This window comes from Zea mays, chromosome 2 (genome assembly GCF_902167145.1).
Source record: "Zea mays cultivar B73 chromosome 2, Zm-B73-REFERENCE-NAM-5.0, whole genome shotgun sequence".
NCBI classification, from domain to species: domain Eukaryota; kingdom Viridiplantae; phylum Streptophyta; class Magnoliopsida; order Poales; family Poaceae; genus Zea; species Zea mays.
The window spans coordinates 191735651-191807115 of NC_050097.1; the positions used below are offsets into that span (position 1 = coordinate 191735651).

The 71465-nt window shown below is 46.1% G+C and overlaps 5 protein-coding genes across 6 annotated transcripts in view; all 5 read left to right on the forward strand.

Moving 5' to 3' along the window:
- Positions 1-8982: 8982 nt before the first annotated feature.
- Positions 8983-10140, forward strand: LOC100277180 (uncharacterized). The gene is made up of 3 exons (NM_001367853.1): positions 8983-9252; positions 9339-9437; positions 9782-10140. Exons 1-3 carry the CDS (start codon positions 9179-9181, stop codon positions 9855-9857), a joined length of 249 nt encoding a protein of 82 aa, NP_001354782.1. The 5' UTR covers positions 8983-9178; the 3' UTR covers positions 9858-10140.
- A 1662-nt stretch (positions 10141-11802) lies between these two features.
- LOC100274132 (DNAJ heat shock N-terminal domain-containing protein) lies at positions 11803-18421 on the forward strand. The gene is made up of 4 exons (NM_001151012.2): positions 11803-12165; positions 13037-13182; positions 16720-16799; positions 18164-18421. Exons 2-4 carry the CDS (start codon positions 13069-13071, stop codon positions 18252-18254), a joined length of 285 nt encoding a protein of 94 aa, NP_001144484.1. The 5' UTR covers positions 11803-12165; positions 13037-13068; the 3' UTR covers positions 18255-18421.
- On the forward strand, positions 18174-19685 carry LOC112529890 (uncharacterized). The gene is made up of 2 exons (NM_001363288.1): positions 18174-18335; positions 18852-19685. Exon 2 carries the CDS (start codon positions 18860-18862, stop codon positions 19382-19384), a length of 525 nt encoding a protein of 174 aa, NP_001350217.1. The 5' UTR covers positions 18174-18335; positions 18852-18859; the 3' UTR covers positions 19385-19685.
- A 1611-nt stretch (positions 19686-21296) lies between these two features.
- On the forward strand, positions 21297-22802 carry LOC100276711 (uncharacterized). The gene is given in 2 exon segments (NM_001312888.1): positions 21297-21710; positions 21815-22802. Coding segments are annotated over 2 exon segments (777 nt in total). The 5' UTR covers positions 21297-21512; the 3' UTR covers positions 22394-22802.
- A 31830-nt stretch (positions 22803-54632) lies between these two features.
- LOC100384491 (uncharacterized) overlaps positions 54633-71465 on the forward strand; it is a 23649-nt gene continuing 6816 nt past the window's right edge. Inside the window, exons 1-13 of one of the 2 annotated variants that reach the window (XM_008670267.3) lie at positions 54633-54969; positions 55648-56234; positions 56331-56546; positions 56662-56835; positions 58022-58183; positions 60193-60335; positions 66784-66859; positions 66966-67141; positions 67236-67317; positions 67547-67624; positions 68072-68233; positions 68317-68580; positions 68799-68903. In XM_008670267.3, the coding sequence (XP_008668489.3) occupies positions 54648-54969; positions 55648-56234; positions 56331-56546; positions 56662-56835; positions 58022-58183; positions 60193-60335; positions 66784-66859; positions 66966-67141; positions 67236-67317; positions 67547-67624; positions 68072-68233; positions 68317-68580; positions 68799-68903 (2547 nt within the window). In that variant the 5' untranslated portion in view covers positions 54633-54647. The remainder of the gene's footprint in view (positions 54970-55647; positions 56235-56330; positions 56547-56661; positions 56836-58021; positions 58184-60192; positions 60336-66783; positions 66860-66965; positions 67142-67235; positions 67318-67546; positions 67625-68071; positions 68234-68316; positions 68581-68798; positions 68904-71465) is intronic. The other variant, NM_001362366.1, reaches the window with a different exon arrangement.

The window sequence follows — 71465 nt, forward strand, 5'->3', positions numbered from 1 at the left end:
ACTTGGTGGGGTGTGCCAATTATTAGACATTATTATTTTGTGCCCTAAAATTTATTTAGACTATTTTTGGTGCATAAAATATCAACATATATACATATATATATAAATAGGAAGGGAAAAAGGAAAAAAGAAAAAGAAAAGAGAATTCCTCAGCTAACTGGGCCGGGGGGGATTTCGGCCCAGCCGAGCGCGGGCGCGCGCGGCTGCGTGGGCAGGCGGCCCACTTGGCCCGCCAGCAGGGAAACGGCGCGGGGACGGCGCCGTGGGCGCGGGCCCATGTGCCAGAGGGAGGGGCAGGCTGACGGCGCTAGGAGGGGGTGACGAGGGGGCGAACCGGTCGGAGCCCGACCGCAGGTGAGGTCCGCGGCGGTTCTCCACCGGGGTCCCGGTTCTGTGACGGTGGAGTGGTGGCAAGGCACGGGCGGTGGTAGGGGATCACGGTGGTAGGGTCAATTTGGCCGGAGGGCACTTGGGATGGCTGGTCCATGGTGAGGTGGCGGGCGCCCGCGGTGGGGGGATCGCTGGTGAGGCTGCCGGGTGTAATAGGGAAAGGGGGTGGGTGCGTTGTGCTCGCGAGGACATGGTGAAGCTCAAGAGCTACAACAATTGGACTAGAATTCAACGGAGAGGGGAGTGCGGGACTCACCAGAGCGGAGGAAGGGCGCGGCAACGCTGGCTCAATTGAGCTCGGGGAAGGGAAGAGGCAGTGGTCGAGGCCGGTGTGGAGAAAGAGGGAGCTCAGGCGGTCCTTTTATAGGCGCCCGGGGCAGGGAAAGGGGCGAGAGGTGGCGAGCACCGGCGAGCTTGCCACGGCGGGGATGGTGGCGCACAGTGGCGACGACGGGACGGCTCGAGCTGGGGGGTGACAGGATGGCTCGGCTGGCGCAAGGGGACAGAGGCACAAGGCGCCAACCGGGCAGGCGAGCGAGTAATGGCGAGACGACGGGGCGATGGCGACCGGCGGCGATCACGTCGCTAGCCCGGTCACAGGCGGGAGGAAGGCGCTGACAAGCGGGACGCGCTTGCTAGAGAGAGAGATCACGAGAGAGCAAGGGGAGTGCGGGCTAACGGGTGGGGCCGAGCTGGCAGCGACAGAGGGGATAGGAGCGCGGGTGCGCGGGCGATGGGCCACTTGGGCCGTGAAGGGGGGAGTGCGGACGCGCGCGAGAGAGAGGGAGGGTTTGGGCCGAAAACGGCCCAGCCGAGGGGGAGAGTTTTCCCTTTTTCTTTTTCTATTTTCTATTTCTATTTCTTTTTTTCTATTTCTTTCATCTCTTTTTCTTTTGAACAAATAATTAGCTAAATAATCTTAGGTGCTAAGAAAAATATTCTATGTGAGGTGCTTCTAACAATCATAGTGTATGCAAATGATGAGATGTCCTATGAGGTGGAGTCTAGGGAGAGATTAAGGGGGGTTAGGAGATTAGGGTTCCAAACCTTGGGTTAAATTTTGGGATGTTACATTATACGACTTTTGTTGTGTGTAGGATGATGGTGCCAAAGATCAATAGCCCGAAGCATATCCCGAAGACCGCCGAAGCTGCTCCTTAGACTTGCCTGTGTAGAGCTTAGAAGCACTTTGCACTATGTTTGTAAAAGAAATTGTAATCAAGAATTGAACAATTTTTTGTACACTTATCCATACCTTGTAATATATTTTTACCTTTTCATCCATGTGTAAATTGCTTTGCTGTGGATGAAACTTGTATTTTTTGAGCCGAAGGCGAAAAACATCTTCCCTTCTTTTCGTTCACAACGAAGCATATCTTTTGCTTCTTCGTGCTCATCGAAGCATTTTTGTCAAAACTGAAGTATCACGTTATGATGATGATGATCCTACAAATGTCTAAATGAATGTGTATGAATGCAATGAATGATGTAATGTAATGTGCAAATGAATGTCCCGAACGCACACACGAAGCCACACCCAGACTCTGCATCCCCTTAGGAATGACGTTTGAGTCTTTAAGCTTTGCATCCCCTTAGGAACAACTTTTGAGCTTCTTCACCTTTTATTTTGGTGGCATAAGTTCTACATCCCCTTCGGAACGACTTTTGAACTTCTTCGCCTTATATTTTGGTGGTATTTGGCTCTGCATTCCCTTTGGAACGACTTTTGAGTAGAAAACTTACGCTGCGCTCCCTTAGGAACGACTTTTTGCAGCTTCATCATCCTTTTGGCTCTGCATTCCCTTAGGAACGACTTTTGAGCAGAAAACTTACATTGCGCTCCCTTAGGAACGATTTTTTGCAGCTTCGTCATGCTTTTGGCTCTGCATTCTCTTAGGAACGACTTTTGAGCTTCTCCCTGTTTTCCTTTTTTGCACTCGATGGTGCAGGCTCAGATTTTACATATTACATCTTTGGGGGATTTGGCCCTCGTAGGGCTAAATAAGAATGAAAAATTACAAGCTATGGCCCTATTAAAAACCTTTCTCCCCTCTTGAAAGGAAAAGGGTGTCATACAAAAAACGAAAAAATATTACATCAAATTACACATAGTATCGCCGAAGCTCACCCGCATTCCAAGATCTGGGTAAGTCGTTGTCGTCCATATCCTTCAATCTATAAGAACTGGGTCTTGACGAAGATACTACCAGAAAAGGACCTTCCCACTTCAGTTGTAATTTTCCCACTGTATCTGGATTGGCCACTCTCCGAAGTACTAGATGCCCTGGCTTAATGTTCTTCAATTGAACTTTTCTATCCCTCCACCTTATTGTTTTAGCCTAATATTTATTGATGTGTTCTATGGCTTGAAGTCTGGTCCCTTCTGTAGTATCTTTCGTTACTTGATAATAAGCTTCGTCTTCTGCCGAAGCTGTTGTTCTTATTGACCCTGCCTTTGCTTCCTCTGGTGTTATTGCTTCGTCACCGAATAGGAGCTTGAAGGGTGTAAATCCTGTTGACCTTGACATAGTTGTGTTGTGGCTGCACACCACTTTAGTCAACTCATCTAGCCACTTTCCTCTGGGCTGGTTGAAGATTAGCTTCATTATTCTTGTCATTATAATGCCATTTGCTCTTTCTACCAGCCCATTTGATTCTAGGTGTCTTACTGATGCAAAATGAATCTTTGTTCCAATTCGATCACAGAAATCTTTGAATGTTTCAGCATCAAATTGTTTTATTGTCCGCAGTTATTGCCTTCGGCACGCCGAAGCGACAAACAATATTCTGCCAAAGGAATTTTTGGACTGTGGCCGAAGTTATTGTAGCCAAGGGCTTTGCTTCAATCTATTTAGAGAAATATTCTACTGCCACCACAACATATTTCAAGTTACCTTGTGCTGGTAGGAGTGGAACTAACAAATCCAGGCCCCATCTTTGCAATGGCCAAGTAGGCTGTATTAGCTGGGTGAGAGATGAAGGTTGCTTCTGGTCTCTTGCACATTTTTGACAATTTTCGCACTTCTGAACCAACTCTGCTGCATCCGAAGCTGACTTCGGCCAATAAAATCCTTGTCTAAAAACCTTCCCCAATAAAGGCCTAGACCCAATATGAGAGCCACATAAACCTACATGTATCTCCTTCATTAACTCTATACCTTCGGTTCTGGATAAACACTTGAGGAGCGGAGAACAGACTCCATGCTTATATAATTCCCCTTCTATTATCATATATGGGCTTGTTCTTGCTTCCATTCTCTTATTATAAGCTTCATCATCCGAAAGACAATTACCTTGAAGGAAAGATATAATTTCAGTCCTCCAATCTTCACTATGTACATGAGATATTGTGAGCACTGCTCTCTCCATAAATTCAACCGAAGGTGCTTTTATTGTCTCAAAAAATACGTCCGAAGGTAGAGGGAGCCCCTGTGCCGCTGACTTAGCTAACAGGTCTGCATGCTCATTTTCCCCTCTTGGAATATTCTTGACAGAAAATCCTTCGAAAGAAGCCTCCAACCTTCGAACTGTATCCAGATATTTTTCAAGCTTTGGATCTCTTGCTTTGCTGCTTTTGTCTACATAACCATAAATGACTTGGGAGTCAGTTTTAAGGATTGCTCTTCTTATTCCCATTGCCTTTAACTTCCGAAGCCCTTACAGAAGAGCTTCATATTCAGCAATATTATTCGTACAACTGAAGTCGAGCCTTGCTGCGTAGCATGTTCTGGCTTTAGAGGGCGCTACTAGAACAACAGTCGCTCCTGCGCCGAAGGTTCCCCAAGAACCGTCACAGAATACTATGCAGGCTTCGGTGTCTTTATTTGTTTCTTCTTCCTGAGCCCCTGGCGTCCAATCAACAATGAAGTCTGCTAATGCCTGGGACTGAATTGAGGATCTATGTACATAGTCAATAGTGAATTCATTAAGCTCCGCATCCCATTTTCCAATCCTTCCAGTAGCTTCTCTGTTCCTCATTATATCCTTCAAAGGCCGTGATGAAGGAACAATTATATGATATGCTTGAAAATAATGTCAAAGCTTCTTGTAGGCCATTAACACAGCATACAACACCTTCTCCAATTCTGTATAGTTTTTCTTTGATAAACTTAGAACTTCGGAGATGAAGTATACCGGGGCTTGCCTTTTGACTTGGCCATCTTGCTTCTCCTATACAAGTGCCGCACTGACTGCAGAGTGAGAAGCTGCTACATACAGGAGTAACGGAGCCCCTGGCGAAGGTGGAGTTAGAGTTGTTAGGTCTATCAAGTACTACTTTAACTCTTCAAAAGCCTTTTGCTGGGCCAGACCCCACTGAAAAAACTCGGCTGACTTTAGAATTTCAAAGAATGGCAGGTTCCTCTCTTCTGATCTTCATATGAATCTATTCAGTGATGTCAGCCTTCCTGCCAATCGTTGAGCCCCCTTCTTTGAATTTGGCGGCTCCATCTGAAGGATGGCTTCGATCTTGTTTGGGTTAGCTTCGATTCCCTTCATTGATAACAGACAGCCAAGGAACTTGCCCTTCTTCACTCCAAAAACACACTTTTCTAGATTTAACTTAAGGCCAGCTTGCCTGAAATTGGTAAATGTCTCTTGCAAGTCAGCAACATGATTTTCTTGCATCGTGCTTTTTACTATGATGTCATCAACATAAGTTAGCACGTTACTGCCTATTTGAGAGTGAAGGACTTTGGCTGTCATTCCGCTGAAGCTTCCTCCTGCATTTTTAAGTCCCTCAGGCATCCGAAGGTAGCAATAGGTACCACTGGAAGTTATGAAGCTATTCTTTGGCTCATCTTCTTTCTTCATCCATATCTGATGATAGCCTGAGTAGCAGTCCAATAGACTCATGAGCTCTGAAGAAGCTGTTGCATCTACAAGAGAGTCTATTCTTGGTAATGGGAACTCGTCCTTTGGACATGCCTTGTTGAGATCTCTGAAATCAATACACATTCTCCCTTTTCCATTAGCTTTCTTTACCATAACAGTGTTGGCTAGCCATTTTGGATATGTTACTTCTCTGATAACACCAGCACTGAGAAGTCTTTTTACTTCGTTCCGAGCACCTTCAGCTTTATCCTCAGACATCTTCCGAAGCCTCTGTTTCCTTGGTCTGAAAGACGGATCTACATTAAGTGAATGTTCAATTACATCTCTGTTGACACCACAAAGATCATTAGCTGTCCAAGCGAAGATATCTTTGTTGTTGAATAAAAATCTTAGCAGAGTCTTTTCTTGCTCATCAGATAGCTGAGATCCTAGCAGCACCCTTTGATCTGCTATATCTTCACATAATAGCATAGGCTTCGGCTGATCTGCTGAAGCAACCTTTTCTCTTTTGTGCTTATATTGTTGACAAGCTTCGGTTCCATCTATGTTATGGATCGCCTTTGAGTCTGTCCAACTTCCTTCAGCTCTTCTGGTAGCTTCTTGACTTCCATGGACAGCAATGGGCCCTTGCTCCAAAGGTATCTTCATGCATAAGTATGCTGGATGGAGTATAGCTTCGAAGGCTTTAAATGTTCCTCGACCAATGATTGCATTGTATGGGTACTCCATGTCGACAATGTCAAAAACAACTTGCTCAGTTCTTGTGTTGTGGACATAGCCGAAGGTAACTGACATTGTGATTTTGCCAAGTGCCACAATTTGTCTTCCTCCGAAGCCACAAAGAGGGTGTGTAGCATCATGAATCTTGTCCTCTGGTTCTTGCATCTGCCTGAAGGCCTTTGCAAATATGATATCTACTGCACTGCCTATGTCAACCAGAATATTGTGGACCAGAAACCCCTTGATGACACAAGATATAATCATAGCATCATTGTGAGGATAATTTTTGAGCTGAAGGTCTTCCTAGGAGAAGGTGATTGGGATGTGAGACCACTTGGATTTGATGAAAGGTCCATGTACCCCCAACATGTTGTACTCTCCTCTATGCTTCCTTCTTTTGCTTCTTGTTAGCCGGCTTTGAGCTTGAACCGCTTGTGATTGAGAGCACCAGCTTCGTGGCCGAAGGTGCTACAGCTTGGTTGTTGAATGAAGCCATCGTCTCAATAGTGGAAGTGGGTTCACCGGAGGTGGACGCCAATGTTGGGGACTTGTTCTCAAATGCTATGAATTAAGAACAAGGCAACACGAATGTTAATAATTAGAGACATTCGTCCTTCGAAGCATTATCTCCCTTGGGATATAATGATCTTCAGACGAAGGTTATGAAGGAAATACCTTCATCATCTCAATATGTAATAACGAAATCATAAGTATATGGAACATGGAAAAGAACATGAATAATCATGTTAAAATCTTATTTATATTCTCATTATATAATCATAAATAGACATCAATGATATTGAATTACATTTGTACCTTCGTCTTGACAAAAAGGTGAAAATTCGAGAGGGACGTGCGAATGATTACAAGTCAGCGTGAAACAGTACGGGGGTACTGTTCACCTATTTATAGACACGAGACACAGCCCGGACAAAATTACATTTGTGTCCTTGACAACTAATCATACTCATGATACAAAATATCAGGGACTAGACGGTCCTTTCCTCTTTGAGTCGGTGCTGCCCTTCGTCTCAAGCGCGTCACTGTGCCGAAGCTTCCTTGATAATAGCTTCGGCATATCGTCTTACCGAAGGTGTTTCTGCTCAGAGGACCTTCGGCGGAGAAGAAGGCCCTAACACTATCCCTATGTAAAAGGGATGAGTAAATAGTAAATATTTTTGTACACATTATAGCCGTTGGAATCGATTGTTGTTGGGTAACATATCTAGTGTAAAAACAATTATGGTGCTAACATATTAACGTCAAATACTCGTCAGATCCATCATCTACGGTTGAGCCTAATTCGACCTCTTCTAAGACTATTTTGTGAAGAACCTCCACATTTCTATAGAATATGATGTGTTGTTCTTTAGCACCTTAATCGCCTTTAAGCATTGATGTTGTTATTTTGTGTTTAGATATCCGCGAAGAGATACAAAAGGATGATAATGGATCACAATTCAAATATTTCTTCGTAATAAGTTAGAGATTTTAATTAATTTTAGTTAAAAATAAATATGAATAGAGTCTAATTCTAATCTGATTCGATTAAAAATCTAGAATCAATACGATCATGTCTCATCCTCTAATGAATCAAATACCCGTAGATATCGGGTGCCCCTGCCATCCATAATTCACGTCAGCGAATGTCATAACGGGAGTAGGAGAGAGTGCACGTAGGCACATGGGATCCGTTGGTACCAACCGCCGACCAGTGATACCCGTTCCGCGCGGTACATTCCCACAAGATTCCGTTCTAGTCGTCGTTCCCCCCAGGTATCTAAGGGTGAAAACGGCCGGTAACGGTCGGAAAAAACCTCTCACCGTTTTCACCCGCATAAATTTTTGTTCGGTCGGAATCGGTAAACGGGAAAGTCGGAAACGGATAACGGCCGGTAAATTTCGGTATATCGAAAACAGATAAATCCGAGCAAAATAGCTCGAAATTGATCGGGAAACGGTAACTGTAATCGGAAAAGCTCACAATAAACAAATCCTAACCACACGTATGTTCGTTCACATCCACATACAAGTCTCATTCACAAAAGTACACAAAACACAATCTTGTCCACATATAATTGGTCATACACTTATACATGTCCACTCTTAAATTTTAACACATAAGTCTTAAAACACGATTGTTCATTCACATTCACATACAAGTCTCAACCACACAAATATACAATACATAGTCATGACCACACATAAATGATCATACATGTTCACTAAAGTTTTAACCACATAGTATATAAGTCTTAAACACACGATACATAAACTAGAAATCATGTGGCATGTCATCTGGATCACTTGATATATCTTCTATGACATCTAAAACCCTAATCTCTAAACCCTAACGGGTATAGTTTTTGCCTCCTTTGTTTTTTTTGTGGACCGGAAAAATACGGTTAAAATACGGGAAAATACCGGATTTTCCCGAAAATTCCGAAAACGGACGGTAAATATGTCTCACCGTTTACCGTACCGTTTTCGTAATAACACATCCCGTTTCCGTCCCGTTTTCCGTATATCCCGAAAAATCTGAAAACGGTCGGAAAAATCTGGTAAACGGTACCGGAAATTTACCGAATTTTACCGACCATTTACATCCTTACAGGTATCGCTGCCAGTCTACCGCAGTCCGCAGGTCCGCTAGCCGCAGCCGACCAGCCGTATCCGAGGTGCGTGCGGGGGGCGGGCGAGCTGGCTCACGAGTCACGACCACCGCGCAGCAAAGCATCGCACGGCGGCCCACTCGACTCGACCGACGGCATCCGTCAGAGCACAGGTTCCCCGTTCACGTCCACGGGTTCACAGACTACACGCGACGCGAGCGCGGCGCCCCCACAACACAGCCCCACCTCGCACTCGGCAGCCTGTCGCGCCAAGTACAGCCGTGACTGACAGCGCACAGAGCCGCCGAACCGCCCGCCCCGGCCGACACGTACGCCCACCCCGGCGGCTACTCACTTTTTCCCGTCCCGTCCGTGCCGCGCGGTAGGCGAGCTGCTGTTATCACGTCCGACGACTCCATTGCCTCCTACTCCACGGGAATCCAGACCCAGGAAGGACAGGACAGCAGCCAGGAGGCCCGACCGAGAGGCTGCATAAGTAACCGCGGCTTTCCGCGCCGATTCCCACCTAATCCCATCGTTACCAGTCATCACCTTCCAACTCGCAACGCACCCACAGTCCCTCACCGCCCGCACCGCACACAGGCGCGACGAAGCAGAAAAGTATGGCCGCTGCCACAGCGACGGCGGCGGTGCTGGGATGCAGCAGGCTCCAGAGCGACATTGCGGGCGCCGGCATGTCAGTCTCCCTCTCTGACCTCCTCCTCCTCCTCCCTTCATGCTCGATCCCGCGTGCTTAAACAATTCCCCTGTTGTGTTCGGCAGACCGAAGAAGGGAAAGGTGGGGAGGTCGCCGCCGGCGGAGGAGGTGGAGGCGTTCCTCGCCGCAGCGGAGCGCGGCATGGCGCGGCGCTTCGCGGTCAAGTGAGTAGAGTATAGTATGTCAGCTCCACCTGCCTGCCGCTCCCTGTTCCTGCTGAATTGAGCCCAGGCCTCCTTTTGGGACGGCTCCAACTCGTCACTGGGCCTTTTCGCGCTGGCACAGGCTGTGGAGCTTTCCACAGGCCAATAGGCAATAGCTAGCCCCTTTTTTTACTTTAGTTTCCATTTATTCATATTCATTTTTTTAAAAAAAAAAGATACAAATTCACTTCGGCTCTGACTCTCTCCACACCCTTTGCCGAATCCGAACAAACTGTTCCCAACTTCACATGCCGGGAGCGCGTTAATCAGCGTGTACCATTTTGGATCTTTTGGTTGTGTTCAAGGTACAACTATGACGTCGTCAAGGACGCTCCCATGGACGGCGGCCGGTACGAGTGGGTCCGAGTGCGGCCCGGTTAACTGCCAGATCCAATCCAAGAGGTCGCCTCGTGTCCTCTCCTGTCTGTCTCTACTTCTCTTGTAACAGTCGCTTACTACCCGTGTAACGCTTCGCTTAGCTGTAACTAAATTATGCTCACGAGATGGGATTAATCATGTGAAGGCCCAACCTTGTACGTTAGTGGTGTGCGGTTAACGTGTCCTTCCTTAGTCCAGAGAGGAAAAAGCTGTAACTTGTCGCTGTTCTTCCATTTGTCGGGTCTCTGTTCATACTACATCAATGAAACAGATATTCAGGCAGGCCCACAGACACCTCTCTCCTCGAGAGCTAAAACAGGAGATCGACAATGAAAACAGCTCGCAACTCAGCTAGCAGAGGACTTCATTTGAGCAGTCACCTGGCTTTATTCGATTTCCTTCCAGTTTTCGCCACGTGCCTTGCAAACCAATTCCGAACATGCGGCGTAACTAAAATAAACCTTACGAAAAACAAAAAACGTCTGCTGAAACTGCAGCTCATATGCTCAGAGGTACACATTATAGCTTAACAAAGGGTTCGATCATAGGATGGATGGATCCATGCAAACAACGACTTGCAAAAACATAACATTCAAAACTGCAAGTTGCCTTACAACAACAATATTCTCTCCTATCTCAAAATAGTTGTTGCTTTAGCTCTTGGTTTTTATATCTATATTTAAATAGATGATAATAAATCTACACACATATATAAAATCCATGCACCAAGTATTATATGAACCTACTAATTTTCTAAAACGAAATTTATTTTTAGACAGGGAGTAATCTGTTGTTATTTTATTCGGAGGCTTGTGTAGAAACCGTCATACCTTTCCAACTCATGCTAGAACGGAGATATTCTAATGCATCAGCCAAGTAAGCAACACCCATGATTTTTTTGGATCAACGGAAATTTAAAAGACGATATATATATATATATATATATATATATATATATATATATATATATATATATATATATATATATATATATATATATATATATATATAAACTCTCGTCAACAACTATAGTATTTTTTACCAAGATATCGATAAATGTGCAAGCTTTCTCTAAGCTATTGTTGGAGCCTCTTGCAAGGATGGTCACTTAAAGAGTCAAGCTCCTAGTTGAGTAAATCTGTGGAAAGCATCAGTCCTTTCTCACACACAAGTGGATCTCTAGAATAGCCTTTCTTGGATGCTTTCCATTGTATTTACTATTGAGTTTCTGGTCCAAGTGCCACAAATCTCGATCCCTCCAGTACATGGTGTCAGCCAAACCACAAACATAGTTCGTGCGATCTCACAAGACTACAAGCCCCTTCGGTACAAACTATAACAGTGCACATGAGCACCAAGGCACAAGAGGTATTATAATCTCACTCAAACACTAGGAATAAACCTAGAACAAGCGTTATGTGTGGTGGTCTAACTAACCTAAGCACTTTACAGAAACACACTTATACTAACCATAGAGTGATTTATAGGAACTTGGATGTCTACGTATTTGCATCAATCCACCACACATTAAGAGGATATAGGGTATTGCGCATTTGCATCTTAAACCTCTGTAAACATCTCATGTATTGATAGCTAGGTAGTACTCAGTATTAGTGTGCATGTACCATATGCCCCTCGCTGCATCCTTCACTTATCAGCTCTCTTGGGTACCTACGGTACCCTAATGACATCAAACACCGCATAAGCCTACTTTTATTTTGGTCTAAAGAAACATTTGTTGGAATTGAGAACACTTCTTCTAGTCTTTTGTTCTCATTCATTAGGTAATTTAGGATTGTATGTGAACGTCTGAAGATAGTGATATATTGGTGATTTGTAAATCTCTTTCAAAATATGGTATTGAGCTATCCCTGTTACTAGTTTATTTGAGAAATTGTATTAGGGAGTTGCTATGAACTAACCCTAATCACACACACTCCTAACTCCCATCCCATCCCATCCCATCCCAGCCGCCACAGCTGCTGCTCGCCCTCTCCCTGTCTCCTCTCTCTTTCCAGCCACGGTTTCCCCTTCCCCCATCCGCGCGCTAGGGCACGAGGCAAATCTGTGGCCCTCTCCTAGTCTCCTGAAGTCCGACTCAGCCGTCTCCCAGCTCCCGCTCGCTCGAACTCGGGTTGGGGAGGCACGGAGTCACTGACCCCTTCGCGTTAGGCGGTGCCCTTACCGGCTCTTCGTCTAAGGTGTAGTCAAGCTGCCGGCCACGCCCGGCACCCCCCTATCCAGTACAAGGCCTTCTCCGAGATCCAGTACAAGGTCGTCGTCTCCAAGATCTGACCCCGACGCTAGTGAGGTATGCACTGTCGTCTTCAGAGGTTATTCGTTCATCCGTGCCATTTTGCTGTTGCCTGCGTTCAAAACGGCAACTTCGTCGTCTCCAGTTCATGTTGTGTAATATATATTTTAGTCAAATTGTAGAGGCATCATTCCCCCCTTTTGGCTATTATTATTTTGGTCTTTGTGTATGGTGTGATTCTGGTAGTAAACTAGTGTTGTTAAACATGTGTATATTTGTTTCTGAATTCACATGTTTGAGCAACTGAACATTTCATTTATGCGTACCTTTCTTACCATGGTTGCGTAGAGCGACATTTCATTTATGCGTATCTTTCTTACCATGATTGCGTAGAGGGACGGGTGAACGGGTGACTGGAGGATTCGGGATGGGATTACATGAGCACGCCGCCGCTGCCTACGCCGCCGCCGAAACTTCAGAAGTGGAAGGATAAGTGGTGCACGTTTATATACGAAACTGCAGCCCATTAGGGTTTAGACCCACCATCTCTCAACGTAAATGCCTCTTTCGCTGCGTCTGGGCCCCATCTCTTACATTAGGACCGTGCCGGTAATTTGGTGGCCTGAATTCATAACGGGTCAACAGTGTTTAGGCTATATGGGCTGGATAAGAATGCGGCCCATTTCGTCTCGTCTTCTTCACATTTTATACTCGAGCGGTCAGTGCGAGAAGCAGAGAAGGGCAACCGAAGCAACCGTAGTTTCTTCTCGTGCTTGCACTCCCCTGCCCGACTGCCCGGCAGGGTTAGGAGGCAAGGTCGCTACATGAGCTCGTCTGATATCTCTCCCGTGTTGCCGTGATCTGAGGATATGTTGGTGTGTGCGTCGTGCTGGTGAATCTGACTCATTTTTCTGATCTTTGAATTCAGGAGGGAAGAGTGGGTGGACGAAGTGGGGGAGGATGAGCGAGGAGAGGCCGGTGCCGCGGCGGGAGAGCCCGTGGGGTCTGCCTGAGGGCGACACGCGGCAGCCCAAGGCTCACCGCTGCAACGACCGCGCCGAGGACGTCGTCCAGGTTCGCTCGCCCTCTTGTAGTATTGTCACATGTTTGCTTCGAGCTGTGTGCCGGCACATTGTGTTCTCCAATAGATGAATGGGGGTAGTCACGGCTCAACCATCTGAGGTTCTGAATGAGGAAACGAGCAGTCTGCCAGTTTAGTGATGTATCCTCAGCTATGATGCGCGGATACTTCACAAAACTCACGTACCGGTGTCGGATACCGTATCGGATACGGATACTCCTCGGATACTTCCAGATACGTATCTGGGGCGTATCGGGAATTCCTGTGAATTTAAATAAATAAAAAATGACGGATACTCCTAGGACACCTCTCCGACACATGCGGGATACCTTATATGGTCTCTGGTCTGTTAGAATTAGAACTTGTGTGGTGAACTAGTGATTATTTGCGAGTCTGCTGGTGTACGTATCGTTACACATGTTTTTGGCATGCTGTATTCATTGATTTGAGTCCAGATAAGTTCTATAAGAGGAATTAGATGTTTAATTTAGTCAAAGTTGTTGAACATTAACTTCTAATGCCCTTAAATTGAACTGATCGGCTGTGGTCCATCTCAGACATTTCAGCATTTAATTTTATTTATAATATATATTGTGTATCGCCGTATCAATATTTTTTGAGAAATGGCGTATCGGGGTATCGCGTATCCGTATCCCCATATCGGGGCAACATAGATCTTCAGTACCTTATCACCATTGTCTATCGATTTTGATTGGGCCCAACTTAGGTAAGTTTTTAAGAAACCAATTTTATTCTTTAGCTAGGAGAGGCTAGCTTCTTGGTTTTTAAGAAACTGTGAATCCAATTTCTATAAACTGAGGCATAAACTGGTGTGTTTGGAATCACCTCAGTTTCCATAAATCAGTTTCTTAAAAACTGGGTGGTTCCAAACAGGCCCTTAGAGTCTCTCTAAATTGGGATCAAGATGGCAGCTGGCATTGTGTTGTTTCATCCCCAATGCTTCTCAGCCATCGAGGCTTATAACTCAGATTTTGATTGGCCCCAACTTATAACTCGATTTTGCTCACTTGAAATATCTTCCTGATATGTTTGTGGCATAATGTTGCCATCCAGGCCCCTACCTTGTGTAACTAACCCTAGGAGAAACCATGATTTGACAACCTTTAATCATGACTTTCTGCTTTGCACTGCTGTTAATGCTTTCAGACTACTATTGGAAGCTCCAATACAAATCTGGAAAACAAAGATTGGATTGAGCAAATAGACAATCTGACTGATGTGTTGGCTTCCACTTCCAGGATGGAATAAACCCCATATATATGTCGAGGAACACAAGTAGCAATGGTGAAGAAACCGTCCTGATGCTTTCCTATTTCTGTTACAGCTCTGAAAAAAGTACTGATAACATCATGAAATAGGTTTAGTGTTTTTAGTAGAGGATGGCATGAAAACCATCTGCAGCCAGTTGGAGTTGTCCACTGTCAGTCTGTCATGACATGGTAGCAGTGCTATGTGCTAACACTGAACCTGCCAGCATCCACAATCCTATCCAGGATATTAATCGTTATCTTGATCAGAACGGAACTCCAATATTTGGATTGTAAATCGTAGGATCAGCTACCAAAATTGTAAAATTGTAGATTATACTTAACAGACCTGATAAACTAAGATTATCCTTAGAATCGTGATTTTAACAACTATGATCCTACTCCATTTTGGATTCTTGGTAAGAGTGCCTATCAGACAACCACATACAACTGCTTGCCAGGAAACGGCTAAACTCTAGCAAAGCCAAAGCCGAGCTAGCCAACTACTGGAGCTTTCTCTCCCATATGAAAAAATCCTCCACCCCCTCTGCCTGCTATTGTAACTACTGGAGCTTTCGGGCACGTAGATAGCTTCTTTCCGAACACTTCTATACAAACACAACTCCATTGGGATATTCCATTCCTTCAAGTCCCTTTTGATTGCCCCCTCCCATGTCAAGTTTGGTTGAGCTCTACCTCTCTTCACATTATTGTCCCGTCTTATGACACCTCTAAGCATCGGAGCCTCTGGGGGTCTCCGGTGGACATGCCCAAACCATCTCAACCGATGTTGAATAAGCTTTTCTTTAATTGGCGCTATTCCTAGCCGATCGCGTATGTCATCGTTTCTCACTCGGTCCAATCTTGTGTGCCTACATATCCAACGCAACATACGCATCTCTGCGACACTTAGTTGTTGGATATGTCGTCTCTTAGTAGGCCAACACTCAGCCCCATATAACATAGCAGGCCTAATCGTTGTCCTGTAGAACTTGCCTTTCAACTTCTGTGGCACTCTCTTGTCGCATAGGACTCCCGATGCTTGACGCCATTTCATCCACCCGCTTTGATTCTATGGCTAACATGTTCATCAATATCACCATCTCTCTGTAGCATCGATCCCAAATAACGGAAGGTGTTATTCTTTGGTACTACTTGGCCTCCCAAGCTTTTTCATCTACTAGAACTACATTGTCAGCGAAAAGCATACACCAAGGGATATCTTCTTGAATATCCCTCGTGACCTCATCTATCACTAAGGCAAATAGATAAGGGCTCAAAGCTGAACCTTGATGTAGTCCTATGTTAATCGGGAAAACATTTGTATCACCATCAGTTGTTCGGAAGCTAGTCACAACCTTGTCATACATGTCCTTGATGAGCGTAACATATTTTGTTGGGACTTTATGCTTATTCAATGCCCATCACATGAGATTTCTAGGTATTTTATCATAGACCTTTTCCATGTCGATAAAAACCATGTGGAAGTCCTTCTGCTCCTTATATCGCTCAATGACATGCTTTATTAAGAAAATTGCTTCCATGGTTGACCTTGCAGACATGAATCCAAATTGGTTCATGGTGATATGCGTCATTCCTCTTCGGCGATGCTCAATAACTCTCTCCCATAGCTTCATAGTGTGGCTCATGAGCTTAATCCCTCGATAGTTGGTACAACTTTGAATATCTTCCTTGTTCTTGAAGATTGGTACTAATGCACTCCTCCACTCATCGGGCATTTCCACACCTCTATTGGGATACCATCTGGGCCCATCGTCTTGCCCCCTTTCATCCTCTTTAAAGTTTTTTTGACCTCTGATTCTTGGATCCTGCATACAAAGCATCTATTTAAATCATCAAAGGAGTCATCCAATTGGGTGTCCATAGTCTCATTCTCACGATTGAAAAGATTGTCAAAATACCTCTGCCACCTCTGTTTGATGTCTTGTCCTTTCACCAAGAGTTGATCCATCTCATCCTTAATGCATTTAACTTGGTTGAGATCCCTCATCTTCCTTTCCTGAATCCTAGCTATCTTATAGACATCCTTCTCCCCTTCTTTTGTACTTAGTCTTCGGTAAAGATCATCATAGGCTCGACCATTTGCCTCACTCACAGCTCGCTTTGTAGTCTTCTTATGCATTTAACTTATTTCTTATGATTCTGACAATATTAGGTCATGTGCTGCATTGTTAAGTTCGGGATTCTTATAATTATACATATGTTGAATATACTTTTAATATTTTTCATTTATTTTTACAGGCTTGCTTTGAAGGGAACCCATTCAAGACAGTTCCAGGCCCATTTAAGCTCTTCTGGCAATGCATGCGCTCAAAACCTGGGTATGTGTACCTTGTTATTATTTATGCGCTTACCTTCTGGCATATCTCATGATTCTCATCTGATCTGCAATAAGATACGAGACAAATATTTGATGGTTCTGATGCATTAAGCACTAGGTTGATGATAAATAGAAATAGACGAGCTCTTATCGGGGAAATCTAAACTAGCATGTACTGACTAGAGTGAAGTTAATTGTAAGGAGGGCCACTTTATCGTGTTTATATCTTTGCTATTTATTTACTGAGGAGGATGTCAACTAGTAACTGCAGAGATCGCTCATGAAGGTTAATCTTGCAAGAGATAAGGTTTTGCTGGTTTCGGAACTATTTACTAAGGAGCAACGTTGTGCAGGATATTGATTAGTAACTACGCATGGCTTTGCTCAATTTTTATTTTCCCTGTAACTGACATAGTTACTGCATTGTGTGCATTAGTTTATAATGTGGATTTTGGCATTCTCATAGAAGCTATATGAGTTCCCTCTCCATTGATCTGAATCACCATAGTTCATGGAGTGACTGCCTGCTAGTTTTTGGACTGTCTGTGCCATCTGGTAGTTAGTTTCTCTCAGAAAATGGCCTTTTGGGTTGCAAGCTTTCACATGTGATGCATTGACGTTGCATCTTTTGTGAAAGTTGTTCTTTTAGTTATATTGTTGGGAAGGATTCTTTTATGCATAGGGTAGATGTGAAACCTGACATATGATTAGTCAGAATATGATATGCATCTCAGCCTGGTTAGTCAATAGGCAAAGTTGGGTGTACTGAGGCAACCTGTCTGGCAGCTTCCAGTTGAAGCAAGCTAATGTGAGAACAGCTTATAAGCAAGTAATTGCTACTGAACTGAAATGAACAAGTATGGTTTTCTGCTATGACACAACTTGAAAAGGGTGTGAAAACCTCTAATGTCATGACATTTTTTATATCGAACATAAACTTATTCCTATAAGATTAAAAGTTGAATACTTCAGAAAACTGGTGTACAGAAGACACCAACTTGAGGACTTCATTCAAGCTTGCTGCATGCAGCCAGATGATCCAACTAGGATAATGGTTTGACTTGTTTAGGCAAGCATCTGGTTCACAACTTAGGCATGGCCCATGGCATTGTGACAGGTGGCCCTTAGCCTTAGGTGTGCCAACTTTCTAAGTTACGGTGACCTTTTTTCGCTGCCACAAGCTAGACAAAAAAAAGTGTGGGAACACCAGGTTTTCTAAGCCGAATGATCCAAAAAGACTGCTGGATTCTTCTTCGTGCTTATTTCAATATTGAAAATTTTGCATTGTGTATTATCACCCTGAAGATTTATTCCCCTTTTTCATTGTCATCAGAGGTATTTCACGAATGGACCTGTGGTTTTCAGGGAGGAACCAACCGAGCCCTATACCTACCTGCAGCTAGATCCTCCGAGAAGGGTGGAAGTGAATCTGGAGCAAACAGGAAGTGAACCTTGAACGAGCATGCCTAGTTTAGCATCTCGTGCCTATTTGTCTTCACCTTTCGAGCAGACTTTTTCCTCCTAGGGATCACATCATGTGAGCACAAAGCTGCATATGTTTGGATGTTTATATAATCTACCTAATAAACCGTGATCCCCAGAGCTGCCTGTCCAGGCTGCCAACTCCTTGAAATTTGCTGATGCTGGTGTAAGAATTGTGCCCCTTTCTTCTGATAAATGGTGCACGCCCAAGTCCACATGCCGCCAGACATCAGAGCTAGTGCATCTGAATGGTTGTGCTCCTGTTCTGAAACAGAGTGATCCATATGGTTTTTGTGTGTTTGTCCATACTTTCATATAGCATACTAGTGTAGCCGTACAGTTTACAAGCTGTATATAAGGCCATCCATCCATTCTCCAGTTCTCTTGGTGCATCTGAACTATTTTGTCTTAAGAGGGGCATTTGGCCCCTTGGTTGCCAAACACCCGAGTGAAAAAAAAATCTCCCAGGGAATTGAAGTGTCATTTAAAATCCCCTTGGTGCATTACTTTCCTGGCTTTTTTGTCCATTTGTTGCCAAACTAGCCCTAACTGTTCTTTTTACCCCTTCCAGCTTCCACTATGGGTCTAAGCAGCAGTATTTCGGTCCAGAAAACCTTGTATGAGGTTTTATCTGTGAGCGAAGACGCTACGTATGATGAAATTCGTGCAGCATACAGGTCTGCTGCTCTGAACACACACCCTGACAAGGCACGGACACCTCTCGAGTCATGTGTTCTTTCCGGTGAGCAACAGGAATTTTCTAGTGTGCAGAAAGCATGGGAAATCCTACGCCATCCTACATCTAGAGCAGACTACGATAAGCAGCTGCAGTCATCCAGACAGAACATCGAGATCATCGCATCTGAAGTCCAAGTCGGGGATATGATCATTGAGAGCACTGCCGATGCCGATACTGTAGAGCTGTCGTACCCATGCAGGTGCGGTGATTACTTTTCCATCACTTCGTGCGAGCTTAGCGGGATGGGAATTTCCGTCAGTGGAGATGGAGATGGAGAGGTAGAGCTGCAGGCGTCCGATTCTCCGTCGGCTTCCGTTGTTCTGGGCTGCGGCTCTTGTTCTCTCAAAATACGGTTGGTTTTATAGATGGAACTCCATGATATATATTGTGTGCGGCTCAGCAATGCTCACTTTAAACTTTAGCAGCCACCACATGTTTCTCAAACACTATGCCTCCTGGTCTGCCGAAATCAAAATAGTGCAGCTTAACCTTGCCTGTTCCTATTTCCGGGAGAGATGTCGAGTTTGTAACCTGATGGTGGTTGCGTTGTGATAAATGACGTTTTTTGACCGTTGTTATCAGCTAACCACCGCTGTCGAATCCAGCTGCTGGGAAATCCAAAGTTGTTCCGGTGGTGGTTATTCGGTAGATGAGATCTTCAGTTAATGTTGTTTTACAGGCCCGATTTAATGGTCCCATCTGCCAGCCATTCACCTAAATAATAGCTAAACTAATGTTTTGGCATCAGCTAAATGAGTGTCTTTGATAGATGCTGATGAGAAGCAGTGTTAGTTGCGGCCGTTGGTGTATTGAATCAAATAGCTTGCTGTGACCGTATCTGCACTGCTAAGCATGGACAGCATCCCGTGCGGAAGTAGGACGGCGCTGTATCTTTCTTACAATTATTATTTGTGGTAGAGGAGGATAGTCTTTCAGGCAGCATTTGATACGTGTAGAAATTATGCCTGCCGTTACCGGCAAGTCATCTGTACAGGACAATGAGGTCGCATCTCGTTTGTTCTACTTCCATACAATACTGTGTATGTTTGGCTCTTTGCAGATGTATTGCATGCATATGGTTCCTCTCAGCAACAGCTTGCCATTCACGGCAAACAAGTTGGTGCAGAATCCTCAAACGAAAAAGGCCCGTCATTTTCCCTTCTGTGCGACCATTCGAGTAGTTCAATTCGGAACCAGATCCTCATATGGCACTCGATCGGCAAAAGAAATCTTTACGCATCCCCCCGGCCGCCGGCCGGTGCCCCTGAAAGTTGCATCAAAACCACTACCGGAAAAACGTTGCGCGGCGTCTCGCTTTCCCGTTGCCTGTCTCTCCCTTGCTGGGGAAGGGTGCACGTGCTCTGCACCTCGGTGCTCGATGACCTCACCGCCGTCGAGAACCTACGCGTCCGGCCTCGCCTCACGACACTCGGCATAGGGCTGCGGGTGAGCGGGGTTTGGTTGTAGCGTTTGCTTCAAGAGAAGCGCGAAAACAACGGCCACGACCACACACGACCAGAGCGCATTTCGTTTCGCGCCCGAGGGGAGGGCATGCCTGCTGTGCTGTGTTGCGATTCTGATGCCACCACGGCAACCGCCGGAGCACCTCGCGGCGTTTCGCTCGCATGCCGGCGGCTCCCAGGTCCCAGGCGTCGCTGTCCCTCCCGTCCCGTCACTGATGATCGCTGCAGGCGCGCTCGGCAAGCCCGCAACTGTTCCGCATTCATGAGTAGGCTGCACGGGTGGTGCTCGGCCGGTAGTCCTCGGTCTGTCTTGTGCATCACATGATCGACGAGTGCTGGCCGGTCTGAGTGTAAAGTCAAGACGTTTCATCGATAAAAGTCAGGAAAGCGATACGATCGTTCGCAAAAAGTACTTCCTACGGGTCGATATATAGCACGTAGCACAAGATCCAGTTCTTTTTTTTACAAGAAAAATTTAACACTTAAATATCGGACTTCGTTTATAGATTGACAGCAAAAATTGACATTATTAGTTTTACTATGCAATATATTTTTATGACCTGCAGCCCTTTTTATTTAAGATAATATATCGAGTTTAGAATTGCTAGCGAATAAGTAGCGAAGCATGTAGCAACTGAGCAGTAAAACCCAGCAGTTGAGTAAGTACACAATTGCAATCTGCCGCCGCAATTTCTCACCTGATCGATGTCCAACTCAAACACTACGACGGGTGTTTCTTAGCCTTGAACCCAAAGGATTATGAATGAATTCCATAAAAACGCCCGCAGGCCTCTCTTTTTAAGTTACAGGGCACTTGTCATGCACGTCCACATCCCTCGTCTGAAAACCCATTCTCCGATCTCCAGTCCACACACATGGGCGACCGATCGAGCTCTACCATTTATACCCACCACTCCTCGTCGATCGGATGAACGCCGGGGAAGAAACAGCTCGATCCGTAGCTTAGCTGCAACACATCGGTGATCGTTCCATGTGTGTGTGATTATTGATCAGGGAGCAATACAATACAATGCCTTGCTTGGCGCAAGAGTTCCACCCCAAGCTGCCGGCGGCCAGTCACTACTGCAAGTCCTTGTCGTCGCTCATCCGGGAGACCTACGCGCACTGCCATGTCCCCTGCGTCAGGACCCCCGCCGGCGCCGGGTGGAGCTCCGGCGAGGACAGCGACGACGACAACGTCCTCGACGAAGCGCAAGACACCAAACAGGTAATAAGATTGGTATATATACGTTGCGCGTAGCCCCCGGTCCCAGTTCTCGGTCCGTTCACGCGGTTCGCTAAAAGCGCTGCACCCGTCACGTTCTTGCGCAGGTGATCCTCCACGAGATGAGGAGCCGGCAGATGAAGAGGCGGTCCAGGTGCGGCGTGGACGTGGACTCGCCGACGCTGCCTCTGTCGTCGAGCTCTGCTTTCGCCTGGTCGTACACCCCGCTCGATCCAAGAACCGTCCTCGACACGGTGTCAAGTCCCAAGACGTGCACGTGCGTCGTGGTGGAGGGAACGGCCGCGGAGGAGGAGCAGGAGGAGGAGGCAGCCGACGGGGGGGACTGCGACGCGGACGACGAGAGCGAGGCGTTCTTCTCCGTGAAGAGCTTCTTCACGCGCAGCACGAGCCGGGCGGCGACCGTGGCGTCGTCGGCGTGCATGCTGACAGACCCGCCCCCGCCGACGCTGCGGTCGCCCGAGGCCTGGGAGCGCTTCCGGGACTGCGAGGGGTGGCCGTTCGGGCTGTGCCGTCGGCCGCGGCCGGCCGTCCTCCCGCTGCCGCCGCTGCCCAGCACGCCAGCCGACTCGTGGAAGTGGCGCAAGAGCGTCGGTAGCCTCGCCGCGAGCCCAGCTCCTGCTTACAGACACAAAATCACTACTGCTGCTCCTGCTAGCAGTAAATAACCGCGCGCCCGTTAACTAACAAAGAAGAAGCCCGAACCGTCCGTGTCGTCAGCAGCAGCGACGCTGCTGGGACGTGGCGACGACCTTTACAAGACTGCAGCTAGTAGCCTGCGTGCTTGATGCTTGTTCGTCGTCTAGAATGCGAGAGTTTTCCCCACAAAATTCCTATGAACATAGATTTTGCATGCTTGTTCGAGGCGGCCTTCATCTTCTGGAAGGGGGTTTTCAGGTGTACGTGTTCTGAATAATGAAGTCTAGTGTACTTTTCAGTTCTTGTGAGTTGGACGCTCTAGTTCTTTTGGTGCCTCTACTCAGAGTCAGAGAGCCCTCACTCGATCTCCATCGGTAGTTTCAATGGGTGACATTTCTAGTTCCAGTTCACAATTTTACTCCACGTTTTTTCTTCCTAGAAAAGTTCAGAAAGTTCTTTGTTCCATTTGGATGGGGATCGATCAAGACATCTCTGAGCCGCTCGACATGTAAAAGCAGATGGAACAAAAGTGCAGATGAGGAGCGCACGGTTGGGTAGCTTTACTCGACGACTTGCCAACTGAAATGACAAAAAAAAAGGAAAAGGGCACTCTAAGCGGTGGCAGCTTTGCCTGAGTGCCTGAGGGGCCAAGCACTCACACTGTTGACTGCAGTCTGCTGCAATACAGCATTTGATGGGGGGGGGGGGGGGGGGGGGGGGGGGGGGCATAACTAAGTCAATTCAATGCAAATTGAGAGGTCTTTATTTTGCGCTAGTCTACTTATAATCCTACACATCTTAGACATGTTTGGTTTACTGTTCAACTTGCAACACTTTGCCTAATTTTTCTGTCTAAGATTAGTTATTCAATTCGGACGACTAAACTTAGACAAAGTGTGACACAATTAGCCACGAACCAAACAGAACCCTTATCTTTTATATCATGCTTGCAATAATACAAATACTTTCACAAACTGAAATGTGTTGACTAATGCGGCGTTGGCTAAGCTCCACCTCAATTCTTTACGAGAGCTCCCTTGTAACCCATTACACAAAGCATACTCGCCAGGACGTAGGGTGTTACGCATCTCGAAGCGGCCCAAACCTGTAAACACTGTCCATTGTTCCTCGTGCATCGGGCACGAACCATTTGGCTACAGTCGGCGACACCGTCCTACTCCTAAAACACCTTGAGGGGCAACCTCGGGTGTGCGGTCGGACCCAAAACATCGACAGCTGGCGCGCCAGGTAGGGGGTGTGTCGCCGATCCAAGCTAGCTCAATGGCCGTCACCTTCTACAGCAAGATCACCCTCCGACCCGGATCCGTATTCTGCTTTGGAACGATCTCGTCCATAGCAGATGAAGAGGGAACTCTACACCGCATCGCCGATCCGCCAAAGAAGAAGTCCACTCCAACACGCTCCGAGAATATCGGGGTGAGGAAGGAAAAAGCGCGACCTCCAGCGCTCCGAAAAAAGATCGCCCTCGGCAAGCCAGGGGCCGAGAGCCCGCTGACCCGGAGAACTCCATTGTCTACTTCCCCGATGAAAGAATGGACACAGATCGCAAGGAAGAAAGAGACCGGGAGGAAGCAAGTCGTTCTTTCCGTTCCTCTGCCCTCAAAGGAGAACGGGAAGAAGATCGCCACGACAGCCGCACCATTCTACCCCGACATCCTCTTCATCGGGAGAGTGGAGTCGCCCCCCGTCTCCGACGACGAGCCGACCGCACCCGGAGAAGAACCACCTCAGCAGGAATCCCGCCGGCGGAGAAACCGGCGCCGAAACATTCGGCGACATCATGAGGCCGGAGAACGGGATCCGGAGCAACCTGTTTCGCGGGACGAGGTCTCGGAGATAGGAGAAACTCCGGAGGAACGCGTCTTCAGAGAACGAAGGAATTCCCGCCGACGTGATCGCCGACGAGCTCAGGAACAAGCCGAGCAGGACGCAAGGCAGCGCCGGGAAAATCCACTCTTCGGGCGCAACCTGAATCCCGACTTCGCCCGAGCCATGAACACGCCGAGTGAAGTCGGAGGGGTACTAGCTCGGATAGCAGATGGACTCCCTCGGACTCCCGACGCCGAAGGCTATCGACGACTGTTCACCCAGGCAGCCAACCATCTTCTACCGCTCGCTCACCCGCCGAACGATCTACGACACGCCATCAACAGTCACCGGGACGCGCGAAGCTCCATCAATGCTTCGCGTGAACGACGGCATGAGAACGAGATCCGCCGCCTGGAGGAGTACGGCAGGGATCACGGCATCCCAGCTCGGAGTCAGGCAACCAGAACCGAGTCAGCAACGGCTTCGACTGGCGGTACTACCCGGGGTCGGTCGAGGAACCACAATGACTACTCCCCTCCCTGGGACAGACATCATCCCCGACGACAGGAGGACACGTGTGGAGTGACAGCCCTTACTCCGCGCCTTAGGGCCATTCAGTGGCCCCCTAACTTCAAGGTATCCAATGTCGACAGATATGAACCTAAGCAGGATCCAGGAGGCTGGTTGGTCGTCTACACCACTGCGGCCCGAGCCGCCGGAGCATCCGAGGACGTGATGAATGCGTACTTACCCATTGTCCTCGGGCAAGACGCACTACAATGGCTGCGACATCTACCTCGACACTGCATCGACGACTGGAACGACTTCAGTCGACGCTTCACCGCCAACTTTTAGTCCCTCTCCGACAAACCAGCGCAACCATGGGACCTCAAATCCATCAAGCGCTGGGGGGACGAAACTCTCCGGTCGTACCTCAAAAGGTTCCAGACCATGAGAAATCGTATCCCCGAGGTCACGGAGGCGGCCGTGATCGAGGACTTCTATAGAGGATCCAATGACTCGGCCTTCGTCCGAGCCATACTGCAGAAAGCGCCGACTACCTCCGAGCAGCTGTTCCGGGAAGCCGACCTCTACATCACAACCGACGAGCGAGCTTAAGACCTCATCGGGGGAGCGAAGCCCGCACCGGCAGCGCCACGACGCGACGCGAACCAGCAACCCGACAAACGCTGGGAGAAAAGACCTCGCGAAGAGGTGCACGCCGCCGGACCACCTGCCTCTCGTGCCCGGGGTGGACCTCGCGGAGGCGAGCGCACGCTGGACGACATCCTCGACGCCCAGTGCCCGTACCACAAGGACATGCGCCACACCCTGCGGAACTGCAGGGACTTCAAGCACTCCATCGGACACGGCCGACCCTTCCAACCTCTACCTCCTCCTCCGCCGCGGGGAGGGCCAGAAGAACCACGACAACCCCAGCAGCAGGAGGAGGGGGAAGGAGGAGCCTTCCCACGCGTTGACAGGGAGGTCAACGTCATCTTCGGCGGACATGGATCGCAGGAGAACAGAAGACAACAAAAGCTCAACGATCGCCAGATATTGGTGGCGACCACCGGTCCTCCCGCTCCGTACCGGTGGTCGGAGCACCCGATTACCTTCACTCGGGCAGATTAATGGCTCAACTTCGACCACCCAGGCAAGTACCCGCTCCTCGTCGATCCGGTGATCCGAGAGAGCAGGGTGAAGAAAGTGTTAGTGGACGGGGGAAGCAGCATCAACGTCACCTTCCCCCGGACACTCCAAGGCTTGGGAGTTCACCTCAAAGAACTCCGCGAGTCGGACACTCCTTTCTTCGGCATTGTGCCGACCGAAGGAGAATACCCGCTGGGCCACATCTACATGCCCGTCACCTTCGGAACTCCGGAGAATTACAAAACCGAGTTCCTGAGGTTCGAAGTAGCAAACTTCGACTGCGGGTACAACACCATCATCGGGAGGCCGGGATTGGCAAAATTCATGGCCATCCCGCATTACACGTACATGATACTGAAGATGCCAGGGCCACAAGGAATCATAACTGTGTGTGCTGACTTCCAAGGCACCGCAGAATGTTTCCGAGTGGCCATCCAAGCAGCCCTCACCACCAAACCGTCGGCGACTTCTTCAGCGCAGGCGAACTCTAAGCCTGAGGAAGACCTTACAGCACCGGCAAACGAAGCTCAAGCCGCGACCTCTATGCGGCCGACTGAAGAAACTAAAAGGATCAACCTGGGGTTTGCTGATGAACGCAAGACTGCCATCATCAGCTCCAGTCTGGACGATAAATAGGAAGGCGCGCTCGTCCGGTTTCTGCAAGACAACCGAGACGTATTCGCATGGCAACCTGCGGATATGCCGGGAGTCCCGAGAGAACTGGCCGAGCACAAACTGAAGGTCTACCCCCAAGCAAGGCCGATCCGGCAAAAACTACGTCGCTTCACGCCCAACAAAAGAGAGGCCATTCGCGCTGAGTTGGCTCGCTTGGTCGCGGCTGGGTTTATTAGAGAGGTGTTACATCCCGAGTGGTTAGCCAACCCTGTTCTTGTACTCAAAAAGAATAAAGTGGATTGGCGCATGTGCGTCGACTATACAGATCTCAACAAACATTGTCCAAAGGATCCCTTCGGGCTCCCTAGGATAGATCAGGTGGTAGACTCCACCGCTGGATGTTCTGTGTTGTCTTTTCTGGACTGCTATTCCGGGTATCATCAGATCAGTTTGGCAAAGGAAGACGAGGAAAAAACAGCGTTCATCACTCAATTCGGTGCTTTCTGCTATACCTCCGTCTCGTTTGGCCTCAAAAACGCTGGAGCGACTTATCAGAGAGCCATTCAAACATGCTTAGCCGATCACTGGAGCAAGCGTGTGGAAGCCTACGTGGATGACGTAGTAATCAAAACAGAGAACTCGGAAAACTTCATCGAAGACTTACAGCTGGTTTTCAACAGTCTACGGTGATATCGATGGAAGCTTAATCCCGAAAAATGTGTCTTTGGGGTACCGGCAGGGAAGCTACTCGGATTTATTGTCAGCCACCGGGGAATTGAAGCTAATCCGGATAAGATTGAAGCTATCATGAAAATGGAAGCTCCACGATCACAAAAGAAGGTTCATCGACTTACCGGATGTATGGCAGCCCTGAGCAGATTTATATCCAGGCTAGGAGAAAAAGGTTTACCGTTTTACAAGCTACTCAAGAAGGTGGACAAGTTTCAGTGGACTTCAGAAGCACAGGAAGCCCTAGATGCACTGAAGAAATTCTTGACAACCCCACCGGTACTGAAGCCGCCACGGCGAGCCACATCAACTCAACCAGCTGAAGATCTGCTGCTGTATATCTCTTGCACGACTCACGTGGTAAGCACCGCGTTGGTAGTCGAGCGAGCAGAAGAAGGACATGCCTACCCAGTACAACATCCTATTTATTTCATCAGTGAAGTTCTGGGTCCTTCGAAGAAAAAGTATCCCCAAGTTCAGAAACTATTATACGCAGTACTTCTAACTGCCCGCAAGCTACGTCACTACTTTGATGACCACAAAATCATAGTAGTCACTGGTTTTCCGATAGGGGATATCCTTCACAACAAGGAAGCCATTGGTCGAATAGCCAAGTGGGCCTGTGAACTGGGATCTCATGACATCGAATTTCAGCCTCGCACTGCCATCAAAACCCAAGCATTGGTTGACTTCGTATCAGAATGGACTGAACAACAAGTACCAGAGAACCCAGAAACTGCAGAAGTATGGCGGATGTATTTTGATGGGTCGCTGAAGCTGCAGGGAGTAGGCGCGGGAATTCTCTTCATCGCACCTGGAGGCGAGCACCTCAAATATGCCCTCCAGTTGCTATTTCCGGCCTCTAACAATGCAGCCGAGTATGAAGCTCTGATCCACGGACTAAACATCGCCATATCATTAGGCATCAAGAGACTAATGGTATACGGAGATTCTTTGGTAGTCATAAGCCAGATAAACAAAGAATGGGACTGTTCGAATGATTCAATGGGAAAATATTGCACTGTCGTACGGAAACTAGAAGATAAATTTGAAGGCCTAGAATTTCATCATGTAGAAAGAGATCGAAACACGGCAGCCGATGTATTGTCCAAGCTAGGATCTAGTCGAACTCAGGTCCCACCCGAAGTCTTTGTACAAGAAATACCACAACCAAGCATCTCAATGGATCAGACAGAAGAGTGTAATATCGTGAATCAACCAGAGTCAAGCTCTGATGACTGGAGAAGGCCGATCATCAGATATATAAAGAATGAAGAGGAGCCAGACGATAAAAATGCAGCCGAGCGCATCGCCAGACAGTCGGCTCACTACACACTCATTGGGGAGACACTATACAGAAGGGGCGCATCAGGAATCTTCATGAAATGCATTCTATCGTCTACTGGGAAGCAACTTCTGGATGAGGTTCATGCTGGACAATGTGGAATACACGCAGCGTCCAAGACACTAGTCGGGAAGGTCTTCAGGTCGGGATTCTATTGGCCAACAGCGAAAAGTGATGCCGCCGAGTTAGTTCAGAGGTGCGAAGCTTGCCAGTACTTGTCGAAGCAACAACATCTACCAGCACAGCAATTGCAGACCATACCGGTGACTTGGCCCTTTGCATGCTGGGGGCTAGATATGATTGGACCTTTCAAGAAAGCTCAAGGAGGATACACTCATGTACTGGTAGCAATCGACAAATTCACTAAATGGATAGAGTTCAAACCCATTGCTTCTTTAACCTCAGCTAAAGCCGTGGAATTCATACAAGACATAATATTCAGATTTGGAATACCGAACAGTATCATAACCGACTTGGGGTCCAACTTCACAAGTTCAGAGTTCTTCGATTTCTGCGAGCAAAAAAGCATTCAGGTCAAGTATGCTTCGGTAGCACACCCGAGAGCCAACAGGCAGGTTGAACGAGCTAACGGGATGATAGTGGAGGCACTCAGGAAAAAGGTCTTCGATAAAAATGAAAAGTTCGCAGGAAAGTGGATAAGGGAATTGCCCTACGTCGTTTGGAGCCTAAGGACCCAACCTAGCCGAGCTCTGCATGGAAACACTCCTTTCTTCATGGTCTATGGGTCAGAGGCAGTATTGCCTGCTGATCTCAAGTTTGGGGCGCCAAGGTTGATCTTTGAAAGCATAGCAGAGGCCGAAGCAACCAGGCTGGAAGATGTTGATGTACTCGAAGAAGAGCGGCTGAACGCAGTAATTCAATCGGCACGGTACCAGCAGACTCTGAGATGCTATCACGACAAGGTCGTGCGACAACGATCCTTCTCAGTAGGAGACCTCGTCCTCCGCCGAATTCTAACGGGGGAGGGACGGCACAAGCTATTGCCCTTATGGGAAGGACCATTCATAGTAGCAGAAGTCACTCGGCCGGGATCATATCGTCTCACTCAGATGGACGGCACAGAAATTAGGAACTCCTGGAATATAGAACACCTCAGGAAGTTTTATCCCTAGCTGTATTTCAAAATCTATCGGGACAACGATGTACTCTGTAAAACGGGAAATATGTCATCAATAAAAAAAGGCTTCAAAGATACTCAGTTTGTTCATGATTGACTTGCATTCTTACTTAACTCGGGGTGACCACTATGCCCTGCTAACGGAGCAATCGACTTAAGTCGGCAACGACTTAAGGCGGTGCAACATGCTCGCGCTTACTTAACTCGGGGTGACCACTATGCCCTGCTAACGGAGCAATCGACTTAAGTCGGCAACGACTTAAGGCGGTGCAACATGCTCGCGCTTACTTAACTCGGGGTGACCACTATGCCCTGTTAACGGAGCAATCGACTTAAGTCGGCAACGACTTAAGGCGGTGCAACATGCTCGCACTTACTTAACTCGGGGTGACCACTATGCCCTGCTAACAGAGCAATCGACTTAAGTCGGCAACGACTTAAGGCGGTGCAACATGCTCGCGCTTACTTAACTCGGGGTGACCATTATGCCCTGCTAACGGAGCAATCGACTTAAGTCGGCAACAACTTAAGGCGGTGCAACATGCTCGCGCTTACTTAACTCGGGGTGACCACTATGCCCTGCTAACGGAGCAATCGACTTAAGTCGGCAACGACTTAAGGCGGTGCAACATGCTCGGGCTTACTTAACTCGGGGTGACCACTATGCCCTGCTAACAGAGCAATCGGCTCAAGTCAGCAGCAACTTGAGACGGTGCAACATGCTCACGCTTACTTAACTCGGGGTGACCACTATGCCCTACTAACAAAAGCGGTCGATTCAAGTCAGCGACGACTTAAGATGATTTCGCGTGCTTACGAATACTCATATAGGGGTGACTTCTATATCCCACAAACAAGTTTCAAAACCATCACACAGCATTTTACTACTGCAAATTTACGTACTGTCGAATTCCAAAACAATAGGAGAGTAACAATATCATCCAAATACTGAACTGGTGTCCTCTAACAAATATTCGATCATGCTAACCGCGCGCTCAAAGCACGCAAAATATTTCTCTATTTCACAATATCTTTCTCAGGAGCAACCGACGAAGAAGGGCGACTTGAGGAATCAGGTGCAGCGTTCACGTCAGCCCTTATGTCTTCAGGAACAATCACGCCGGGTCTCCTCATCAAGATTCGCCCTGCGCGAATGACTTTATCCATGGCTCTATTGCGCTGGGCCCTCAGAGTAATGGAAGTTTCTTCAGCAACTTTGACAGCCAGTTGAGCAGTCTCTAGCTCTTGGGCGATGGATTTCTTGGAAGCACGAAGTTCTTTGATAGCAACATCCTTAGCTGATATCAACTGCCGGAGACGGATCACTTCATCTGTGGATTCCTGCAGCTTACAACGATGATTGTCTAACTCCTCCATGGTGAAGCGATGACTCCTCTCTAGGATGGTCAACGAGTTGCTGGAATCACGATACAGTCTGTCAAGATTGTCGCGAGAAGCAACAAGGGAACTTTTTTCTTCCTGCAAACAAGAATCAACTCCTTCAAACATCATGCAAGCAATAAAAACACAGCAATACAAGGCACAGTTTCATAAGTCACCTTTTCAGAATCAAGCTGAGCGCGAAGAGTAGAGTTCAGCGTCTTAGCATCATTCAGAGCAGCAGAGACCTGGGCCAGCTCAGTCTGGCTTTGAGAATACTTTTCCTCAAAATCAGAACACCGCTGGACCAGTTCAGCCTGACCTCGAGAATGTTTTTCTTCAAGGACGGAAATCTGCCGAGCCATATCTAGCAAGAGACAATCAAGCAAAAAGAGTCAAAATGTAAAGCAGTTCAATAAGATAGACAATAAGAAGCAAAAGAGTACTAACCAGTATTCGTCGCCTCCAAATCAGAGACGCGATGTTGGAGCAACACCGGATTCCAACGTGCCAGAGATGAAGCTCCTTCTGGAACAGAAGCACCTTGCAACCTCAGCTGACTTGCCATTCCGTCCACCAATGCCTGATATGGAGAACATATGAGCGTGTTGGCAGCAGTTCGTATGGTGTAAAAGTCAGGCCAGAATATACCACAGTACCTGGAGATTGGAGAAGAACGAAGGGACTCCCAAATCGTGAGAAATCAATTGACGACCTGGCGTAAGGTCGCCACCCGAAGCAGCTTGCAATGAACCAGCAGGGACCAACTCGGTACCATCAACAGAGCCCAAAACTTGGTCAGCGGGAACGCTAGCCTCTAAAGCGACTCCCTGGCCCAAAGCTTGGGCTACCACCATGCAACCAGAGCGCGGAGAAGATCCTGCGTGAACATCCATGGAAGTACAAGAGGGAGACCCCGCTCGGACACCCTCGAGGGCTGGGCTATAGTTTGCGCTACCCACTTGAGCCGGATCATCTCCGGCAGTACCCTCGAGGGCTGGGCAGTGGCCTGCGTTTCCCACCCGAACCGAGTCATCCCCGGCAACATCCTCGGGGGCTGGGCAAGTGTCAACACCATCCTTGAGGACCAAGTTCTCTGCAGTAGCCGCCTCTAAGGCTGAGGGTCCCTCAATTACTTCCATGGGAGCAAGACGATCCAAGTCAGTCTCCTGACCCTCAAGACCGCGCTCTAAGGTCGATGAGGCGCGGGATGACCCCAACCCAGCGTCGAGCACATCAGTACAAACCTCCATCACACCATCATCCGCTGGCTCCGATAACAGATCCTCTGGGACCATATCTTCAAGAGTCTGATCAAAGTTCGCCAGGGACAATTCTTGTAGACCGATGAGGGCAGACAAAGCAGGAGAAGGAACTCCACTACTTTCACCACTGGCGACATACTGCCGACTGTTCTTCCGAGTCAAAGGGACCTCATCTTCTTCCTCCCCGTCGTTTTCATCAGCAACACAGACAACACACCCATTGGGGTCAGCGACAGAAGGAACAGGTGGATTCGAAACAAAATGAGTGAAAGCTTTGGAAGGAGGCAGGTTCCAGGCCGAGTATGCCACTGGGGCACCAACGTTTGATACCTTGCCTCTAAGGATCATCTCAAGTCGGTTCACCAAGTCTACAGAGGGAATTCTTTTGTTGGTAACCCGAGTTGAGTCAGCTAGGCCTCGGTACAGATAAGCCGGGTAAGCCCTGTCCTTCAACGGCTGAATGTTCTTGAAAACAAAATCAGCAACCACAGCCTCTGCAGTCAGACCCCTCTCCTTCAGCAGTCCAACTTCAGCTAGCAGAGCCCCTGCCTCAGTCACCTCCTGATCAGTGGGGGATTCGGTCCAACTTGGAGTGCGAACATCCGGCTGCCTTCCCGACCTAGGGGGGAGAGAATTTCCATGATTCTCAACAATAAACCACTCCAAGCGCCATCCCTTGATACTGTCTTTGAGAGGGATTTCAAGATATTCAGTCTTCCTCCCACGGCGCATCTCTAAACTAGCACCCCCAACCAGCTGATGCTGCCCCCCGGCCATCCCAGGGCGACAGTGATACAAGTATTTCCACAAACCAAAATGTGGCAGCACGCCAAGAAAAGCTTCACATAAATGAATGTAAATGGAAATTTGCAGAATGGAATTGGGATTCAGGTGAGTCAAGTTAAGACGGTAGAAATCAAGGAGGCCGTAGAAAAAGGGAGAAATAGGGAGACCGAGACCGCGGAGAAGAAAAGGAACATAAATCACGGACTCGTGGGTATCCTCTGTCGGAACAGTGACCCCGTGGCAAATCCGCCAAGAACAAAGCTCCCTCGGGGGAAGGACCCCGATGGACACAAGGTGGAGAAGGTCAGGCTCGGAGACAACAGACATATGGTTACCTGCGAATGGCAACTGGCTGTTGGGGTCGATTGGGGGAATCACCACGGTGGATGAACTCGAAGCTTTCCGCTTGGGCGCCATCTCAATTCTACCGGCGAACAGAGTGGGAGACGAATTGCAGAGAGAATCTGAAGGCAGGAAAGCAAGAACTAGGGCACAGAAAGCAGAGGCGGCTGAAAGCGCAATACTTATGGGATATTCCCGAGTCAGATACCGTTTCCAAAAGCGCCCAGTCAGCACCCGGCAGTTGCTCCCAAAACACCAGCGTGCCACGTCGTCACTCGGCGGTTACTTCTAAAACCCCGGTGTGCCACATCATCACTCGGCTGTTACCCTCAAAATGGCCGACACGACCCGTTCTAACTCGGCTGTTATTTCTAAAACACCGATGTTGTCACCAGTCGCTCGGCATTTATCTCTAAAGTGTCGATGATGTCCTCAGTCGCTCGACATTTATCTCTAAAGTGCCGACGATGTCCTCAGTCGCTCGGCATTTATCTCTAAAGCGCCGACGATGTCCCCAGTAGCTCGGCGGCTATCTCTAAAGCGCCGACGTTGTCATCCGTCGTGTAACACCCGGGTTTTAGGGGTCCAAAGCCCGGGCGCGAACATAAACACCAGGTGTGCTGGGACCAAGTCTCACACATATGATGCATAGTGGCACAGGATCGAATGTCACATCTTTACTATATAACAAGAGTTCTATACAAAATAATTAAATAATTACATCATATGAGGAAGCGATCCAGCAACCCAAAGTTGACTGGGAGACGACGGCCTAGACCACTCACGAACTCATCACAACATCCTCCACGCGCCTCATCCTGCGGTACCTGCTCTTGACCTGTGGGGGGGTGTGAGACAGCAAGAGTGAGCTCACATACGTTCATCGCTCAACAAGTTGTGGGGAATAATGTGAATGAACTCGCCAAAGGTGGGAGCTCATGTGAAGTGTAAGGCTTACCAACGGAGATGGTAGAAGCTGAGCATTGCTTTTAAAGTTGGTCAAAATTTTATTAGCAATTACTAAGTATAAGTAAATACCAACCCAATTAAATAGTAGAACAGAAGTAACAACATCACCTGCGATGCAATGCATATGACAAATTGAATTTAGTTCCATAAGTTAATCATGTGAGGGTCCGAGCCGCTCATGACCGTGAGCACAGCTAGTATACCAGTTTTACACTCTGCAGAGGTTGCGCATCTTTACCCACAAGTCATGTTACCCATCTGCCAAGGGATCGCGACTTCCCATACACCTCTACCGAGGAGGCGAGGCAGGGTAACACTACGAGGCCTTTACAAAGTTCCACTAGCTTCAGAAAACCCGCTACAGTTTATAGGAAGCTCCAATGCAGGAATCCCTTGCAGGACCGCCATCGCAGCAAAATCCTCCCGAGGGCCTCCCTACACTGACCACTCCCCTACTGCCCTTGCCCCTTTCGGGTAAGGTAGTCCTCCACTAGCTTTCCTAATTAATCAGCCAAGGGCGTCCCATTATACCCTTGTGGTAGCACTGTTTTCCCGGGTGGTCGCTCCATGTTCCAATTAACATAATGATCTTATCATGAACGATAAATAACAACGGATAACAAAAGTATAATCATGAGTAATGTATCTTCATACCCAAAACCACATAAAGCACTAGCAAGTACTACCCAAAAAGTTCAGTGGTAACAAGATATAAAGATAATCAAACTAGGGTAACCTATTGGGTCCCATCAAAATTAACCTATGCAGATCATTATGATTAATCAGAACATGGCTGGGTAAAAAGAAGTGATCAAGGGCACAACTTGCCTGGCACTTGAGATTCCAATTACCAGGGTGATTCTTCAGATCCTCGTAACCTCACGCTAGTCGTAGCAATACAAACAAAGATGGTATAGACAAAATTAACATCACACCAAACATAATAACAAACTATATAATCATAATCTACGCATCGCTACGAGATCGTGGGATCGAAAACTACTATGATCGGAGTTACTAGTAAGGAGTTATGATTTTATAGAGGATTTATGTGATTAAAATGTTAAACTATATTATAAATTGGTTAATATAAATCATATATGAGGTTATTATATAACTCATTATCTCCACTTTATTCTAAGTTATAAATTTACCATAAATTATATTTTGGTAGATAATGATGAGCACATTAACAAGACTAACCAACATAAATTAAATAAAGATCTAATCAAGAAATAATGAGACACGGTATAATAAATGTTGTTACTATATAGTAAAGACTTGTACGAGACTAACGCAACTTGAACGGATCAAATCAGAGTTATAGATTTTAGGTTATGACTTTCTAAAGATTTTATGTGTTTTGTACAAGATTTAATAGGATATAAATTTTTATGGTGACATTCATGTGAAAACAGTAGTACTAGATGATAAAACATAATGTTACAAAATTATAGGAACTGGAATGGACTAAAAAGGAGTTAAAATGTATTTTCTAGGAATTACTTAAGTTCCTATAATTATTTTCACACAAAAATGTATTTTCTAAATGAATTCTTTGGATTTTCTGTTCTCTGGACTGAGCATTAAATTCTGTAAAAGACAGGGGCTGGCGCACAAGTATTCCCTAGACTCAGATTTACCCCACGGTGGACTGCGGGTTTTATTTACTAAAACTATGGGGGTTCATATGCAAAAGATCTGGACGAAGGGGTATCTGTTGATATGGGCCGTTAGATCACTTCTGGACGCACCAGATTAGGTGTAGCATCTAACTAACTGGCGAGCCGCAGGAGCCGTCGGATCAATACCCAACGCACCCGATTAAATGAATAACTCACTGAAGCGGTACGCAACCCTAACCACAGGATTACCGATCAACGGCCTGGATTTTAAACCCCGAGATCCACACCCAACCGATCGATCAGGAATCTACGCTCTACGGCCCACGATCCGCACGCCCTCACTCAGCCGCACGATCCGGCCGCCCACATAAGATCCAACGCCAGGGAGATCTCCCCCAACCTCCCGACGGCAACCGAGCAGAGGCGCTTCGGTCACGGCGGAGCTCTCACCGGCGCCACAAAATCATACCGCTCCGGCGACCCTCTATGGCTAATAATGTATGCAAAATGAAATTAAGGGCTAGGCGACCACGGTGGGGACTCACTTGTGGTCGGGCGAGGTGAGGTGGCGCCCGTCAACGGAGAAGGGCAGAGGCAGGGGCACGATTGCGTCCTGACGGACGATTCTTGGGTGGCCGGCACCTTCCGCGCCCGAGAAGGCGCGCGACTGAAATCCCCCGCACGACGACTAATTCGCCGAGGTTACTCACGTACCCAGACCGCCGGTGACATCAAAATTTCGGTGCGGCGTCCGCTCTCTCCTCACACGGTGCCCTCTCAACAATGGCGGTGCAGGTTCTCCGCCACACAATAGAAGGCCAGGGGGCACGGCTTTATATGGCCCATGGAGTCCGCGGATCGGAAGGATTCAACCGAATCCGAAACTATCGCTCGCCATGATCCCGACGAAGGCGGTGACCCGCGTGGCGGACACCTTAAAGCAAGGAGGGGAGGGGAGGTCTGCGACTTGCGCGCGACGGAGCAGGCCCCAACGGCCGAGTGGCAGCTTCGGGTGGCGAAGGATCCGCGTAGAGGGGGTAGCGGGCCACGGAAAGCTGCCCAAGTTGTTACGGGACCGAAGGAATCGCAGCCACGAGCACCGAGCATGGCGGCCTCGGAAACGGTCTTCGGTTGACGGAGGAAGAATACCGCGCCGCGCAGGAGAGTCTGACGAGTGGGCCCGACGATCAGCGCAGAGCGGAGGGCTGGCCAGTGGGCCCCAGGTGTCGGCGCCGCGGAGTGAGGTCTGGGCTGCGCAGCGTAGGAAAGTAATTCATGGGCCGAAAGCTGGGTTGGTCAGCCCATGTAGCATTTTGTTCTTTTCTTTTTCTTTTCTTTCCCAAATTCAATTTGAATTCGAATTTTAAATTCAAACTTTGTGCAGAATTTGTCCTCAAATTATATTGTGTATTTAATAAGTGCCAGTTTGGGAAATATAAAGTTTATTTATGTTTTGTATACTCTCTTTTCCTTTTTTTTCTTCAAATCCTCTTCTCCTTATTATCTTATTTTTTTATTCATATTATTATTGTTTTAAATGCGCAAACAAAAATCCAATATGATGCAATTGCTTATTTGTGTCTTTAATAAAGATTTACTCATTTTTAAACATGAGTAGTCACATGTGATGATATTTAGAGGTACACACATATAGAGGGAATACTTTTTTTTCCCTTCCCTTTTTTTTATTCCTTACAAATCCCCAGTCGGGTATTACAAATCCTACCCCCCTTAAAAATAATCTCGTCCTCGAGATTTGTAAGAAAAAAAAGGATTATACCAAGATTGGTTTGTAATTGAGGTTGTAGTTTCTAATTGATTCAAAAATTAAGAGTCTCTCTCTTTTTTTTAAATACAATTTAGCAAGTACTTAGAAATGCATGGGTATCTTCTAGTTTAGACACACAGTTAGGTAAGAAGAGAGATGGTCAAAGTGAGGTTAGCTGATGGTAAGAAGAACTTGGTAAGGGAAGACTCCATCCAAGGTGGTAAATCTTGAATCATCTCGAGATCTGATTTGACTCCTATTCTTCCATGTCGAGGTTGATCTCCTCCTTCTTGCTCTTTGGTGTCTCCATCCGGGTTTGGGACAAGAGGCTAAGATAGATCTGTTATGTAAGTCAAGTTGTTGGGTATGGCCTTATCTTTTCTACCAGCAATAAGTAACTCTTACCAGATTAAATCATATAAGATTAGATAGGATCTAGATTAGACAGAATATGACTAGATTATATTAGTTAAGATCTAAATAAATTTTGGATTAGCTCATGGTGGTTACACGAGTGTGGGATAAATATGCTTATTAGGACAAGATGAATCCATAAGGATAAGGTAGGATCTTTTGAGGTCAATTAGATCTATTAGGATAAGATAGAATCTTTTCAAGATAAGATGAATCTATTAAGATAAGAGAGAATCTTTTAAGATAAGATAGATCTATGAGATAGATATATTTTAACGAGGGATAATCTAGTTTATCTAGTTTTCTTATGAATTTTATTTATATTTATACTATATATATGCAGATGTAATTGTGGACATTACTCCATAACTCATCACACTCAATCAAAGATCCGAATCAGACAAGTATCATAAGAACAAACATTCAAGTTCATAGATATCTATATAAAAGAAAAATAATTTTGTTTTTGTTCATAAGAGTAGGTCTCTTATTTCTAAAGGTCACTTTAAGCACAGGATTTCAAAGTGTGAAATCCAAGTTTGTCTTTAGAAGGAAAAAAAGTAAGAGTAATCAGAGTAAAGCGGAAATAGATTAGAAAAGATTAAGAAAAGTTTAGAAAAGATCAGAGTAGCAAAGGTAAGGCTAATCAGAGTAGACCAGTAGAAGGTAGAACAAGATCAGGACAAGTATAGAAAGAATCAGAGTAAGGTAAGTGGGTAATGGTTATGTCCATTTCTATCTAGGCTTCGTCCTACAGTCAACATTCCTCTGATACCACTTCTGTAACACCCGGGTTTTAGGGGTCCAAAGCCCGGGCGCGAACATAAACACCAGGTGTGCTGGGACCAAGTCTCACACATATGATGCATAGTGGCACAGGATCGAATGTCACATCTTTACTATATAACAAGAGTTCTATACAGAATAATTAAATAATTACATCATATGAGGAAGCGATCCAGCAACCCAAAGTTGACTGGGAGACGACGGCCTAGACCACTCACGAACTCATCACAGCATCCTCCACGCGCCTCATCCTGCGGTACCTGCTCTTGACCTGTGGGGGGGTGTGAGACAGCAAGAGTGAGCTCACATACGTTCATCGCTCAACAAGTTGTGGGGAATAATGTGAATGAACTCGCCAAAGGTGGGAGCTCATGTGAAGTGTAAGGCTTACCAACGGAGATGGTAGAAGCTGAGCATTGCTTTTAAAGTTGGTCAAAATTTTATTAGCAATTACTAAGTATAAGTAAATACCAACCCAATTAAATAGTAGAACAGAAGTAACAACATCACCTGCGATGCAATGCATATGACAAATTGAATTTAGTTCCATAAGTTAATCATGTGAGGGTCCGAGCCGCTCATGACCGTGAGCACGGCTAGTATACCAGTTTTACACTCTGCAGAAGTTGCGCATCTTTACCCACAAGTCATGTTACCCATCTGCCAAGGGATCGCGACTTCCCATACACCTCTACCGAGGAGGCGAGGCAGGGTAACACTACGAGGCCTTTACAAAGTTCCACTAGCTTCAGAAAACCCGCTACAGTTTATAGGAAGCTCCAATGCAGGAATCCCTTGCAGGACCGAAATCGCAGCAAAATCCTCCCGAGGGCCTCCCTACACTGACCACTCCCCTACTGCCCTTGCCCCTTTCGGGTAAGGTAGTCCTCCACTAGCTTTCCTAATTAATCAGCCAAGGGCGTCCCATTATACTCTTGTGGTAGCACTGTTTTCCCGGGTGGTCGCTCCATGTTCCAATTAACATAATGATCTTATCATGAACGATAAATAACAACGGATAACAAAAGTATAATCATGAGTAATGTATCTTCATACCCAAAACCACATAAAGCACTAGCAAGTACTACCCAAAAAGTTCAGTGGTAACAAGATATAAAGATAATCAAACTAGGGTAACCTATTGGGTCCCATCAAAATTAACCTATGCAGATCATTATGATTAATCAGAACATGGCTGGGTAAAAAGAAGTGATCAAGGGCACAACTTGCCTGGCACTTGAGATTCCAATTACCAGGGTGATTCTTCAGATCCTCGTAACCTCACGCTAGTCGTAGCAATACAAACAAAGATGGTATAGACAAAATTAACATCACACTAAACATAATAACAAACTATATAATCATAATCTACGCATCGCTACGAGATCGTGGGATCGAAAACTACTATGATCGGAGTTACTAGTAAGGAGTTATGATTTTATAGAGGATTTATGTGATTAAAATGTTAAACTATATTATAAATTGGTTAATATAAATCATATATGAGGTTATTATATAACTCATTATCTCCACTTTATTCTAAGTTATAAATTTACCATAAATTATATTTTGGTAGATAATGATGAGCACATTAACAAGACTAACCAACATAAATTAAATAAAGATCTAATCAAGAAATAATGAGACACGGTATAATAAATGTTGTTACTATATAGTAAATACTTGTACGAGACTAACGCAACTTGAACGGATCAAATCGGAGTTATAGATTTTAGGTTATGACTTTCTAAAGATTTTATGTGTTTTGTACAAGATTTAATAGGATATAAATTTTTATGGTGACATTCATGTGAAAACAGTAGTACTAGATGATAAAACATAATGTTACAAAATTATAGGAACTGGAATGGACTAAAAAGGAGTTAAAATGTATTTTCTAGGAATTACTTAAGTTCCTATAATTATTTTCACACAAAAATGTATTTTCTAAATGAATTCTTTGGATTTTCTGTTCTCTGGACTGAGCATTAAATTCTGTAAAAGACAGGGGCTGGCGCACAAGTATTCCCTAGACTCAGATTTACCCCACGGTGGACTGCGGGTTTTATTTACTAAAACTATGGGGGTTCATATGCAAAAGATCTGGACGAAGGGGTATCTGTTGATATGGGCCGTTAGATCACTTCTGGACGCGCCAGATTAGGTGTAGCATCTAACTAACTGGCGAGCCGCAGGAGCCGTCGGATCAATACCCAACGCACCCGATTAAATGAATAACTCACTGAAGCGGTACGCAACCCTAACCACAGGATTACCGATCAACGGCCTGGATTTTAAACCCCGAGATCCACACCCAACCGATCGATCAGGAATCTACGCTCTACGGCCCACGATCCGCACGCCCTCACTCAGCCGCACGATCCGGCCGCCCACATAAGATCCAACGCCAGGGAGATCTCCCCCAACCTCCCGACGGCAACCGAGCAGAGGCGCTTCGGTCACGGCGGAGCTCTCACCGGCGCCACAAAATCATACCGCTCCGGCGACCCGCTATGGCTAATAATGTATGCAAAATGAAATTAAGGGCTAGGCGACCACGGTGGGGACTCACTTGTGGTCGGGCGAGGTGAGGTGGCGCCCGTCAACGGAGAAGGGCGGAGGCAGGGGCACGATTGCGTCCTGACGGACGATTCTTGGGTGGCCGGCACCTTCCGCGCCCGAGAAGGCGCGCGACTGAAATCCCCCGCACGACGACTAATTCGCCGAGGTTACTCACGTACCCAGACCGCCGGTGACATCAAAATTTCGGTGCGGCGGCCGCTCTCTCCTCACACGGTGCCCTCTCAACAATGGCGGCGCAGGTTCTCCGCCACACAATAGAAGGCCAGGGGGCACGGCTTTATATGGCCCATGGAGTCCGCGGATCGGAAGGATTCAACCGAATCCGAAACTATCGCTCGCCATGATCCCGACGAAGGCGGTGACCCGCGTGGCGGACACCTTAAAGCAAGGAGGGGAGGGGAGGTCTGCGACTTGCGCGCGACGGAGCAGGCCCCAACGGCCGAGTGGCAGCTTCGGGTGGCGAAGGATCCGCGTAGAGGGGGTAGCGGGCCACGGAAAGCTGCCCAAGTTGTTACGGGACCGAAGGAATCGCAGCCACGAGCACCGAGCATGGCAGCCTCGGAAACGGTCTTCGGTTGACGGAGGAAGAATACCGCGCCGCGCAGGAGAGTCTGACGAGTGGGCCCGACGATCAGCGCAGAGCGGAGGGCTGGCCAGTGGGCCCCAGGTGTCGGCGCCGCGGAGTGAGGTCTGGGCTGCGCAGCGTAGGAAAGTAATTCATGGGCCGAAAGCTGGGTTGGTCAGCCCATGTAGCATTTTGTTCTTTTCTTTTTCTTTTCTTTCCCAAATTCAATTTGAATTCGAATTTTAAATTCAAACTTTGTGCAGAATTTGTCCTCAAATTATATTGTGTATTTAATAAGTGCCAGTTTGGGAAATATAAAGTTTATTTATGTTTTGTATACTCTCTTTTCCTTTTTTTTCTTCAAATCCTCTTCTCCTTATTATCTTATTTTTTTATTCATATTATTATTGTTTTAAATGCGCAAACAAAAATCCAATATGATGCAATTGCTTATTTGTGTCTTTAATAAAGATTTACTCATTTTTAAACATGAGTAGTCACATGTGATGATATTTAGAGGTACACACATATAGAGGGAATACTTTTTTTCCTTCCCTTTTTTTATTCCTTACAAATCCCCAGTCGGGTATTACACGTCGCTCGGCAGCTATCTCTAAAAAACGCTGGCGATGTCACAAGACACTCGGCTGTCAGCTCTAAGAGCGTCGACGTGGTCATCAATCATTCCGACGCTGACATAGTTTCGTCATCACTCGGACTCTATTTCAAATGCGTAAAATATCGACAACAATAGCTCGGCCATCACCTCCAAAGCGGCCATATGATGCCCGAGTTACTTAGTTTCTATTCTGGAGAAATCAACTTCACAAAAAAGAGATCAACTTGCTACGAAACAAAACAATGGACACAGGAGGAGGCGAAGTCATTCTTCATTTAAGGGAAGTAACAGTACTTACAAATCAACTCATTATGAGTTGATACTTCCCTACTGCTACTACTACTACTACTTCTACACTACACTATACTACTCTACACTACTAAATACTACTACATTATTTAACTATACTATACTAACATCTAAAGACCAGTGGCACCTAGCCACTGGCCCTGTTGCTGCCTTTGCTGCCGCCGCCGCCGTTGCTGCCCCTGTTGCCGCCGCCGTCGCCGCCCCTGTTGCCGCCGTTGTCGCTCCTGCTGCCGCCGTTGCCGCCCCTGCTGCCGCCGTCACCGTTGTCGCTGCTGTCGCCTCCGTCGTCGTCGTCGTCGTCGTCACCTTCGCCGTCCTCCTCGGGCGAGTCCTCCTCGTCCGAGGAGTACTCCGACTCATCCGAGCCCTCGAGCCCGGAGCGCTCGACGGTCCGGATGTAAGTCCAGACCTCCGCGGCAATCCCCTGAGAGTCGTCCGAGTCATCGGACGACGCTGGGGGAGAGACGGGAGCCGGAGACCCCTCGGACTCAGAGGAGAACTCCTCCTCTGAGTATTCCGAGTCGCCAAAGTCCTCTGATGGAGGAGTCGGCTCGCGCTTGCGTTTGTTGTTTTTGCCCATGGTGGAAATGCAAGGAGAGGAAGAAAGCAAGCAGCGGAGAAGAACGAGAGATGTGAAAAAACCAAAGAGGCAAAGGCACTATTTATAGAAGAAGAAGGCAACTGCTCGCCTACAACCACGGTCACTGAACAGTCGCAAAGCATTCAATACACACTTCAACCCGTCTGAAGACACGTCAGGCGGCTGACGCCGTTTCACGCAACGCAACACCCATTGGGACTCCAGTCAACAACACAGATGATATGATTACGCCCGCCGTCACGTCACATTACTACTCAGAAGCAGCCGGCTAAAACACTCAGCGTACCAAGCCGTCCCTTGCCCACACCCATTGGGGGGACGCCCAGGAATTATCAGTATATTTTTCAAAACTGTCACATCCGTGCAGGGCATGCAATGAATACCTCAAGACAAAAATGAGATATCAGTAAGGATCAAAGGAAAGCCAAATATAGCCGGTGAAGTACAAAATCTGACCGACAGAAGTGACGTGAAGACTAGCCAGGGAACGTCCATCAAATGTCCAATCAGTCGCAGAGCAAATAAATTGCACCACCTAGCAAGATATGGGCGGATCACGAACTCGGCTGCAAAAGACAAAATACACGCTGACCTCTGAAGCATAATATTGATGACATAATGCTGACCTCTAAAGCATAATATGGATGACATAATGCCAACTTCTAAGGCATTCGAAAAAAGAAAAGATACCCTCAGCAAAAAGACATGAAAGGAAGACCTTCGAGTGGATTATCTTCAAAAATCCACTCGAAGCTCGGGGGCTACACCCATTGGGTGCACCTCCGGTGCACCCAATGAATCACCATTTCAAGAGAAGACAACATCAACTTCTAAGGCATAAGGCAAGATTGAAGACAAGTTTGATCCTCAACCAAAGTACAAGTGGAGAATAAAAATAATTTCCGATGAAGACCTTCGAGTGGATTATTTTCCAAAATCCACTCGAAGCTCGGGGGCTACACCCATTGGGTGCACCTCCGGTGCACCCAATGAAGTCCACGGTCCTACAATAAGAAATGCCGACCTCTAAGGCACAAGCATGAAACAAGGCTCCAGTTTACGAGTGAACTAAGCAGAAGGAGACAGTAAAAAATCATTTTTACCGGACTGCTTGGAAAGCATCTCTTATCATAAACAAAGACCGCAAGCTGGACCTAGGATCTTTGGGCTGATTATCTTAAAATCAGCCCGAAGATCGGGGGTTTGTGGGGGATAGATATCCCCCGGGTCCACTGGAAGGATAAAAGACCTCACGAAAGGCCCAAGAGCCCAATAAATCGTGCCTTCATGGGACTGGGGAGAAACGACTAGTGAAGCAGATCGACATAAGGCCGGGTGGGCGCAAACCCGGACGGCCCCACAGCGTTGAGCAAGCGACCACAACAGAAGATCCGACTTTCCCGCGCTGGAGCCCCGAACGACGTAACCAGGCGAGGATAAGTCGGCAGAATCATAGGAAGATAGACAAAAACGGTTCACTATCTCTTAGGTGCATATCCACATGTATCGCCTCACGGTCGAATATATAAGGCCTAGGGGCACCCCTTTAGAACGATCGATCCGACTACTCAGCCACCCACCTCAATTCTTTACGAGAGCTCCCTTGTAACCCATTACACAAAGCATACTCGCCAGGACGTAGGGTGTTACGCATCTCGAAGCGGCCCGAACCTGTAAACACTGTCCATTATTCCTCGTGCATCGGGCACGAACCATTTGGCTACAGTCGGCGACACCGTCCTACTCCTAAAACACCTTGAGGGGCAACCCCGGGTGTGCGGTCGGACCCAAAACACCGACAAGATCGCGTGTAACGGGTCAAGACCTCCCCCTCTATATATATGGAGCGCTACGGTCGAATCATCAACAATCGAATTAATAATCAACTAGGTTAGTGCCCGTGCGTAGCAACGGAAACATATAATATCATGATAACTTATATATAAATGTGTTATATTGTTATGAAAAAAGATTTTTAATCCATTGGTGACTCGGTGAGGACCCAAGACCAAGATAGTTTTTGTAATAATGTATTATCTTTTTTTTCTTCCATACTATTCATGTGCTTATACTTATCAACAATTACTAAGCAAAGAAGGGAGTAGGAAATGTGCAGAAACAATCATGCTAACCTTTGATAGTAGAACATAGCACCTCTAAAATGCTTCAGTGGATCCAAGAATGAGAGAGCCTCTAATTGTCGACAAGCTGGGAAATTATTCAAAAAAAATAAAAGTTATATTAGGGGAAGCATAAGAACAGCAAGAGGATACTTTCATGTCAGAAATGAACCAAGACCAAGTTGTTTTTTGTAATAATGTAACACAGCAAAAGAGTAGCCTAAATACTGCTCAATTCGTGCTTTAATAACAGTTCAAGGCTACCCCTTACCAGTACATGCTGACTCTGGGATAGCGCTTGGGTTGTGGCAGCCGGCGGCGAAGGTCGAAATGCTACTGCTCAATTCGTGCACTATCCCACAGTATGTCCCTAGCTGAGTAGCAGTTCTCGCGTCTGTTCTCTATTTTTGGGTCCTAATTACTTGTTCAATATTCTGTCAATAGCAGTAGTACTTGTGAAGATAACTCTTATCTTTTGTTTCTCTGTTTGCATTATTTGAATTCAGACTATCAGAATGCCTCGAGGACAAAGCTCTTCTGTGTCAACCCGTGAGAATCCCAAAGTTGATCGGGCAACCGATTCAAATGATGACAGCCGCAAGAATAGGAGGGGTGCTTATTTGTTACTGGTTGTTCATTCGTGCAGCCTATTTTCACAGTTTTAACACTTGCGATCTTCTAGTTTCTACAACATAGAATTAGTTTCATTAAATCCACCATGAAATATGTCTTAATTGTGCCTTTTGTTTAGTTTTGTAGATGTTAATAATTTTTCTATGAGCTTGATCAAAATTAGAGTAATTAATGGCCGCTAGGCTGCTGCGAACTCGGTAACAAGAAAATCCAAATTGAAGTTAGGATTCATCCATTTAATTCTTCCTGTCTCTTTTTTACATGTTCATGATTTGCCATTTTCTTTCTTACCCACAATAGTGTTGTCTATGCACCTTATAATACATGGTAATTAACATTAGTGAAGCTGAGTCTTTTTTTTGTGGAACTTTGTATCCTATCCTATTTTTACATGCCCATGGTGTAGTATGTATATGCAGTAGCAGAAAAAATAAAGAAGACAACTCATTGGGAGGTTGATGTTCATTTGGAGTTGTTTCACACATATATAGGCGCAAATCGTCTATCTGGTGGTCTATCTGAACATGCGGCACGCATTTTACACGGTATTATACATAGTCTGCTTGGCAAGTCTGGGCGTGGCCTTGCTGAACATTATGGAGTTCCCGTGAGTGTTTGGCCTCAGGTTTTCTTAATGTTTCACCGTGATTCTAGGGTGGTGTAAAATAAAAAAACTCTTGTTTTTCTTTTACACCATTCCAGTATCGTGGTGATTTTTTAGTGCTTACTGGATTTCTTAAGCACACTCCTCCCTTTTCTCAAACTCTCATGCTTGTGCAGATTGAAAATTTTGATATCATCACTGCTGGAATGGGAAATGCATTATCTACCGATGGTGGTTTTTGTACAGGAAGTTTCAGAGTTGTTGATCATCAGGTAGATGCAAATACCATATTAATGGCACATCGCTTTCTGATGTAGAAACTCTTTCAGTTCAGTGTTTTATTATCTGACCAAGGGAATCTATAAGTTTGTAGAGTCTAAGAACCTCTGGGTATGTTTTCTCTGCATCTCTGCCACCTTATCTTGCCAGTCCTGCTGTTTCTGCCGTTAACTATCTCGAGGAAAATTATGTGTTGACGTTTGGTATGGCAGCTCAACAGGATCTGCTTCCAACCAGTCCAAGCTGCAGCATCAATCATACACTAATGATATGGAACTCAGGAGTGTGTACAAAAGAGAATAATTAACTCCACCCAAAGAATAAAATGTGTTTTCGATATATAAACACAATTTCTGTTGTAGTATTACAACCCAAAAAGAACTAAAATCTGTACTGCTAACAGTTCGTGTATCAGCTCAGAGAGAAAAAAAGTGAACTCTATGGTACAAACCGTATGAAGTGAGCCAATCCTTCACCTTTCCAGGATATGGTTTACTTTACCAAGCCTGAGTTCCATCTGTGGTGGTTGCAGTGTTGTCTACACCTGAAGAGTTCGGTGCCTGACCTCCCATCTCAAGTTGTTGGTAAGGGAGTCCATCATTGCCTCTCCTCTTTGCAAACTTACAACAGGCACATACAACGCTAACCAAAACAACAATGAAAACAAAAAAGAGTCTCCATAAATTGGATTCAGATGCATTGCATAGGCTACAACGTGCTGAAACTGTTTTTGCAAATCAGAAACTGATTGCCTCTCTACTGTCCGCCCAACATGTATGATGCAGTCCACCTTTTTCCCATCAATTAAAGTAATATTTCCACCATCTGAAGCGGTATATGTTACGTTCATCTGTTAATATAAATTGGACCAAGAAATTAGTGCACAAGAAAATCAAAATGACAACGCAAATACTAAAATTTCAAACAAAAATCTTGGAATAGTACTGTTTTATTGAAAAAATGTCTAAATCTGAACCTGAATAACGCCAATCAAGGTGGTCCCAAGTTTTCCAGAAAATCCTGAAGTTTCTAGAAAGAGCTATAGATACCTTGTTTTTAAGAGGACAAAATTTATCTAGCTTGGATACCAGCAGAGGAAAAAATATAGCTTGTATAGAAACCTAAGGCATTAATTCCTCCCAGTTGCTGAAAAATCATGAGGCCAACATTCACCTGAATAACAAAGTTACAGAATTAGTTCTGAACTTCTTTTGTACTTTTCAGGAAACAATAACTGGCACCATTAATTTCTGGATTTTTGTTAGCTAACAAGAAAGCAATAAGGTATTTTTAAGAGCAATAGTGCATTACGTTGATCCAGTTTCAGTACCTTAATATCTGCTCCACCTGCAAGATTCTGAATGTTCCAGCAGTACATCTAATAGTTGAGAGGATTGTTCAAACTGTTTCTCGTTAGAATGGTTCAAAGTGGAGACATCCTCACTATTTCCATCAGTTTCATGCATTCTGTTTTTCCTTTGCCTACCCCCTTCACCGTGCAAGTATTCAGCAAATGAACTCTAAGCCCATTTCTCCAGTTTTTCTCATCATTAAGCTCCAAAAATAGCCTTCTCAACATCCTCAGGAGTTTCGTACTCCACGAAAGCATGCAGCTTGTTAGCAAAAAGCATATCTAACTTGGAAGATCTATTAGTTGCAGGTCCAGTGCCATTTGGAGTCTGAGGATAGCAAGTTCGGATTGAAATCAAACTTCCAACAACTGAAAATATTTTTCTTAAGATTCTGGTAGGAGGGATCACTAGGAAGATTTTTTGTTACAATAAAACAGTACTCTGCATAACTGTTACAATAAAACAGTACTCTACAATCAAACTTTGCCACTGTAGCATTCCAGGGAATGACTATTTTACTCGTCATACCCTGATTACCAAGGGAAATACACAAACAATGTAGACCAGCCCATAGGCCACTGGGAGTGCGAGAATGTTCACCAACATCATGCAAGCTCAGAATTTGCAATGCATATGTACCCATTGTAAAATGCATTTAAAGCTGCCGCTCTCTACATAACTGAACGACGGACTCGGTTCTGGAAATAACGATCATAGATGAAACAGGCCTGAAAACCAACACGCGGACAGAGAAACATGCGAACATCCCAACACGCAGTACACACATGGAAAGGAAACGAGGAAGATTGACATGGATAACTTTTTTACTCGTGCCTTAAGAGTAAATTCTGGAGTCATCCCTCCCTTCAGCACGAGAATCTGTTTCCTACGATTCACTTGATCCATAGCGTCTTAAGTGAAAAGTTTGCTGTGTTACATGAGCTTAATCCTACCTAAAAAAGTACGAGATTTATTATTAGCTTTCACTTACGCCCAGACACGTTAAAGCCCAAAGCATTCCAGATTGTTTCCAATGCAGCAATGCTTGTTCCTGCTCCATCCAAACTAATATTGTTATTACCCTTGACACAATTCATATAACGGGACGGCCGGAACACAGTTCATCCTTGCTCATAACCTTCAGTTCAGTTCTGATTTCTGTATGAAGATATTATAGGTTTGAAGGTTCCATGATTTGTTTGGAAGATAGTTGTTTTGATTTCAGGAAGCATCATCGTGACTGGTAAAATAGGTAAAATAACCTGCTGGTAATTGAACTGTTCATCCTTGCTCATAACCGTCCATGCAAGAGTAGATCTAACACTGAGAAGCAGTCCTAAGAGCATCTCCAATAGACTAGTTAAATAGATCGTCAAGCTAAAGTTTGGCTATTCAATAGCAAAATAACTCTCCAACAGACTAGCTATCTGACTCTCTAAATTAGCTCTCTCACTAGCTAAATTTAGCTAGCCATCTGACTAGCAAAACTAGATAGATAGTCTGATGGAATGAGATGCTTTATATAGAGTGTAATCTTTATGAAAACGTAAATAGAGAGTCAAATAAAGAGTCAAAAATAAAGAGTCTCTTGGAGATGCTCTAAATGCCTAGATCTACGAGCTAATGCACCCAAGCTGCCACGAAACCAAACGTGTGCATCGGATCAAGGGGCGCGCAGGAGCTAACCTGACCTCGATGGGGTTGCCCCGACGCAGCGGGGACGAAGGCGTGAAACAGAGGTAGATCTGAGCAACGACGGCCACAACCTCCACACAGGCAGCAAACTCGCGCCACGACGCCGTGCACGACCATGGCAAAAGCTTCTGACATGGCAACAACGGGAGAAGAAGGGCGAGGGCACCCAGGGTAACCGAAATCACCCCCATTTCACCTCCAAAACTGCCTCAAATCGACGTCGTTCTTGGTCGCATGGGCAGCAAATCCGGCCACAGCTATCGAGGCCACATACCCAAGAACGGTATAATCCAATGCAACATATTATTATACAACAATCCACACATCCTACCACACCCATTGAATCAAATTAGTTGGGGGTCGAGGCCACATACCCAAGAACGGTGGCCAGGGGGGAGATCCATGGTCGTGCAGGGGTCCCTTGTCATCGGAGTCCGCAGATGGCACGGTTGGGGAGGAGCGCCCAATGCAGCGCTTGACGGTCGACGACGGGAGGCGCGGTGGCTGGAGGTCCGGGCGGCGAGCTCCATGGCGACCGGAGGGGCACACATATAGCTGTAGGTAGGGAGAGGACGCCGAGGAAGATCTGATTCGTCGTTAGAAGGTGAGCGCTCATATATGCTAGAGGCGAAGCCGCCGTCGCCGAGCTCCTCCTGTGTGGCCGGGGCGACGGCACACATCCATGCTCACCGGCGGTGGGCGGCGCCGCTGCTGGCCTCGGTCATGCTCTCGTCGCTCCTCATCTTCGCGTCGCTCTTCTCCTCCTCCTCCCGCGCGCTGCTCCTCTCCTTCTCGCCGCTCCCCTCAGCGGCCACCGCCGATCCCCTCTTCGTCGAGGCCAAGCTCCGCCAGCAGATGCGGGCCGAGGAGCGCCCCACGCGGAGCGCCGTGCCCAGGATCGCCTACCTCGTCTCCGGCTCTGCAGGGGACGGAGCCGCGCTGCGCCGGACGCTCAGGGCGCGCTACCACCCGGCAAACACGTACGTCGTGCACCTCGACCTCGAGGCTCCCGCCGCCGAGCGCGCCGAGCTCGCCGCTGCCGTCCGCGCCGACCCCTTCTACGCCAGGTTTCACAACGTCAAGGTTGTCACACGGGCGAACCTAGTCACCTATCGTGGCCCGACCATGGTGTCCAATACGCTGCACGCGGCTGCCATCCTGCTGCGCGAGGGCGGTGATTGGGACTGGTTCATCAACCTCTTAGCCTCCGACTATCCACTCGTCACCCAGGACGATAAGCGCAGATGCGATCTGCCTCCTTCGCCCCCCGGATCTAGGATGGAAGGTCCTCCTCAACGCGAGATTGGAGGGTGGAAGAGAGCGGCGCGCAGACGCGAGATTGGCGGGCGCGATGGGAGAGCATGCGATGGGAGCCGATGTGGATTATGCGGACACGAATTCTGCAGGCGCGGACGCATGGTGCGAGGCAACGTGGCAGAAGGTGGTGCACACAGTTGTGGACGCCTACGATGGTGTCTTATAGAATAGTAGAGATATATCTCTCGTTTTACCTTATACATTAAGAGTAGTTCTAGTTTAGCCCTTCTCTACCCCAAATTCTTCACCTCTCTTCGACTCTACGTCGGTTAGACTTAGGTGTCTAGAGTGGTATGCTGACCCTAGACAAGACCTAGGACCTCTTCTCTCCGATGTGATCCTTCTCGGGAGCGAGATCCAGGCGTTACTGGTGAACTCCGCCTCCCCTGCGTACGCGCGGACCGTCCTGTCCGTTAGGCAGGAACGCTAGCCCTGCGCCAGGTCGCGGACCGTCCGGCCCCTGGCCACGGACCGTCCGCTCCTACGCAGAGAGCACCGCCGCCGGTTCTCAACGCAGTGATTGACACCCTTATCGACGCCAACAATATCTACCATTATCTTCCCCTCTCCTTCGCATTCGCCTTGAATGCACACAATTTATTAATGGAAATAGGTGGGCTCCGCCCCTGCCTTTGTGTAAAAAAACAAACTGAAATGTGGAATAATTCTGAGGAAAGGTTCACAAAGGTGGGTGGAAATGATAATTTTTATAGTGGAATTGGGATTCAGATGAGTAAGATCGATGGAATAAAAGTTCAACAGGCCTTGGACAACAGACATGCAACCCTAATCCGCGGACAAAGAATGAGACAAAATGACGGTCTCATGTGTATCTTCAGTGGGGGCACCTAACCCCTGTCAAGTTTTTCAAGAACTCAATTCTTTGGGGGAGAACACCCATTTCAATCAAACACAAGAGATCTGATCTAGAAATTGAAGACTTGTGGAAAACAACACAGGGATTGGGAAGCAACGCGTTTTCATCATATGGTGGGGGGTAAATCCATCAAAATTTCCAAGTTCACTGGTGGTCCTTTTCTCTTAGGAGGCATGGGTGCGAACTATGGAGAAGGGGATCTCGCCCAAGATGGTGGGGTAGAGGCTCTGCTCACGGTGCTCTGTGGACTACATCAGTGTTTTGAACGACGACAATGAACTCCCATACCCCAGATATGCTATCCTCAACGATGCTCGATATTACAAAATAGGGAGACAAAAGCAAAGGCACTAAAGGGGTTCTCGCCGATGGTGAAGATGGCGACGAGGCTAGCCACGTTGATGGTGGCCCGACGGCAGATAACTTGCTCCGACAAGTAATTTCTCGGTTCCCCGGCCACACTCCGAGCTCGATACACTTTGTAGACGCTCTGTGGACACGTGCAGACCCTTGAGCCGCGACCCTAGGGTCCAAGCATAAGTGAATCGCGACCCTGTCGATGGCGGCTCCCACGTTACAAACGTCAGACTCCTCTATTCTCCGTTCTCTCCTCTCGGTTGGCTTCGTGACTCCGTCGATGGAGGAGGGGGTCTCGGCCGGTGTTTATATGGGCAGAAATGAGTCCAAGGTAGTGTGGGGATCGACTTATGTGCGAGTAGATCGTGGGTTGTTAGGGGATATATTCTGGTTCCCGGTGGTTTCGATTTAGGGAAGATGACACTGATGGGGCAGAACCACCGCCCAGCGGCAAAGAGATTTCACACGCGTGGGCGTAAGTCCGTGGAAGGCTGACGCGTCGGACCTGCATGCGGTTAGTAGAGATGGCAATGGGTACCCGCTACCCAAAACTCGGTGGGTTTTTGCTCTATTAGGGTATGGGTTTGGATCAATTTCTCTACCCATAGGTTTGTTAATGGTTTCAAATGGAAACCCAACGGGTATGTGGGCATGAGTTTGTTCTTCCACTACCCATACCCGCAAACCCATGGGTTTTTAAAACCCGCCTTAAAATCATCATTGCTTATAAATATGTCTCATAATATTATTAATTGAATATGTTCTAATTGAAATAAACTTCATGTAACCAATTTTAAGCTAAAATTAGTTATCACTTGTTTCTTTTATCCTAGCTTATTAATGTATTGATTGTTATTTACATGATGAATTATTTTTTATGTTGATGTTAGTGGGTATGGGAAACCCGTTGGGTACCCAAAATCCGCATGAGTATGAGTTTGGGCAAAATTTTATACCCGTCATGGATATGAGTTTTTTTAGCGGGCGTATTTTTTTTTCGCGGGTATGAGTTTGGGCAAGTAAAACCCAACGAGTTTTTACCCGTTGCCATCTCTAGCGGTGAGGCAGCTGTGCGCGCTTGTGGCTAGGATGCTAACTTTGAGCCCCACACATTAGTGATAGATGAGCGCGACGCGGTGTGGGAGGTTGACAGGTGGGGGCCACATGTCGGCGCCAAAATCCTAAGTTGGTTGGCAGGGGCAGGAGTGAGTTGGAAGTGGACCGGGAATGAGGAGAGTTGGCCCAAGAGCAAATTTCTCTCTTTTTCTTTTCTTTCTTTATTTTTAATTTACTTTTTTTCCTAATTTGAATTCAACTCTATTTTAAATTCATATTTTAGTAAAATGTATAATACAAACTCCAGCATAAGAGGCATAAATTGAAATTTTAAATATAAAAGGAACATGTCTCTCAAATAAAACATAGACTAAAATAAACTCTAATATTATTTCTTCAAGAACTACTAATACTTTAAAATCACACATTAGGATTAGTTTGGAAACCATAAAACTGGAGGAGATTGAAGGGGTTAAAATTCCCTCCTTATTCAATTTTGAATAAGAAGGTGATTTTAACCCTATAATCCCTCCGGTTTTTGGACTTCCAAACTAGCCCTAAGGATTTATCTAACTTTTGCACGTGTGCGTGCCCACAGAGGAACAAATGTTTTTAAAATAGTATTAAAATAAAATATGACATGATTTCATATTTTTACGAAGTTAACGTGAATGACAAAAGGGTGCGCATCATTTGGAGTCTTAAAAAATCCAAATTTCTCCACTGTTGGATGGCTGTTGGGCCGGCCGATAAACAATTTTCCCGTTCGAGCGTCTCGCTTCTCCCGTTCCCGATCCCGATCCCGATCCCGATCCCGATCCCTGCGTCCTTTCGCTTATCCCGTTGATCCGGCGTTCACTCGTGCGATCTCCTGTGGCGACAACTGGGCGATCGACGCCGCCGCTGCTGTCGCCGTCCTATACGAGAGGTGCGCAGGCGTTCGTTGGTCCCTTCGCCAGGCTTTTGTCTACCCTTCGCCGACGACGAGCACAAGTATGCGCACCCATCTCTTCCCTTCCTGCTTTGCAAAACCTAGTCCCGAAACCTAACTTAAGCTATTTATATTCGGATCTCATCTAATTGCAAGTGTATACATCTATTATTCCTACTAGCTTCTTTTTTTTTGCAAAAAAATATTTGGTGTACATGTTTACACAATACACCGATGTCCTGCGTCAGCCCCTGAGAATTATATGTAGTCTCATTCGTGTGCTGACATTTTCGCAGTGCCTAACATTTTAAATGAATCTTTACAATGTCCACATCTACAACTTAAATTGGTGATATGAGAATTGGGATAGCCAAAAATAAAAAAATAAAAAAATAAAAACAGCGTCAAACTCTGATTTTACGGCCAAGAGACCGCAACGCTACAATTGCGCTTAAGGAATTTTACGAAAATCTACTGCCCACTGTTCTTAGGTCATAGCTGGAAAACCCCCCATGCATCCGGGGCTCCTGGCTTGTGGTCCACAAATTTATTATGTTGCTTGTGTCCTGGGTGGACTATAAGCGTTGAGGTTATAAGATGGCATTTGAAGTAGAAGGATTTGAACCTCTAGAGCAGAGTTGCTGGTCTTCCTTGCACTTGAGCTGATTGAACTGTAATTGGCCGAGGGTTTTCTGTGTTGCCTCTGTTTTGACTGTTTTTCTCTTATTCATGGTGACCAGTTTATTTGCAGGCCAGATTTCTTTGTCTGACTTGTGGAAGCCTCTTACAACTATTGTACAAGGCTGCTGTATTGAAGATGTCTGAGTTCCTTGACCTAGAGCTACAAGATGGGATAAGGATGCCCTGGAATGTTATTCCAGGCACAAAACAGGAGACTGTGAACTGTGTGATTCCTGTTTCCGCTATCTACACACCTTTGAAACCAATTTCTGATATCCCTGTTCTTCCATATTCACCTCTTCGCTGTCGCATGTGTCGTTCCATCCTCAACCCTTTCTCCATTGTTGACTATGTTGCTAAGATTTGGGTCTGTTCATTCTGCTTTCAACGCAACCAGTTCCCTCAACACTACTCTTCGATCTCAGAAAATAATCTCCCTGCGGAACTCTTTCCTCAGTACACCACCGTCGAGTACATATCTTCAACTGAAACTGGTCCTATAGTTCCACCGGTTTTCATTTTTGTTGTAGATACTTGCATGATTGAAGAAGAAATTGGTTATTTGAAGTCTGCACTGGCACAAGCTGTTGAGCTATTGCCAGATAATTCTCTTGTTGGATTCATTACGTTCGGGACGTATGTGCAGGTAAAAGCCCATTGTTTGCTTTCTAATGCTCCATATAATTGTTCTTTTTGATATGAAATTGGTTAGTTTAGTAGCATGTACCATCTGCATGTTCAGGTTCATGAATTGGGTTTTGGCTTATTGCCAAAATCATATGTATTCAAAGGAACAAAGGAGGTCACCAAGGAGCAAATATTGGAACAAATGTGCTTTTTTGCGGGGAAGAAAATGCCTACCACAGGCGTGATTGCTGGTACCAGAGATGGCCTTTCATCTGAGAGCATCTCTAGATTTCTGCTGCCTGCTTCTGAATGCGAGTTTGTATTGAACTCAGTTAAGGGCCAATTACATTAATTACAATTAAAATAGGAGATATCACTGTCTATTTCATATAGCATAGCCTTGTGTTGAATATTAATAATCTATCATATAATTTCATTGTATGTAGGTTATAGAAGAAATACAAAAGGACCCTTGGCCTGTTCCAGCTGATCAGCGTGCATCTAGGTGCACTGGAGCTGCCTTAAGTGTTGCAGCCAATCTCCTTGGGGTTTGTGTTCCTGGATCAGGTGCTAGGATAATGGCATTTGTTGGTGGTCCATCTACGGAGGGCCCTGGTCCTGTAAGTCCAAATTCTTTCACCTGGATGCCATCTTCTTTCAAGCTATTTCTTGATTCTTACTTCCTTTAACTACATCAGTGTTGGCATAACATCTTAATAGAGGGCAAATTGGGAAGGTTCCTTCGCTGATATGCAACCAAATTTCTGGAAGTTTTACATAGATTCTATAAGCTTTAGAAATGTTATTATTTTTGTAACTTATTAGATACTTTTAGAATCATAGGTGGAATGAAATATGTTCACATGATCTGAACTTGTCGAATCTGATGCTATAAATTTAAGACAACATAGTTCTGTTCTGTTAAATGCTAAAGTACTGTACTACTGTTAATAGCGATGGTACTTAGCTGTTATTTTAGCTACATATTTACTTTGGGACTATGTTGGAATACATGGATCATATAACACAAATACTATATACAGTTTTCTTTATTTACTTTTATACTATGAAATATAACGCGAAAGGGGCTCTAGCCGAGTTGGTTAGGTGGTGTAGCACTTCTCAGGTCCTGGGTTCAACTCCTCCCCGTGGGAGTGAATTTTCAGGCTGTGGTTAAAAAATCCCTTCGTCTGTCCCACGCCAAAGCACAGGTCTAAGGTCCGGTTCCGGTCGCGGTCGTTCTCACATGGGCGATGGTGCCGCTGTGTATGGGTGGGACAGGGGTTCGAGGGTTTTCTCGACCTGTGTGAGAAGGTCTTCTTCTTGTTATAATGCCGTGGGGGCGGTCTTAACCCCCCCAGGTCGAGTTTTTTTTACTGTGAAATATAACCATAAGTGATTTGAGTGAAGATCAAAGCCTTCCTTCACTTCTACCATTGTTTTTTTCTCGAACACACATGAGAGTTGTGTATCATTATATTAAGAAGACATACTTCTACTGTTGTACTTGTGTTTTGTCAGAAGATGCTGTTGTTTCTGTTCTTAAAACGACTAGCTCATGTTTATCTCACTATTTTCATTATATTTATATTTAACACAGTTCTCTTCACACCAATAGCCAATATCACGGGGTAACACTTTGCCCCAGTTTTTTTGCTTGGCAAACTCGTATTTCTGACTACAAAAATTGATTAATCTTGCACTGGTGCCAACTATGTTTTTCATATAACGTAATTATATGGTCAAGAGATGCTTCTGTAGGATGCTTTCTTGTTCAGTAGGATGATTATCTTACAAAATTTTCAGATTGTATCCAAATCCTTATCAGAGCCCATTCGTTCACACAAAGACCTTGATAAAGACTCGGCACCACTCTATGATAAAGCTGTTAAGTTTTATGATCAAATTGCAAAGCAGCTTGTGCACCAAGGGCATGTGCTGGATTTGTTTGCTTGTGCAGTTGACCAGGTTTGCCACTCATTTCCCTTTTTTCTAAATATGTAAGTTACAAAACTTTAGAGACAAAACATAGTTTGCTGCATGTCTCCTTAGACGACATTCTCCTTTCCCTTGTTGCTGCTTTCTGTTCACACTTCTAACTTTTATGAATTGATTTTATGGACCTAGAATTCATTATTAAACTTGTTAGAGAATCTGTTATATATGGAAGGGCCTGAGCCTGGTAATCTTGTGCCGGCCGGCTATTGTATTTATTATTGGAAACCCTAACCCTAGGATGGGTTGAGTATAGTGTATTCATAGAACACAAGACTGGGCCAGACCCATTATAGGGGACAGGTAGCTAACACCCCCCAGTCAGAACTCTATCCAATACAGATGTTGAGACTGGAGCGAAAGTCTAGAAATACACTCGACGGTAACCCCTTGGTGAAGATGTCGGCGAATTGCAGGGTGGTGGGGATGCTGAGAACCCGAACGTCGCCGGCAGCCACACGCTCGCGGACGAAGTGCAGATCGATCTCCACATGCTTGGTGCGCTGGTGCTGCACAGGATTAGTGGAGAGGTAGACGGCGCTGACGTTGTCGCAGTAGACGAGGGTGGCACGCTGAAGGGGGCTGTGGATCTCGTGGAGAAGCTGGCGCATCCAGGAGGCCTCGGCCACGCCGTTGGCCACAACGCGGTACTCGGCCTCTGCACTAGAGCGGGAGATGATGGGCTGCCGCTTGGTGGCCCAGGAGACGAGGTTGGCGCCCAGGAACACAACATAGCCCGAAGTGGACCGACGCGTGTCGGGGCAGCCGACCCAGTCGGTGTCGGTGTAGACCACAAGCTCCGACGTCGGGGAAGGTCGAAGGAGGAGGCCGTAGCCGAGGGAGCCACGGAGGTAGCAGGATGCGCTTGAAAGCGGTAAGATGGGGCCTGAGCCTGGTAATCTTGTGCCGGTCGGCTATTGTATTTATGGATAGAGGGAATTAGGGAGAGGAGTCCGGATCCTATTGATCCTGTGTATTATTGGCTTCCATAGACGTAGGGGTTTCCTTTTGCCTCTCTTCCTCCTCTCCTATATATGTACACAGTCTGTCCCTCATTCTATACAATCCTACAATCCAGTTTACTCACAAAACTAGCAATGGGGATTGCACATTTACACTTCTGTTCCAGAGAAACATGTCACTAACAATTTTAAGACAGTTTAGTGCTCAAGGTAATTTACGTAGCTGCCCCTAACTATTTTGGTGACCCAACATTGTTTGCCACACTAATTAATGGTAAAAGATTCAACCTTCGCTAATTAACTGTGCATGCATGCGAGCTATTCTATGAGAAAGGAAGATTACACACATGCATGAGGGGTTGAGTTAATTTTGATATCCCACTAGCCAGGGGCGGATCCAGAATTTTTCTATGACCCGGGCCAAATCTACTAAATTTCCTTCTCTTCATTTTATCTTAACTATTTTATACCGTATAAATAGAGACTTATATAGAGTTACATGGATCAAGACCTGGGCCACGGACCGGGTGGCCCGGGGTGTAGATCCGCCCCTGCCATTAGCTGTCCATAAGCTACAATGACATGGTTTATTGGACGAGTCTTGAATCCTAAAGTGACATGTTTTTTGGGATGGAGTAACAATTTAAGTTTTTATTTATTTTACTGTTGCTTTTTTGCCATGAATCACATATACAGATGTCCATGCATCAGATTATATCATGCATATGCGTAATTTGAACATGAGTTGGTTTCCTAGACAAAATGAATATCGTCAAAAAGCAGAAGTATTTGGGTACACACATTAACAACTTCCCAAATTTGGTCGTGTAGGGATCAAAGCATTTCCTATGTTTACATTTAAGACAGTGTAAAAAACTGCTTCCAATAGTAGGAAGGACAATCAGTTTTATCAAATACATTTATGAAAAAAAATTGTTTATGTTTTCATTGTGTAAATTGAGACGTGTGGTTACCTTGTTTGCAACTGATAGATTTCTTATTTGTGGTCTTATTCTATAGGTTGGAGTCGCTGAAATGAAGGTTGCGATTGAGAAGACTGGAGGAATTGTTGTCCTTGCTGAAAGTTTTGGTCATTCTGTTTTCAAAGACTCACTTCTCCGCATCTTTCAGTCAACAGATGACAACCTTGGTTTATCATTCAAGTAAGTGTTCTTCTGTCTATCCTATTTGATTGTTTCTAGTCTAGAGAGAAGATTAAATGCATTTGTAAGGACTTGGACTGAGTCAGTTCAGTTTTTTTACTTTATACATGCAAGCTGCAGTTCTCATTTGGGAGAGATACTGCTTTGAGAAGGATTCTGTTATGACTGATATTGTGTACAAGAGAAGGGGAAAGAAGGTAGAAGCAGGGGAAGTGGACACCTCACAATCTGAGCTGCAGCAGGAAGTGCAGCATAGAGAGTCAGATGTGCACGTGCTTTGGTGTGTGTCCTTCTGTATTAGGCCCAGGTGCAGTTCAGCTAGAGATAGGCAGGACAACACAACTGTTGTCCTTGCGTCGAGCCTCTCTCTCGCTCCTGTCTTCCTCGGGTGTTCTGATGGCACCTGCATGATGCCAGTCTTGGAAGTGCCGGTTGTCCGCCTGCCATAGCTAATCTCTTAGGTCCCTGGGCTCTATCAATTTGGTATCAGAGCAAGGTTTAAAATCGGCTAGTCGATTCTAGTCGCCTGAGCACCGATAAGGTGACTAATTGCGATTAGTCGTCGATTTGCTCGATTAGTCGAGCCTAGTCGACTCCTAGTCGTCCTATAGTCGTCCACCTATAACAGGACCATATATATAAATATATATCAATATATATAGCTGTAGCAGTACTGCAATGCAGCAGTACACTATAGCTGTAGCAAGACAACAATATATTATAGCTGTAGCAGAACAACATACTCTGAAAGTCTGAACTGTGAACTCAGAAGTCTGAACTCTGAATTTCTGATTTCTGAAGGGTGTCTACCATTTCTTTGACAGTATCCTTCCTAACAGAAGAATTGAGCTCTCTAACATTCCAAATAAGAATCTATGAAGGATCGATAGGAAGAACAAAAACAACAAACAACCACAGGGGGAATGCTCCTACAGATCTACTAGTGTTGACCAGCCAAACAAGGCAGCGAGGGCCTCCTTATTCATATCTGGTTAAGAGGGTGGTTAAAAAGAACAACATATTTCTGTAAGGCTTCCTTATTCATATCTTCACTTTCTGATATGATTTGCAAGACCCTCATTGCTTTTCTGGAAGTTCTGCTTCAAAACTGCGAGCTTGATGAATTGACATATCTCTCACATTGACTTCAAAACTGCGAGCCACCTCTTCCAGAACATCCGATCCATGAACCTCAGGCCTCGTCCCCGCAATGGTAACGAACAAGGCTCGACATAACTTGATTTCTTCCCGCGCCAGCTCATCAGAGAAAACTAGTACCCGAGACTCAATCAAGGGTGGACGACTATAACCAAGCTCGACCAGCCGAGGCACATGAAGAATAGCTTCGGCACCATCAGCTGAGCCAGGGGAAGCAATCCGAGACGCGCCAACTCCTATCTTGCCTCCTTTTGATCTTCTTCGCTTCTTAAGCCGGAGAAATCTCTATGAATCCACCAAGCCAATGGAGTCCATCTTGGAGTCTGGTAAGGGAGGAGAAATCCTCACCCAAACCGACTTCTTGCACAGACTGCTGCCTTGACAAACACTGCAGCACCGGTTGGCGAGCATCGCCAGCCGTCGGCGCCAGATCCTACTGCCCAGACAGACGCCTCCACACGGAAGGGAGGGCCTCCTTCTGCTCAAGGCGGTGCCAAACCGGCACCCAATTCACTTGCGAAGCCTCAAGGGAAGAGGGGCAATGGAAAGCGCGGTGCCCAAGCCCGAGGCAAGAGAAGCACCTAGGGGGGGGGGGCAACGACAGGCAACAACGAGATGGGAGGAGAAACAATTGTAGCACTTGCCCCGGAGGTCCACCTGGGAGCCTCGACGAGGAAGTGGAGAACGACGAAACTTCCTCCGCCTCACGACTTCCTACCAGCCGCCATCGTCCTGTCTCGGACGAACAACCGACCGACTAAGCACCTCAGGCAAAGAAGCAAGCACAATCCTTGTAGGGGCTGAAGATGGGGCTTGTGCTGAAGGATAAAGCGGAGAGGCTTGCTTCGAACCGGAGAGGAGCGCCTCTTTGTAGGAGCGGTGGGGCGGGCACCACCGGCCGAGGAGGCAAGGCTTGATTCAGACCATCTCTGGGATTTGGACCGTCCCACCTGGGAAACTGGGCGGCAAGGAGCAAGGTGACCCGACACCAGAGGAATGGAAGACAAAGGGTTGGCCGTCAGGTCCGAGGTGGACGCCGGCGTGGGGCTGGTAGAGGAGTTGGCGCCGAGAAGGGATGGGGACGGGAGACGGAAGGGCGGGAGATGAAAGAGCCATAGCTAGGCAACATTGTTTGCATAATGCGACGTCTTGTTCAATGAAGGGCGAGGCTAGGCATGGTGCAAGATGGTGGACAACGACTTGACTTGGACGATGAGTGACTTTGTCCACTTTGAGGGAGTGGGGGAAGCTAGCAGCTATTCTTCACTGAGCTCTCCTACCCCAACACCTAGTTCACCACTAGCTCCAGCGATTCCACCACACCTCAATCTTTTGCATTGGCGCCCACACCTACGAGATATGGCATCGACAACTTGGGTACACGATGAACAACACACGTTGGAGTTTGCTACTTCACAATCCAACGATGAGGATCACGTTGGCACCTACCACGACGACGAGCCTCTACCGCACAATGGACAACATCCTCGACGAGTAGTCCGCCTCTGGACTGGCGCAACACGACTTCGATGTGGGGTTACACTGGCGCACGATGATGCAAAGCCCTATTCCTTCACTGAGGCAGAGGGAGACGTGGTATGGCGTACCACTATGCAACTGGAGATGGACGTCGTCGAGCGGAACTGAATGTGGGAGCTGGCTGACCTTTGTGCTAGCCACTGTGACATCACCCTTAAGTCGGTCTTCAAGCTCAAGAAGGATGAGGCCAAGACGGTGATCAAGCACAAGGCTACATTTGGTGGTGTGCGGGTTCGTTCAGCGGGAAGGATCCGACTTCGACGATGCATTCACACATGTCGCGCAGATGGAGTCCGTGTCCTTGTGTCGATAGCCCAGGAGGGCTGTCGCGTCCACCACCCAGATGTCAAGTCCGCCTTCCTCAATGCTGACTTGAAGGAGGCCTATGTTCGCCAGTCGTTGCGATTCATCATCCCTGTCGAGGAGAACAAGGTTCTCCGCCTTTGCAAGGCCCTTTGCGACAGACACTACGAGCTTGGAATGCCAAGCTGTCTCGACCCTCAAGCAGATGGGGTTTCCAACAAAGTGCTCACAAGGTTGTTGTCTACCAGCAGGGCAAGGGAGGATGCGCCTTGTTGGTAGGCCTCTATGTCAATGTCATGGTGATCATCGGTGCCAATGAAAAAGAGGTGGAGACATTCAAGGTTGAGATGAAGTTCGCTTTCCAAATGAGCAATATGAGGCTGTTCTCTTTTTACTTGGGGGGATCAAGGTCCACCAGGACAACTCCGACATCTCACTCCGCCAGACCGCCTATGCCAAACACATCGTCAAGCTGGGTGGGCTCATCGACTGCAACCTAGCCTACACTCATGGAAGAGAGGATGAAGGTGAGCCGTGATAGCACGACGGCGGTGGACACGATGCAATAGCGACACATTGTGGGCAACCTTTGCTACCTCATCCACACACGTCCAGTTCATGTAGCAGTCAATAGCAATCGATGACAGAGCACCAGTAGGCCGTCAAGTGGATCTTACACTACGTTGCGGGTACCTTCGATTATGGCTTGAACTACTTGAGTTGTCTCAGTGCTGCGCACTTCATCGACTACAATGACAACGACCACACCACCAACATTGATATGAGCAAGGGCACAGAATGACTATATCCTTCCTCGACAAGTGCTTGATCAACTGGCAGTCGTCAAGCAGCAGGTGGTGGCTTTGTTCAGTTGCGCACTTGGGCCTCGGCTCAGGCATTTTGGCAGGCTTGACTGCTGGGTAATCTCTTTGGCAAAGACGTTGAAGCAGTGGAGTTTAGGTGGACAACAAGTTTGCTTTGGCCTTGGCGAAGAATCTCGTCTTCCATGAGCGCAACAAGCACATTCGGGTCAAGTACCACTTCATCAAGAGCTGCTTGGATGAGGGGAGTGTTGAGGTCAACTACATCAACACTCCAGACCAGCTCGCTAATTTCCTCACTAAGTCACTTGGGAGGGCCAAATTTCAGGAGCTTTGTGTCAGAATTGGGATGGTTTAAATTCCTCCAGCGGCGCAACACGACTTAGAGGGAGAATGATGCCTGATCTATAACTTTGGCATCTTGTATTCTACCTGATCTCTACTTTAGTAGTTGGAATCTTATCTCTACTTTCAGTTGTAACAGATCACTTGGTCCTATATATCAGGGGCGAAACCAGGAGTTTGGGATAGAGGGGGCAAGCTTGCCTAAAAGCAACCAAGCCAGCGAAGACACAAGATATAAATGCCAAGAAAATTACATCTCATTTATACTGTGGCGAGTGAATAATCCAAATATATATAAAAATAAAAGGGGTCTAGTTCATTTTTTACCTTTCTCACGACACACAAGTAAGCAACCTAGACTTGCCTATCGCTTTGCGCCCTTGCCGGTTGTCGCGTCCGCCCGTGAGAACTGAGAACGGCTCGCTACCAGCAATGCCTCCGACCTCCGCGTGCGCGTTTGCACGTACCTGGGTCAAGCGAGAGGAGGCGTCGTTCCGTGGAGATGTGTCGGCGGTAGCGCTCCGTGCATCTGTCATCCATAGACGACGAAATACGAATATATGATAGACCACAAAATACCCCCTCCGTTCGTTTTTGAGCAACATATTTGCTCACTTCACAGAGACCAAGGAACCAAATGCAAATATGTACCGCTGCATTAAAACAACGCCGCTCGTTTGGGCTTCTCGTCAGCGCGGGGTACCAAAAACAAACTCCGTTATTTTTTCCCGTTTGGTAGCCAACGGAGGGTGCGACCCCTCAGCAAAATCCGGCGCGTCGTTTCTGCTCCCATTGCCGTGCCAAAAATATCATCTTTCCAGCTATGGCGCCATTTCCATCTGAGACAGGTCAAAAAATTCATCATAAAATCCTTCGTCCCGTGCCAGCTCGATCCAAACCGATTAAATTTCAAAAGCCCGCGACCTGCTCATTGCTCTTCGTTCCATGGCTCTATATATACCCCGACATATGTGTAGAAGGGAATTCATGGCAGGACGAGAACTCAACCTGAATCTTGAGCCACCATTAGATGATTTGGACCTAAACGCTCCCATCGATTGGGATGGTATTGAGGAGTGGGATGGTCCTGCCCACAAGCCCGACTGCAACCTTGTATGGCATGATGGAGATGAAGGGGCTTCTGCAAGATCAGAAGGATCTGTAGCTTCAGAAGGGGTACAATCTGCTGGGCATGCGGGTAAGGTTTGACCTGCTAGTTCTGCACATTGAGAATTGAGATATTGATCCGTTAGCTTATTCTAGGAAATGCACGTTCACATGCAGTTTTTGCCCTTGAGATATTGATCTGTTAGCTTCTTCTAGTTCTGCTAGCTTCTTGTTTCTTTTTCGTGATAGTACTAGTAGCATGCACGCACACATATACGAATATGATCTGGTAGCTTCTTGTTTCTTTTGTACACACATGCATGAATGTTGAACTAGTAGTAAAAGGAAGAGAGAACAGAGAGCAACACAACAGACGGCCGTTACAAGCAACACATTAATTCACGGGGCATCTCAACGGACGTGCACTGCGTGTAGCGCCTCGCGTGAAGAGTCAGAGCAAATACGTACATCATTTACGAATACTTTTTCCGAGCAAATACGTTGCTCAAAAATGAACGGAGGGAGTAATATACTGGCTGCAAGCTACCAGTACCAGGCTTCGGGAAGAAATTTCAGTATAACGAACTTTCAGTATAACGTGTTTGGGCCGTTGGGGGTGCCAGGCCTATTCCGGCACCCCTGGTGGATTCACCACTGCTATATATGTAACATAACCAGCCATGGTTCAAAATGAGGCATAAGAAATAGAAAAAAACCGGCCCCAAACCTGTTCAACTCCAACAACTAGTACTCTTCATGGGTGGACAATATCATTGAGAAACCAATTTGGGTCACGGTTGTGCCAGGGGGATGGACCAACCTAAGGCAGCTGGCCCATGTTGCATATGCACATAATAGATAATTAAACCTGGGACTTCTTAGTTTAAATCCTAGCATCCTACTCCCTATGGATGCAAATGTAAGGTTCTTAGGACATTGACACTGTCCAGTATGATACTTTACCTAGTAATTTTCATGAAATTATGTTACCTAGAAGGCATATTGTGAAAATATTTTTGATGCAGAATCTTGTAATACTATTTCTATGTTCTCAGACTGCATATTGGTGGTCAATTTTTTGAAACTTTGACCAACACATATCCCGAAACAACTAACATTTGCATTCAGACCTTTGTGGAATGGTGAGTTTTAATATGGTTAAATTGCCTCTGCAGTGGTATTCTTGAAATTAACTGTTCAAAGGATGTAAAGGTTCAAGGCATCATTGGACCCTGTTCTTCCCTGGAGAAGGTATGACACTATGACCATATACTAGCTACTTTGTTAATCAGTCATACAAATGACAATGTTGTGGTAACTTTTTCTCTCATTTCAAATATGATGTGATGTTATGCAGAAAAGTCCTTTGTCTTCCGACACTGTTATTGGTCAAGGAAACACTAGCGCTTGGAAGATGTGCGGCCTTGACAGGAAGACATCACTTTGCTTGGTATATGATATTGCAAAAAAAGATGGCCCAGATTCAATTGCTCAATCAGCAAACAATCAGTTCTACTTCCAGTTCTTAACCTAGTAAGAAGTTTTTTGGTTTCCTTTGGCCTATTCATATGTAAGCACCTAATTATGTTGTGGATGAATTTGAGTAACTCGAGAATGCAACATTCAGCTATCAGCATAATGAGGGTCAGATGAGATTAAGATCGACCACAATCTCCAGAAGATGGGTCTCTGGTGACAACCATGTGGAGGCAAGTTTCCTTTTATTTGCTTAATTTACTAATTTTGATTTTTCAAGCACTTTGCTTTTACAAGATATAGTTGGTTTAGCTGATATGATGGAGCTCTCTCTATGTTCAAAACAGGCACATGCCTGATTCATATGCTTTTCTAGTGTGTTTTTGACCTTTTTCTGGTATTTTCTTGTCTCTCCTATGAAATAAATTGTATTAGTTCTTTAGCATTTCATTTGTGTTGTAGGAACTAGTAGCTGGCTTTGATCAAGAAGCTGCAGCTGCAGTCATGGCACGCTTGGTGTCATTTAAGATGGAAACTGAGGTACCCGAGCATATTTTTCTTCAGTATCAATCTTCAGTATCAATGCAAATACGTTGGTACTTTAATTTTTAGCTGTTGTGCAAATGAACCTTTTTGCTGTTTTGATGAGATGACCAAATTAGCATGCTATATTATTATACAAGATGGGAATCATTGTAGATCATTCTGCCCACATACTCCCTGTGTTAAGCATTGCTGCTCATATAAGTGTGATGTTAGCTCTCAACAATCCTAAATGTTTTTTGGCAAATGGTTTGATGAAGTCTGCCTTTGAAGTTTATTGGGGTAATATTAACACATTGAAACATTTCTCCTTATAAAGAGCATTCTTGGAGTATAGAGGCTGGAAGGATTTGCGAAGCATTGAAGCATGAACAATAATTTGTAAATTGTTAAGTAGTTTAGCTCATCTTAATATAACATTTTTCCTGTCATGGAGTATTCCAGGTTGATTTTGACCCAGTAAGGTGGCTTGATCGAGCTTTGATACGTTTATGCTCAAAATTTGGAGATTATCAGAAGGAGACACCCTCATCGTTCAGTTTATCCCCACGGCTATCAATATTTCCCCAATTTATATTTAATTTGAGGCGTTCTCAGTTTGTTCAGGTAGACTGTTCTTTTTCATTAATCAATGTTTTGAAGATGATAAGTATACATCTCTGGATACTAATTATTTATTTCTGTTGCAGGTTTTTAATAACAGTCCTGATGAAACTGCGTATTTTAGGATGATGTTGGACAGAGAGAATGTAACCAATACAGTTGTGATGATTCAACCTTCACTTATATCCTATTCATTTCAATCAGGGCCAGAGCCAGTTCTCTTGGATGCAACTGCAATTGCTTCTGACAAGATCCTTTTATTGGACTCTTATTTTACTGTTGTCATATTCCATGGGGTAACCATTGCGCAGTGGCGAAATGCTGGCTACCAAGATCAAGAAGGTCACGAGGTAACCTGTCAATGCTTCACAGCTTTGTGATGTTAGCCAACTGAAATGCCAAATTTGCGCTTACACATCATTATTCAAATACATTTTTAATATTTTGCTTCATCTGTGCATCAAATGTAATTATTTTTATATTATAGCGTCAAGGTAGATGATATCTATAATACGTTATGGATTACATGCTATAGTTAACACACGGTGCTTACTTGTACAATGTTCAGGTTTTTGCTCAGTTGTTAAAAGCTCCACATGAGGAAGCTAATTTAATAATAAAGGAGCGATTTCCTGTACCCCGTTTGGTAGTCTGTGATCAATATGGATCTCAGGTATCATTCTTTCTTGTCCATTCTTGATTTCTGTTATTTTTTTTTGGACATGATATGGTGGGCTTGATTGTTCTTAGGTTTTTCATGATAAGTTCATGTGTTAATGTCTTAGTGAAGTGATATTAATTATGTACCTTTTGCTTGAACATATTGCAAACAGTATGGTGCACATGGCTATGATTCAGGGCACTTTCTGTATTTCTGTAAAAATGTCACACCCGGGTTTCGGGGCACCAAGACCCGGGCGCGAACATAATCACCAGGTGTGCTGGGACCAAGTCTCACACATATGATGAATCATGGCACATGATCGAATGCCACATCTTTACTATATAATCAGAGTTTTGTACAAAATAAATAAATAATTACATTATATGGAGACAACGGTCCAGCAACCCGAAGTTGATTGGGAGACGACGACCTAGACCTCTCACGAACACATCGCAGCGTCCTCCATGCGCCTCATCCTGTGGTACCTGTTCTTGACCTGTGGGGGGGTGTGAGACAGCAAGAGTGAGCTCACATACGTTCATCGCTCAACAAGTTGTGGGGAATAATGTGCATGAACTCGCCAAAGGTGGAAGCTCACGTGAAGTGTAAGGCTTACCAAAGAGGATGGTTAGAGCTGAGCATTGCTTTTAAAGTTGGTCAAAATTTTATTAGCAGTTACTAAGTATAAGTAAATACCAACCCAATTAAGTAATAGAACAAAAATAACAACATCACCTGCGATGCAATGCATATGACAAATTGAATTTAGTTCCATATATTAATCATGTGAGTGTCCGAGCTGCTCATGACCGTGAGCACGGCTAGTATACCAGTTTTACACTCGGCAGAGGTTGCACATCTTTACCCACAAGTCATGTTACCCATCTGCCAAGAGACGGCCAATCCCATACACCTCTACCGAGGAGGCGAGGCAGTGTAACACTACGAGGCCTTTACAAAGTTCCACTAGCTTCAGAAAACCCGCTACAGTTTATAGGAAGCTCCAATGCAGGATTCCCCCGCATGACCGCCATCGCAGCAAAATCATCCCAAGGGCCTCCCTACACTGACCACTCCCCTACTGCCCTTGCCCCTTTCGGGTAAGGTAGTCCTCCACTAGCTTTCCTAATTAGTCAGCCAAGGGCGTCCATAAACCCTTGCGGTAGCACTGTTTTCCCGGGTGGTTCTCCATGTTCCAATTAACATAATGATCTTAACATGAACAATAAATAACAACTGATAACAAAAGTATAATCATGAATAGTGTAATCTTCATACCCAAAACCACATAAAGCAATAGCAGGTACTACCCAAAAAGTTTAGTGGAGTCAAGGTATAAAGATAATCAAACTAGGGTAACCTGTTGGGTCCCATCAAAATTAACCTATGCAGATCATTATGATTAATCAGAACATGACTGAGTAAAAAGAAGTGATCAAGGGCACAACTTGCCTTCAATGAGCTTCTGCTCAGCTACTTCTACTTGTTGAACCTCAGAATCCACAGTGGCTTACTCGTCTACTCGCATCAACACAATACATACATAGTATAGCATAAATTAACATCACATCAAACATGCAAATAAAGTATACAGTAAAAATCTACACATTAAAATGAGATCATTGGAACTGGAGTCATTAAATTTGGAGTTATAGATTTCGAGTTATGAATTTCCTAAGGTTTAATGTGATTGAAACAGAATTAAATGAGAAATTAATTTTCTTACTGTTTTCATGACAAAACAGAGACTCTAGGTGATGGAGAATAAAATTACAAAATTTTAGAAATTGGAATGGCTCAATTTGAAGCTAGAATGAATTTTCTATGGAATAAACAAGTTTCTAGATTTGTTTTTGTATTAAAAAACTAAATTCTATAATCATTTCTCTATTTTAAATCCTCTCTGGACTAGGCCTCATTTTCTGGAAAGTTCAGGGGCCCTGGCGCAAATGTAACCGAGACACAGGAGACTTCCCAGTGGACTGCGGGTTGCTTCCAAAGTTTAGCGGGGTCTATTTAGCAAAACTCCCTAGCCGAAGGGGTACCGTCTAATCTAAGTCGTCCGATTAGGTGTGGACGCGCGAGATTAGATCTAGCCTTTCCCGAACCGGTACGCGACTGTAGCCGTTGGATCCCGCATCAACGCACCCGATATAAAACACCAAGATCTAATCCTATCCGCGCAATCCCCGATCGACGGTCATGGTTGGTTGCGCGAACGGGAGAGGTGACGATCTAATCTCCACCGCAGATCAAAAATTCAGCGGCCCCGGCGCCTTCGTCCTCCTTCGTTCCCAGGTCAGACGCCGCGCTCTCCCTGGAACTCTCTCTCTCTCTCCGATGGTCCACTGGCGCTCTCTCCGATGGTCTACTGGCGAGCACGCAGCCCGCACCAGAGTGCGACACCGCCGACATCTGCACCAAACAATACCCCAGCCGCCATACTACGATCCATGGCTACCTGTCATCTTCAACCTCACCACACTGGTCCGACCGACCGCTATCCATCTCTCTCGCCAACTACCGGCCACCCGGCGCTCGTCCATGACCCGACGGGCACCGCAGCGGTTT

Bases quoted from the DNA above. Each gene is read 5' to 3' on its own strand.
- LOC100274132 (NM_001151012.2), top strand. From the start codon at position 13,069: ATGAGCGAGGAGAGGCCGGTGCCGCGGCGGGAGAGCCCGTGGGGTCTG. The intron at 13,183-16,719 runs GTTCGCTCGCCC...TTATTTTTACAG, and splicing joins GCGCCGAGGACGTCGTCCAG to GCTTGCTTTGAAGGGAACCC. The intron at 16,800-18,163 runs GTATGTGTACCT...TGTGGTTTTCAG, and splicing joins TGCATGCGCTCAAAACCTGG to GGAGGAACCAACCGAGCCCT.
- LOC112529890 (NM_001363288.1), top strand. From the start codon at position 18,860: ATGGGTCTAAGCAGCAGTATTTCGGTCCAGAAAACCTTGTATGAGGTT.
- LOC100277180 (NM_001367853.1), top strand. From the start codon at position 9,179: ATGGCCGCTGCCACAGCGACGGCGGCGGTGCTGGGATGCAGCAGGCTC. The intron at 9,253-9,338 runs GTCAGTCTCCCT...TGTGTTCGGCAG, and splicing joins GACATTGCGGGCGCCGGCAT to ACCGAAGAAGGGAAAGGTGG. The intron at 9,438-9,781 runs GTGAGTAGAGTA...GTTGTGTTCAAG, and splicing joins GCGCGGCGCTTCGCGGTCAA to GTACAACTATGACGTCGTCA.